Genomic DNA, 53,112 nt, shown 5'->3' on the forward strand with positions numbered 1-53,112 from the left:
TTCCTCACTTCTTTCTCAAACATTTATCATTTCTTCTTCTCATTTAACATCACACAATTTCATACTCATCTCTCCCGAGAAATAGCAAAACATTCCTCCTGTTGTCCCTCTCAACATGTTTACACCAAAGAACATCCATTGACCCCTTATTTCTGCACTTTTTAAAATTGAGTATTCCTAATCTATCTTTCAGCACATAGCTTGACAAACTGTTCCCCAATCTCATTTATAGTGGGGACCCCATGTTACTCTAATTATACACTCAATTGCCACATCAACCACTCTTGCGTTCAGATCCCCTGCCACCAATGATGAATCAAAATTACCAAAGCACACACTCATCCCATTACAAAAACCACTCATTTCTTCGCCACTCTTACCACCAGGTGCATATGGATTAAAAATCACCCACCTCTTGTTGTCTAACTTCATTCTCTAAGTCCTTATATGGAAGTGCCACTTTTTTTCTTTCTCTCCTGCCCTCTCATTAGTCCTTGACTTTATCTGCTGAAAACCCCAAATCATTCCACTCTGTCCCCCTTCAGCTTAATTTCATCCACTACCAAAACATTCAGGTTTCTCTAACCAAACAAAAGCAACTCTCTCCCTTCTTTTCATCTCAGATACAGCCACACTCATCAATCAACCTAGCCTGCAATTCTGAGGAATCCTTGCTCAGCTCTTTCTTCTGCTCCTGCTACTGGGAAGTAATATTGCAACAGGGACAGTTATTCTGCCCATCAGTCACCTCATATGACATGCAGGAGATACATGGGTGGTAAGTTTACCCTTCTAATTACTGTTAATTCAAAGCACAAGATTACAAAATGTACTTTTGGAATTGGGGAGATTTCATCAAGTTATGTATCACTATTACATTTAATGGTGTTAAAAATTCATGATTATCTCTAATTTCATTTTCTTCCTACTGGATGTAAAAAATTCAAATGCATAAAGGACCTCCAGAGGAACACATCACAGTCCAAGTTTAATGCTATGAGGCAACAGTTTTGCTTGATAATCATCATCTGTAAATAAGTTTTAAGTATGTTGCTATTCAGCAGACTCCACAATCCTGATGTAAGATTCTCTTACTGCTAATAATGACTTGTAAAGCACTATTAATCTATAAAAATATCCCTCTGAAATCTCCCATACCATGTTTGAGTTGAACATACTTTGTAAGAAATACAATCTCAAACAACATCGATCAAAAACATCAAAAGTGCTTTATATTTGTGATCTTAATCCTTTCTCTCTCTCTCAAAAAAAAAAAAAAAAAAAAAAAGAAAAGTAGGTTTTAATGTTTGAAACCTCTTCTCTACAAATTGAAGCCTTGTGAGCCATGAGATATTTCTTGGGCATTTAGGCTGGTCAAAACCTTCCGACACCCTGTTCAACTGGTGGCAGAGTACTAGCTTTCCCAAGCTGTTGATATCCAGTCATCAACGATAGCAGATGCTCACTGATTTTGGGACCATCTTTGACCAATAAGAAACTGACATACTGGTAGTGGTAGGTCACCAATCCATTCACTCCAGGGGAGCTGATCATGTGTGCCAATATGAAAGTGATCACCACCTTTAAAGAAAAACATATGGGTCTACTACACACTTTCAACTTTCATGGGTGAGTGGAAAGTGATGTTGGGGAAAGCCAACATTGACCCAATGCTTCAATGGGATGTAAATAGGTGCTATCTCCTTAAATATCCAAGAGATATTTTCCCTTTGGACAAACTGACAAAGAGAAAAAAGTTACATATTTCTCACTATAAAAAAGTCACATTTTTTCATAATTTAGAGTAACAAATTTTTCACAATATCTTTCGACAATATATTGCACCCACTATCTTATGTCCAGTAAGCTTGGTAAATCCAGTCTGTGTCTACTTGAGAATAATAACCTGTTCTCTCCACTTAAAGATATTAGTATCACACACACACACACACACACACACACACACACACACACACACACACACACAAACACACACACACACACATTTGAAAATAATATACCGTCTTTTTCACTTTAAAGAGAAATATACACAATACTATAACAACCTAAAAAAGGTTCATACAAGGATACAACTTTGAAACACATATGGTCCACATGCAGGCACTCTATGAGTCAGTTAAGTATACGTCTTTGTTGTTGAAAAACAGAGTAAACCCTAACAATTGACCAGACTATTTAAACAGAGTTCAGAATTACTTAGATTTGGAGAAAAAAGATAAAAGATCTGGAGTTTGAGTTAATTCATAAATGTATAAAAAAAGCTTAGTTACATAAATATATACCACACTAATAAAATGAAAAGAAACTTGGATCAAGATATACATACAAATTAACCCAGAAAAACCTACATTCAAATGACTGGCTAAAGTTCGAACTTATGAGCTGCACCAAAACTATATCTTATAGCAATCAATGATAATTCACAATCATCAAATTCATTTTACTACGCCTTTTTTTTTTTTTTACTGCTGGGTTTCTGATGCATTAAAGGTAAACTTTTGAGGTCAATCAAAATTTTTAATTCACCTGTATGATTTTTGCTTAAAAACAATCTGGTTTGTTGAGGGTTCACTTTATCTTTACAGCACAATATCACTACTGAGGTTAACAACTTTATATAACCACAAGTTTTCTCTATGGATAAAATGTTCTAGCTTTCAACATATAATTCATGCTAGCTTCCAGTTTATAGAATGAAATATTTCCAGGTATGAGAGGCTATCCTCATCTGCTACGAAAGGCTATCTTCATCTGTGGCTTTGGCATAACAGTAACCAGGCATGTATATACCACAGTAAAATACAGTGAGTGTACTAGAACTGTGGCCAGGTCTTATAGGGTATGAATAAAGAATGTTACCCAGAGACAATGGTGTTCATAGCATTTCTACATCAAAAAGTACACATCCGAAATATACACGATATGAAAAGCAAAGTAGGAAAACTTCATTTCTCTTCAAAGACTTTATCAAGAATGCTCGAGCAAAACTGTCAGCTTAATCTTCGGACAAACCATGACAGGTCATGTCTGAGTCATCATGGTCTGGCTGCAAGCCCTCTTCACTATCAAGTGGTTCTCCAGAAACAGACAGAATGGGATCTGGAAGATATAAAAGAAATCTCCTCAATTAAAAAGGTAATATGCACTTATCAATACAGCTTTAGCAACTAACATTCTGATACATTACTACTTTCATTATTACTTAATTCACTAAAATACTAAGCAGACTGTGGCAAACATCAGTTACGAGTGAGTGAGGAACTAACCATTAATGATAACCTGAGAAGTTACAGCAGGTGAAGATGGGTCAAGACTCGTAGACAGTCCTGCCTGGGAGTGAGCCCCTTCACCATCACTGAGGATGTCCTCCTCCTTCACTTCTCTACCTAGACCTCCCAAAACAAAACAATGTATTGATAGCAAAGAGAAAGAACTGAAAATATCTGGGGTGAATAACTGGTAAAATGAGGAAATCTTGTCCTTTTTTTTGATACATTTCACTACATTTAAAAGAGAACACAACAAAAAACTGAAGCACTATATCACATTAGTGTACCAATAAAATAAAAGACATAAAAAAATATCTGTAGTATGGATCCCAAGGGAAATAGCTGAGCTGCCTGACAGCCTGTCAACCCATAAACATCCTTACACATAAATATCTATCATATATATATATATTTCCAGTGTTAGTGTGGTAGCGTTAAGAAGAGAGGACTGAGCCTTAAAGGAAATATCCTCATTTGGCCACCTTCTCTGTACCTTCTCTTGGAAAATTATAAACATGAGGGGAGGATTTCCAGCCCCTGTTCCCTCCCATTTGAGTCACCTTCTGTGACACCAAGGGAAAATGTAGGAAGTATTCTTTCTCCCCTATCCCCAGGGATAATCTATTATACATACATCACTCAATATATCTAATCAGAGGGACATCATTTTCATTATAAGAAGAATGATCTGAAGTTTGAACACTTTAACTGGAAAACTCACCCAAGACATACATATTTCGCCGTTCTATGGAGAATGACCTTGCCAAAGAATCATTCAAAATATTAATCTGATTAATTCTACAATTTCACCATCACCAGACATTTCTATTTTACTGCCAAAATTCACTGCCTCCAGCACAGGTATTCTCACAGTACATGTGTGTAAAGTGGAAACATCAGAATAAGAATGAACAGGGTTTGGAAGTTGAAGAAATTAGATCATTTATAAAGACAAGAAAGAGAGTTGGCAATAGAACAAAACCCTGAGGGATACCACAATTCATAATAAAAGAAAGTTGTTCATCAGTGTAAACTGGAATAGGATGGCTGGAAATAAGGCTATGCATTAGAGAACAGAGAAAACCAGATGCATTAGAGAACAGAGAAAACCAGAAAAACATTCTGGAAGTTTAGAAATCAGACATGCCACAAGCTGTTCAAAGATTTGGAGATGTTGAAGGCCACAACAAATATTTTCACCAAAATCCCTGAGAGAGAAGTAGAAGGTAGTACATGGTAGGCAGCACTTCAGTGGTTGTCAAGATGCACTTCTCTGACCCAGGCAAGAATCTTTTTTCTCTGCCTCACCCACATGTGAAAACTGCTGGCATTCTGTCCACAAACATACAATCTCTCATTGTCACACATAAACATTTGACAACACGTGAAACTCACACAACTCATTCTTCATAGCTAAACTTTCCTGCAGTGAGTGCTATGCCCTCACCTTGCCTTCTGGCAAAGTTGTAAGAGCAATTGAGAGAAGTAGTAGGTATGAACATTAGGCATGAGCATTAGGTAAAAACATCAATTAGGAATATTAGGTAGGAACATTTAGGCAGGATCATTAGGTAGACACATTAGGTAGAAGCAGTCAGTCGGAACATTAGGTAAGAGCTTCAGGAAAAACTGTGCTAGAGTAGAACTCTAGTAGTGGCCAGAGGCACTAAAGGTTAAGAACGAGCACTGGAGTTCATAAGTTATGGAGACTTTTGCTGTGGCCACCCGATTAAGGGAGTTCTCAGAGGGAACAGGCACCAAGGATATAGAAAGATAGTGGAGTATCAGAGGTGAGTCACATAGGAGAGGTCACCAATAGCCTTAGTGCTACAAAATCAGTGTTGATGATCAAAAAGAAGGAAATGAGATTCCAAGTATTTGAGAGAGTTAAAGTTTCAAAGTCTCTGAGGATAGCAAAAGTGAAGGTAATGGAGTGACAAATAAGGGAGACAGAGTACCCCATTCTTAGAGGTGGGCTCAAGCAAGGCATGCTTTCATGAAGGAGGAAAAGTCTTAGTGTTTGGACAAAGACAAAATAAGCAAGCAAGGATTAGTACATGCTCAGAGCCACACTCCTTTAGAACTATGGAAAGTATGTCATCTGGGAATATGCCTTGTCCACATGTGGCTGGTCAAGTACTTAGAAGACCTTGCATTTGAAAAATATAGGAGACGGTATAAATTCAGTGGAATAAGATGAAGGTGAGGGATCAGATGCAAAATTATCCATAGATGAATCAAAACCAGTTCATTTACCAAAGAGAGTAACCCAAAGAGAGTAGCTTTATCAAATGGATTACTCTCAAGGATTATAAAAGTACATTTACACTTACCTTGGTTCAGGAGTGTGGTGCGACCAACACCAGCCCCAGTTACCTCTGACAGATGCATCGACAATGAATCCTGGGGAATGTTGCATCAACTGTATTTCACTAAGGTAAACATCAGTCACTAAAATAATATCCTATAACTCTTCTTACTCTATCTAGGATGGGGAATTGACCATAACTTCCTCCTCCTACCATAATATGAATGGATTTCTACATCTTTTCCCTACAGAAATGACAACTACCCATCTACTTTCTCCTTCTATATCTTCATCTGACTTTAAGTCCTCCCCTTTATCAAAAGAACAGGTTATCTATACAGATGAGTGAATATGTGAAATACTGCATACAAGGGTTCAGAGGCATATTCACCTTAACCCTTCTGGTGAATAACTGATTTTTTGGCCTATTTCCTAATACACACACAACAAAGAATTCATTTATGAAAAGATATCGCTACATAAGAGAGAGGTATGGTTATAAGATTATGTCTGACATCTGAAGAGGTGTACTGATATTTGGACGTATGGAGAGAAAGAGTGAGAACAGGTTCACAAAGAGGATACATGTGTTAGAAGTGGAGGGGCCCAGTAGAAGGGTGAGACCTAACTGGGGATGGTAAGATGGAGTGGAAAAGGTTTTAAGAGGTCAGGGCCTGAACAAGCAGGAGAGTGCATGGTGTGCACAGGACAGAATCAACTGAAATGAAGTAATACAAAAGGGATAATGTGCTGTCAATGTACTAAACCAGAGAGAATGGCTAAGATAGTATGTATATATACAAGAGATGGAGGGAACAAAGAAAAGGGAGAAACCAATAAGGTGGAAGTATGGAGCAAAAGATGCCTTGAAGGTTCGGTGTCTGAACATGCAGGAGGGTACGAAGCTTGCTGGGGATATAGTGAACTGGAGCAGTGTGGTATATACAGGGCAATGTGCTGTCAATGGACTGAACTAGAGCATATGAAGTGGCTGGAAAAAACTACAGGTTAATGGGGCCTTTAGGAGCCATTCCAGGCACTACTTTGCAATACAGGAAATGCATAACAATTATGAAAAAAAGAAAACAAATAAAATACTACAAATAATAATGAAAATAAAGTTAAAATATCTGTGCTCTCACAATTTCCTTTTTCAAATGCTTCCAAATTATCTAAATATACTGTAAGATGGATATACAGTTTGCATAAGGATGTGTTTAAATATATCAAAGATTATACTTACCTCCATAGTCTCTACAACTATTGACTGAGTCTTAGCACCATTTGATAATGCAGAGGTCAGGTGAGTTGAAAGATGAGGGAGTTGTGTAGTTAGCTGTGTGGTAAGTGTAGGAGATGTGAAGGTATGTGGCTGCGACACCTCGACACTTGCAGGCTGGCAGCATCGAATGTCCACACTCTGAGCCAATAAAGCACTCTGCACCAACCTACTTAATCTTGATCCAAAGTCCTCTTCATTCTCATCTAAAAACAATGACGAATTTAGTCAATGGATCCTTTATTCTCGACAATGACTTCATGGGAAAAATTCCCAAATATTCAAAAAGCAACTGACATTAGATAAACCAAGTCATAAAACAGTACAATAATAAGCACAGTGATGTAGAAACAAAGTAAAATAGGAAATATTTAAAGGAAAATGAGGAACATAAGGAATTTTGTGATGTGGTGGCCACATAGTCAAAGTACTCAATCTCTTAACTTCAAAACTATAGGAATGAGTCCTCTATATGCCTAGTTTACCTATCAGTAAATGAAGAGCAGGTTCATCTGAATGGACAATATGTGGTGTGAGGTGGTTTGATCGAGTATGTAATGAAAAGGTAAGAGAGATGTGTGGTGGCAAAAAGAGTGTGGTTGAGAGAGCAGAAGAGGGTGTTTTGAAATGGTTTGGTCACAAGGAGAGAATGAGTGAGGAAAGATTGACCAAGAGGATATATGTATCAGAGGTGGAGGGAACAAAGAGAAGTGGGAGACCAAATTGGAGGTGGAAAGATGGAGTGAAAAAGATTTTGAGTGATCGGGGCCTGAACATGCAGGAGGGTTAAAGGTGTGCAAGGAATGGAGTGAATTGGAACAATGTGGTATATCGGGGTCTACGTGCTGTCAATGGATTGAACCAGGGCATGTGAAGCGTCTGGGGTAAACCATGGAAAGTTCTGTGGGGCCTGGATGTGGAAAGGGAGCTGTGGTTTTGGTGCATTATTACATGACAGATAGAGACTGAGTGTGAACGAATGTGGCCTTTGTTGTCTTTTCCTAGCACTACCTCGCGCATATGCAGGGGGAGTGAGTTGTTATTTCATGTGTAGCGGGGTGGCGACAGGAATGAATAAGGGCAGACAGTATGAATTATGTAAATGTGTATATATGTATATGTCTGCGTGTGTATATACATGTATACATTGTGATGTATAGGTATGTATATGTGCGTGTGTGGACGTGTATGTGGGTGGGTTGGGCCATTCTTTCTTCTGTTTCCTTGCGCTACCTCGCTAATGTGGGAGACAGCAACAAAGTATAATAATAAATAACAATAATAAATGGTAATGACAACAATGATATAAGCCAAGAAGTTCATTAAGTTCACTCATTGCTCATTTACTTAGTCATATCATTCAATGATACTTTAAAGTAAATCCCTCTTGTAGCCACCAATTCTTCATATTTCATTATCTAATACTGTACTCTCTAGACTTACCTAAATTTATTATGTGTGAAAAATTTGCTGCTGGAATGCACAATTTGATGGTACCAACAGAGAGGGAGTCCTGACTCAATCCTGTTGGCGACTTATTCCCGGGAGTGGCAGGAGGGGTGGCCGTCAATACCGTCCCGTTAGCTGCAGAGTTGAGAAAGGTTGCTGGCAGTTCAACTAAAGTGGACTGAAGGAGGTTGAGAGACTGCATGTTGTACAGCTGCTGACACATCTCTGATGAAAATAAAAGGACAATTGAATTCCAGCATAACTACACATGAAGAAGTTTTACATTCTATTGAAAATATTTCTTCATTATGGTGGTGCAACAGTAACCGTGCCAAGAGTATATGGTTGCTGTTACACCTGTTTGAGTCCCAAGAATTAGAAAAAAATTATAATGGTAACTACTCAAACCAATAAACATGTATCACAGCAACATGATATAGATGCCACTCATTCACAACCACATGTCAAGATGAACAATGAAGAAAACTGACGACAAAAGCATGGTATGCAGGAGAAATGTTTCAGCACGGAAGCTGATAAATAAGCATAATGGGAGAGAAACAACTCAAAAGTAAAAAGACAGAGCTTAAATACAGCTGAAAATATTAGGCATTTATTGAAGAAATAAGCATTAAATGTGTTCCTCTGATAAATCAAAAATAATACACTGGCAGCAAGTAATACTACCTTTCACCAATGCTCAATACAGATTCCTTGAGTAAATTATTATATGAAAAAGGGTATTTCATCAACTAATTCCAATATATGTGGAAAAGGGGGAAAGAAAAATATATCTCTTTAAACAAATCCATTATACAACTTTGGACTTGACCCTGAGAGATTAAAGACAAACTCAAAGCTGCTTGGATTACCTAAGATCAGAATATGAAAGCATATGATGGTTATTTATTTCAACACTAACCTTTATACTAAAATATACAAAATATATATTATCATAACATCCTCAGGAATCAAAGTTATCCCAAGATACCAATGCCAGACCTGATGCACATAAGTACATGAAATATGAATCAAATTAACACAACAATTGAGTGCAAGCAGTGAAAATGGATACTTAAAGGGTAAAACTACAAGAAAGTATGAGTATTGATGTCAAAATAGGGTATGTTAAAGACAGAGAAGAGCTAAGAGACAGTGTCTGCAAAAAACATTGACCACTCCCATTATATTTTCAAAGGCACTACATAGCTAAGATTTATCGAGGTTACATGAATAAGGTTCCAATTGGAACAGGCATTAGAGATATGGATAGATAGATAGATAGCTAGATAAAGTGGTTTGGTCATGTGGAAAGGATGATTGAAGAAAGACTAAGAGCATGTATACATCAGAAATGGAGGGAACAAGGATGGAGCAAAAGATGCTTTGAGTTACTGAGGCTTGAACATGAAGGAGGATGAGAAGTGTGTAAGGGATAGAGGAAAATGGAGTGATGTGGTATAGGGGAGGCAATGTGCTGTCATTGGGCTGAACCAAGGTAAAAAAGCACATTCTTCATCTATTCTTGACACTACAAGGGAAATTGCAATTTAATATGCTAATATGCCAAAATACAAATTATGACAAAAACTAGCCCCTTTTACATCAACAATTTGATGTACACATAAAGAAAACAAATAAATGGTGAAATATATGTGAATACAACCTATCTGACACACATAACTAACAAGCCTAAAGGTGACTGTCTCTAGTACTCTTTGCTGATACAACCCACAATTCTATGCACATACAGATTGATGTTAGTATCATAAATCTCTTCTCCGTGGTTTTTCTTTATTATAACATGATCATCTTTCAAACAGGTAAAAAAAAAAAAATTACTTCTGATTAAACTGGAAACCCCCAAGATATCTACGGGAGAGGGAACTAAGTTTGACTCTTAGAGGGGCCAAGTAGTGTCTTCATAACCTAGTAACTCACCTCGCAGACTCATCTCTTGCGTCATTTGTGGGAGGCGTCGCTTGAGGTTCCACCATTTCCCACGTAGCCAGTGTGGGGACCGGCATGCTGGCCAAATCCTAGCCAAGGCTGACCAGTCTACTTGTGATTCTTCTCCCACACCACACACACTAAGCCTACAATATAAGATTATTTCTTCTCAAACTGAATGCACTTAATAACAAAATCATAACACCAAACATATATTCAATATTGCACTATCAAATAATTACTGAGAAAACTTTAACACATGCATACAAACACACATGCATGCACAGAGCATCAGACTGGAGAGGAACAATGTTTCAGAAGTGGAAGAGGATGAAGGAATTGGGTCTTTACAGTGAAGAATATGAGAAATACTTATAGAAACAGGATTTGCATGTGGCATTTATGGATCTAGAGATGCTTTGTGAAAAGTGTTATGAATATATGGTGTGGGAAGAAAGCTATTAGGAGTAGTAAAGAGTTTTTAGAAAGAAAGTAGGGTGTGTGTGCAAATAGATAGATAGGAGGGTAAGTGGTCCTAGATGGTGTGTCTGTAGCAGGGGTGTGTGATGTTGCCATCTGTTTAATTCGTTTATGGATGGAATAATATGGGAGAATACGAGGGTTTTGGAGAGAGGGGAAAGTTTGCAGTCTGTTGGGCGTGGGTAAAGCTGAGAGGTTTGCTGATGATATTGTGCTTGTGGTAGAATCATGTGTGAAACTGCAGAAGCTGGTTTCTGGGTTTAGATGAGAGTGTGTAATGAGAGTATTGAGGGTAAATGCCAATAAAAGCTAAGTTATCAAGTTTCAGCAATGGAAAAGACAAGTTATTTGGAGGATGAGTTTGAATGAAAAAAGCTTGGAGGAAGAAGTGGACATGGAAGCAACCGAAACCATTGAAGCTGAAGTGACCCACAAGGTGGGTGAGGAGGCACAGATCCTGGGTACATTGAGAAACGTGTGGAAAGAGAATTCACTATTTGTGATAGCCAAGATGAACATGTTTGATGGCACAGTTGTCCCATTGGTGTTGCATGGAAGCAACGAGCGGGCCCTAGATGACAAAGTACAAAGTGTAAATGTGTTTGAAATTAATGTTTGAGGACAATATGCAACATGAGGAGGGATAAACAATAATAAATGACGGGGTAGGAGGCATGTATGGCTTTAAGAGGAGAAAGCATGAGAGAACAGAAGAAAGTGAGCTGAAACCGTTTGGACGTATGGAGAGGATGAGTGAGGGTATACATTCAAAAGTGGAGGAAACAAGGAAAAGGAGGAACCAAGGAGAAGGTGGAAGGATGTAATAAAAGATGATTTGAACACTGAATACTTGAATATGCAGGAGAATGTGAAGTTTACAAGAGATGGAGCAAACTGGAATTATGAGATATACAAGGGAAAACATACTGTATATGCGCTAAACTGGGGCAAAAGGTATAACAGGATTTACACAGCCAGACTGGTACTGTAAAAAGCATGTGTTTATACTAAAAATGTGGAGTGACACTGTACACACACAAAAAAATCATGGCACTGTAAAGACTAAACTTCCTCGCCACAAAAATTTACATCCAAGACAATATGCAGCACTTTTATTCTCATATGATGCTCTATCATTCCTCAAAAACTAAGCACCCCCTATACACAATACATGAGAAAAATTGAGATTTTTTTTGTAAAAAGTCAAAGGTCAACCTACCCAGATGTTAAACTATTGCTCAAGTATATATGGCAACTCTGCAAAATTATGCCAAGCCAGTGTGTTTAGGTTTCTTGAATGTGGGAAAAGGATCATAGCAAATAAACATACACAGTGTACAAACAGACAGATATGAAATATCAAGTGATCAACCTCAATGTTAAGACGGAAAAGTTAAACATCTACATCTAAATCCATCCCCTTGAAAATAAAGCAACAAGGGTATGGTAATCATTATGATCAAGAAGACTGATCATAAGAAGCAGGATAACATAATATGATACACATGTACCATGGGAGCCTTGAAGAATGTGTGGAAGTCGAGAACATTATCTCGGAAAGCAAAAATGGGTATGTTTGAAGGAATAGTGGTTCCAACAATGTTGTATGGTTGCGAGGCGTGGGCTATGTATAGAGTTGTGCGCAGGAGGATGGATGTGCTGGAAATGAGATGTTTGAGGACAATGTGTGGTGTGAGGTGGTTTGATCGAGTAAGTAACGTAAGGGTAAGAGAGATGTGTGGAAATAAAAAGAGCGTGGTTGAGAGAGCAGAAGAGGGTGTTTTGAAATGGTTTGGGCACATGGAGAGAATGAGTGAGGAAAGATTGACCAAGAGGATATATGTGTCGGAGGTGGAGGGAACGAGGAGAAGTGGGAGACCAAATTGGAGGTGGAAAGATGGAGTGAAAAAGATTTTGTGTGATCGGGGCCTGAACATGCAGGAGGGTGAAAGGAGGGCAAGGAATAGAGTGAATTGGATCGATGTGGTATACCGGGGTTGACGTGCTGTCAGTGGATTGAATCAGGGCATGTGAAGCGTCTGGGTAAACCATGGAAAGCTGTGTAGGTATGTATATTTGCGTGTGTGGACGTATGTATATACATGTGTATGGGGGTGGGTTGGGCCATTTCTTTTGTCTATTTCCTTGCGCTACCTCGCAAACGCGGGAGACAGCAAAAAAAAAAAACATGTACCAAATCAAGACATCATATTTGTACAACTGTACCAACTCTCAAAATATTCAACAAACAATTATACAGGTCTGCAACACGGCCAAGAAAAGCTAGCCATAGAAGGGAAAGAGGATGGCTATAGAAGTAATATCTTTTTCCACTTCTAAAAACTGATATTTCTCTCCTGGTGACAAGGAGTAACCAGGTTACTTATTATGTTCAGACAAAATAAATCTGTTTGTACAATGTCTCACAACTTAGAGGTGTTATTATCTCAGGGAAGGAGAAAGCTTGTAAAAGATCCTCATAATAAATGGTCAGTGATTCTCCACATATAGCAAATAACATCTAAGCAATGCTTGCTGCCTGTTTAATGACAGGTTGGCTTTTAATCATTCTAAATACAGTTTTACTTAAGCTGCATAAATAGCTGTAAGGACATTAAGTAAATTCACACACTGCACTGAAAACTGGCATTAACAACAATCTGATGAAGAATGCTTCAAAAGGGCCAAAATTTGGAGCCAATTGTCATGTCCTTACCTGCATATTAGCTGTATATCATCAGCTCTACTCCATTCCACCCCAGATGTTCGTTTCCAGTTGAGAAAGTTGAGCCATTTAGTGCGACACTGCTTCTCTGATCGTGTCCTGACCCTACTAGACACCTCACCCCATGAGATTCCACTTGTCACCTGGGTCATTAAGCAGCATACAATGTTATGAAACTCTGACCACAACTGTTAGTTCTTAGTACATTAAATATCTTTTCTTTTCAGTAAGTGACTACAGGTACCTCTCGATTAACATGTATTTGATTTACACCATTTATAGAATAATGTGCAAAGTCCATTTACACCTTTTTTAATATACATGGGCTTAAGTTTGGAATAATACAATCTTTGTGGGGCTGGCAATGCTGTGGTGTGGTGTTGCCATTGCCATGCGAGAAGTGCATGTACACATAAAGCAGATAGAGTCTACAGTAACGGAGTCTTACAGTATTTTGTGCTGCACTATGCTGTATACTGCACGTGTTTTGCTACTTGCTTCATTTCACCAAAGCATCTTTTAAGTTCTCCTGGTATCAGTGGTGCTAAGAAGTGTAAGGCCATCATCGATGAGGTTAAGATGAATGTGTTCAAAAATTATGAGAAAGGTGAAGGAACAGCTGCCATTAAGTGTGCTCTTGGACTTACCGAATCTACTTTATGGACTATTCATGATGATGCAGAGAAACTCAAGGAAAGTGCCAAGAATGGAAAATTAATTAGTGCATCTAATACCCTGTAAACCCAAAGTTCAATTACGGAGAGAATGGAAAAAACATTGAGCACATGGACTGTACACCGAAACTTATGAAAATGTTCCAGTCAACAAGCTTGTGATACAAACAAAGAACCAGAATATGTATGATGACTTGTTAGCAGAAGAAGGCAAAGTAACGAGGACATTTCAAACAAGTCCTGGTTAGCATGCAAATTTTAGAAAACATTATCATTACTACATCAAGATGACTGGTTAGGCTGCTTCTGCTGATGTTAATACTGCCAAAAATATTACTGAACCCTAAAGCCCATTATTGAGAAAAGAAGTTATTCTCCTAAGTAGATGTTTAATATCAACTAGACTGGATTATTCTGGAAGAAAATGCCTTCAAGAATGTACATTTCCTATGAAGAGAAGATTGTATCAAGAGGCAGAGTTTATTACGATCCATTTTTATTAACAGAATTCATTATACATTATGTATACAGATGCTCCCTGACTTACGAAGGTTCAACTTATGATTTTTCAACTTCACAACAATGCAATAGCGACATACATTCAGAAGAAACCATACTTTGAATTTTGACTTTTCCTGGCTTAGCAATATGCAGTACAATACTCTCTCATGATGCTACATGTGGCAGCGAGATGGAGCTTCCAGTCAGCCATGCAATAACGAGTGTAAACACCGTTACTCTACAGTGTGCTGTGCTGCCAGCATTTTCTGGATTTTGTGTTCTCTGTTTTTGCCTCCCTTCATATCTCCTGCCTCTGGTGAGAGGAAGAGGAAGGCAATTACTCTTGAGATGAAATTAAAGATAACTGCCCAGCATGAAGGTGGTAAGCCAGAAATGGCCATCGCACATGAGTCAAGACTTCTGAAATTGATGATCTCGACCATCTTAAAAGAATCAAATAAAGCAAATCTGTGATGCAGTGAAATCTTCAGCATTAGTTAAACCCACTGTCATCACAAAAAAATGAAAACTGATGATAAGGAGAAATCACTTGACATGTGGATGGAGGACCAGATACATAAGTGCATATCACTTAGCCTACTGACGATCCAGGATAAGGCAAAAAGTCTTTCTGATATGCTAAAACAGTGTGCCGATGGTCCTACGTTTATGCAAATGTTTACAGCAAGTCATGGGTGGTTCCACTGCTCAAAAGGCATTATAATTCTAATAATGTAAAGGTCAGTGGTGAGGCAGCAAGTGCCAATGCTGAGAATGCTGAAACTTTTAAGGAAGAGCTGCATAGGGTAATTGTGGATGAGAAATGTAAGTGTTCTGAGAATGGTTAAGGTAGGTTGAGCTAAGCTATGATGTTTGGTAGGTTAAATGCACAGTATCAAAGACATCAAGTGTATTTTTGACTTTTTTATTATTATTATTATTATACTTTGTTGCTGTCTCCCACGTTTGCGAGGTAGCGCAAGGAAACAGACGAAAGAAATGGCCCAACCCCCCCCATACACATGTATATACATACGCCCACACACGCAAATATACATACCTACACAGCTTTCCATGGTTTACCCCAGACGCTTCACATGCCTTGATTCAATCCACTGACAGCACGTCAACCCCGGTATACCACATCGCTCCAATTCACTTTATTCCTTGCCCTCCTTTCACCCTCCTGCATGTTCAGGCCCCGATCACACAAAATCTTTTTCACTCCATCTTTCCACCTCCAATTTGGTCTCCCTCTTCTCCTTGTTCCCTCCACCTCCGACACATATATCCTCTTGGTCAATCTTTCCTCACTCATCCTCTCCATATGCCCAAACCACTTCAAAACACCCTCTTCTGCTCTCTCAACCACGCTCTTTTTATTTCCACACATCTCTCTTACCCTTACGTTGCTCACTCGATCAAACCACCTCACACCACACATTGTCCTCAAACATCTCATTTCCAGCACATCCATCCTCCTGCGCACAACTCTATCCATAGCCCACGCCTCGCAACCATACAACATTGTTGGAACCACTATTCCTTCAAACATACCCATTTTTGCTTTCCGAGATAATGTTCTCGACTTCCACACATTCTTCAAGGCCCCAGGATTTTCGCCCCCTCCCCCACCCTATGATCCACTCCGCTTCCATGGTTCCATCCGCTGCCAGATCCACTCCAGATATCTAAAACACTTCACTTCCTCCAGTTTTTCTCCATTCAAACTCACCTCCAATTGACTTGACCCTCAACCCTACTGTACCTAATAACCTTGCTCTTATTCACATTTACTCTTAACTTTCTTCTTCCACACACTTTTCCAAACTCAGTCACCACTTCTGCAGTTTCTCACATGAATCAGCCACCAGCGCTGTATCATCAGCGAACAACAACTGACTCACTTCCAAGCTCTCTCATCCCCAACAGACTTCATACTTGCCCCTCTTTCCAAAACTCTTGCATTTACCTCCCTAACAACCCCATCCATAAACAAATTAAACAACCATGGAGACATCACACACCCCTGCCGCAAACCTACATTCACTGAGAACCAATCACTTTCCTCTCTTCCTACACGTACACATGCCTTACATCCTCGATAAAAACTTTTTACTGCTTCTAACAACTTTCCTCCCACACCATATATTCTTAATACCTTCCACAGAGCATCTCTATCAACTCTATGATGGAATTATCGGAATGTAACCCCATTGTAAGTCACGGAGCATCTGTATTATAGCATTCTATTTTTCCTATTAAGTATATACTGTAGTGTGTAGCTGGCATTCTATTAATTTCTATCTTATCAATAACAAAATATGCTAATTTCCACAACTTACATTATTAGATTAATGCGTTTTTGATTTTCACAATCATTTCCAAGAATGTAACTATCACATAAACTGAGAAATGACTACAAAAAATAAAATGTACTGAACTTAACCACTTCCTATACGGTAAGTTGTATCCACATGGGTAAAAAATGATCAAGTTTGTTCAGGCCTTTAGAAATGCAAAGTAACCATTTCACTACTTAATCACATTAAATTTACCTTTTACACTTTACTTAACTCCCTAGATCTGACCTGTCTTTAGAGTCACAAACACAGCTCACTACCTAACAAACCACATCTCTAGAAATGAAGAAGATAAAACTTAACACTTATCAAAAAAACCTGCTATGAAGAGTCTTAACAAACCAACAAACTATGATAAGTTCTAAAGGGATATCCTGCATAATGATAAGTTCTAAAGAGTTATCCTGCATAAGTATTACCAAGTTCAATTTTCCTAATTCATGTGTTAAAGATATCATGTATCACACCTCTCACTTTGAGCATAATCTTAAAACTAGAAACTGGCTTGAGGTCTCAATGTGTTACCAAATGCTGCTCATGGTCACGTCTCACATAATGGACGAAGAAAAATTCTTGAATAAGTGTCTGTGGAAGGCAACTGTATCAGCTGGGTCTCAAGAACATCATTATATCATAGCATGTAATACTAACATTACAGATGAGTCTCATTTTGAATCACATCCCACACTATATCCAAGATATGTGGTAAGCACAACGTGCTCAGGCAGTTAACCATCAAAAGCCACCGAGTGAAAAGCATCCACAACTGAACTAGAAAAGCTGTGATCACATGATTAGGTGCATACTATGCTGTTAAAATTTGTGTATGAATATATGAAGACAAAAAAGGAAGCATATCAGAGGAAGAACATGAAATGATATGGGGTATTTGGGAAAACTCCTTATATGATAAATACAGTACTCAGTGTGCATGCAAGGTGTATCTGTATATATGTGTATATCCAAGAATGAAGAATTACTAAGATTCACATATTCATATATGTACATTTGCATTCAGTATTCCCTAAACACTTATGGATATATGTGACAAGTCTCTCAAGTTTTGTTTTTAGTGTAGAACCTAGAAATTTTTTTTTAAAATAAACCCAAGTTTTTGCAATGATACTGATAATTGGTGGACGGATCATTTTCTTTCAACTTCATTTCAATGGGGTTTCATTAATTATATGTACATAAAGATACGTACAAAAATCAAAGCACTCTGAGATGAGACACACATATATCCCTACTAATGCCAAAGATGTAACTCCCATACTGAAGATGCAAACAACTTATCCCTTAACCGTCCTGTGCTCATCTCACAAAGACACACAAAACAACACTGTTTTACTTGAACTTTGGTTCTGCCTAGTGATAGCTGCCAGCTTCCTGAGCTATGCAGGAGTGTCAAAGAAAGGAACCCTGTGGCAGGACAGTGAGTAATGGGATAATCAATCATATAACCCCAGAGTCCATCTTATGAGGCTCTTGCAACTCTGAAACTGCACTACAACCAGTAACAGGGAAATGATGGACTCTTTTTTTTGGAATGAGAAGCTCCTCAATGAGAATGTCCTTTTAATCTAATGATAATGATACAATCCTGCCAAAGGTGACTTTTCCCTCATGGCATAATCTCATCCAGGCAGTCTGGGAACACTATTTCTAATCATATTTACAAGAACATATGCATGCATCTGATTATATGGATATTCCTATGCTTGTCAGAAACCAATAAAGAGTAATAATCTGTATATGCCATTACCTGCTCTCCTGGTAACACATGAGCCATATCATAAACAGCCGCTGCCAATCGATCTTCCTCATCAGCAGACCATGAGCCTCTATTGCAGTTCTCATTCAACAGACGACAGCGATCTTTAACAGAAGCAGCAGACCGTCCTAGATGAGCAGCAATGGCCTGCCAGTTGTTGCCGTGCTTCATTCGAAGCTCACGGAGCTTGCTAACTTCCTCTGTTGTATACTTGCCCATGTGGTTATTTTCATCATACAATCTGCAAAGAAAAACAGCCTCTAAGACCAAAAGACTATTTGTTGAAACTCATCTCAATCAAATCACAAGAAAGTTCACTAACAGAAATCACCGATAAAGCTAGAAATAATATATTCACATATCTCGATAATACATAACATCACATCGTCTTCATTAATAGCTGTTCAGTAATTGTTAGCCATGTACAAATAATGTTAAAATGAAATTATCAATCCCACATTAAGCTCTCAGGGGAAACCATAAGAAAACCTATGGGTTTACCTGTGGAAAGGGAACTCTGGTTTTGGAGCATCATACATGATAGAAAGAGCAATATGAGTAAATGAGGGCATTCTTCATGTGTTCCTGGCACTGACTCATAAGGAGTGAAACAGTGAACAAGTATCAAAAAAAAATCTTTCTCAAAAGTTTGAGCTCTATATTCAACAACTTACTAAAGAACACTATAAGTTCTAATACATGATCCCAAAAATTATCATCAAAGTATCTGCCAATAAAAGTACTAAATTCAGTTTGTATTTTGGGAAGGAGAAACATAACAAAAGGCTTTAGAGTTTTATTTCCATAATTCTTTATTCACGATTCAACTGCTTATGTTCAAAAAGCAATCCATTATCCTTAATGGAAAACAGAAGAGTTTAATAGAAACTGGAGGATGACACAAAAAGTATGGAAGCTACAAAAAATTGGGGAGCTATGGCTGCCCACATAGCCTCCCCACAGAATTGCACCCAAGTGTAACTATGGCCAATCACAGAGTAAAAGGACCCCTCTATATTTCAGACTCACAGTTCTACGTATTTAGTCAAGCTGCTAGACAATATTCTTTAGTGGGTAGTCACAGATGGTAATTCCCATCTGATGAGCTCATACTAGCTACTTATTCTGATCCAAATGTTTTGTTCACCTATTGAATGGAAAATAAAAGGATCAGATAACTGGAAAAAACAAAATAACAGTCTGAGCATAAAAAAACAGTGATTATGGAAATAAAACAAGGATATCTAGTTACTGAACATCAGACATATTGTGTGAAGCATTTACAACAAAATTTAAAATCACGGACAATGTAGGAAAGCAGATAAGAAGAAAGATGGAGGTATACAGTCACTAACTATGCCACAACACTGTGTTAACCATTAAGTTTCAAGCAGGAATTTATATCAGAGAAGAACATTTTGTATGACAGCATGAAAGTCACCTTATAACTCGTCTGTAGACTGAGAAGAGAGGTCTGTTTAAACCACGAGCAATGACCCGATAGAAGCCACTCCGCTCTTCCTTTGACATCTTGAAAATGACTGATCCTGGATTAGACACTCCTCGCTGGGCACAATACTGTCCAATATTGCGCTTCAGGAGTTCAGTTTCTTCCCTTGACCACATACCTTGACGCCAGGCGTGGCCACGCCACCGCAGCATATCTTTATCTTCCCGAGATGTAAACCAGCTTTGATTCACATTTGCACTTCCAACCTACAAGAATTAAGTATCTGAATTTGAGATATAATCTATTTAATCCATGATAATTAACAAATCACACCACTTGAACATGAAGCCACTATACAGATGGAAAACAGTCAAATTTCAGTACAGTATCAGCAACAGATGAAAAGAAAAGCTTCCTGGTGCAGCATACCAACACTTTCTTTAATAACAACCTGAAATGCATCACTTTATCTGTACAGTAAACTTCTACTTCTGACAATAGCAAAGAAGTGGAAAGAAAATGCAGATTTTGGAAGATGAAAAACCATTCCTCTACTGTGTATAAAGCCCCCTTTGAGCATCTGGGAGAGTACTTGCTCAGCTGGGGATTAAAATAACAACTCACCCACTAAAATAAGATGTATCCATGAGGATTCACCACTTTGACTATAATAACACAGAAGGTCAGGAGATACTCATTCACAGGACTTAAAGAGCTTATAGCAACCCATCCAAGCCTACAGTGTGTCATGGAACACAGGTGAGGTAGCTCCAAGCAGCCACCATTAACATTGTTCGGTAGCTACCAGCATCTGTGCTTCAGGCCTGCTACCATCAAGAATCAAGACAAGGTTTTTCAAAAAGGGATAAGGATAAGGAATGAGTGGGAAAATAAATGAATGCTAACAGGGCTCTACCCATAGTATATATGTAGCTCTCAATCCTACATCTTGCATCTCCAGGCAGAGCCCTATGAGTATATGACACATATCCACATGAAGGAGAAAGAATTTAAGGGAAAAACCTACAAAAAACTAAGGGAATGCTTATCCTTAATGGCGATATGCCCTCTACTCTGAATCATCCTTTTCTAAAGGTAACATACCCAAAGCCACAAAAGGATGGCATATCAGAGCCAAAAAGGGATATTGTTGAATGAAAGTGTTTGTCGACTGTAAAAGAAAATTATTGCTTATCTAATCCCATGATATGTTCCTCAAGAAAGTTGAGGTATAAACCAATTTCACCTTACTGATCAAAGGATCTATAAATAACTTTGGCTATGAAACAGAGTACCAACTTCTTATTCCATCAGGAAATATTCCTTACTTATACAGCAAAGGTTTAATGGAGCCTGGATGAACATACAAATCTTCTAATTAGCAATTTTCTGACCAAGGAATTATTTGAAAAGTCCTGCCTGGAGATAATGGGCACATAAAAATCTAATTTTCCACAACTGTATCAACATGGCTTTAGTTATAAATATAACCATCTCATCTTCAGGAAGAGACTGAATTTTGATTAATCTCTTCCCCTTAGAAATGACCTTCAAACTTCAGTAGATTCTTATGCCTTGAGAGTATATGAATTTTACTAAATTTTCTTTCTGATCCCAAAGCTAAGAGGAATGGAATTTTCATAAGAAAAAAATGCAGTCATTTCCGAATCAGCCATCAGCAAACATGAGATTCAGAACCTTCAATAGCTCCCACTTAGATTAAAATAAGGATGCTAAGGATTTCGTTTGAAAAAAGAATCACAACAATCTACTCCACACACACACACAAACACACACACCTAAAAGCCATGAATTTGTCCAAAGAAAGAAAAGTGTAATCTTGAACAGAACAAAAAGGAGATTACTGGGAGGCGTATAAGATTAGGAAATATTTGGCAACTGTTTACATTCTATTTTTGGCCAAAACTAGAACATTGTTCTTGAATTTCATTATTGCACTTAAAGAAGCACAAAGATCTAAGGTCTGCTGGTGGGCAATAAAGATGGCACTAGAATGAAGAAAGCACAATAACATTAAGACATTAGAGGCAATGAATGTGTTCATCAAATGATCACTAAGGAAGGAAGAGGATTAAGAAGTGACATGATCACAACATTTAAGTTTCATAATGTCACGTGTGAATGATTCTTTGAGATATGGAAAGAAGAAATACCAAATACCAAAACTTGAAATCAGGCAAGAAACTTGTCAAAGAAGATGTGAAGAAAAACTTGTATAGTATAAGCTAGTCGATGAATGGAATAAACCAAGTAATGATACTGTGAATGTGGAGAGCATGCATAAGTTTAGAGAGCTGTATAATAGATGAGGAAGGTCAAGAGATTGGGGCCCCAGGAGTGTAGAACTTCCTTATGCCATACGAAAAAGGTAACAGTGAGACTAACACAGGAAATGGCAAACATGTATGACAAAATAATCACTTAAGTTTATCAATCATATGGCTTCTGGTCTTAATAACATTCAGCAAGTTTACGTGTCCTATCCTTTGTAAAATCCATACACCCTCAAAAACAATAGGAATAAGCAACACCAAAGGTGTTACCACTGCACTCACCTCTACTTGTGCTACGGCATGAGTCTGCAAGTCCACCTGAACCTCTTCCACATTTAAATTCTCAGACTTGCCCACACCACTCTGAAAAAGCAAAAAGAACACCATCAATTGTTTTGTCCTGATTTTGAAAAGACCACTCTTAGGCATATATAGCCATCTTCATGCATGTCCATCATTTCCTCTGCTAGTGAGATAGCTCCAGGAGCAGATGAAGAATGGCATCAATTATTCACATACACTCTCTAGGTGTCATGTATAATGTACCAAAATCAGAGTTCCCTAGTCACAGCAAGCATCACACACCTTTCTTTGATTTCCCTTGACCACTTTGCATGCTTGGTTCAGCTCACTGAAAGCACTTCATCCCCTGTAACCACATAGCTACAATTCTCTCTACCTCACACAAGTCAACATCCTCGCTCCTCGTTCCTTCCACTTCTGGGTTGAGCCATTCTTTCATCTGTTTCCTTGCGCTACCTCACAAACACAGGAGACAGCGACTAAGTAATAAGTATACATAATAAGTATATAATAAGTATATATATATATATATATTATATAATATATATATAATATATATATATAAAATATATTATATATTATATAAGCAGTGAAAGTTTTTATCGAGGATGTAAGGCATGTGTACATGTAGAAGAGAGGAAAGTATTGGTTCTCAGTGAATTAGGTTTGCGCAGGTGTTGATGTCTCCATGGTTGTTTAATTTGTTTATGGATGGGGTTGTTAGGGAGGTAATGCAAGAGTTTTGGAAAGAGGGGCAAGTATGAAGTCTGTTGGGGATGAGAGAGCTTGGGAAGTGAGTCAGTTGTTGTTCGCTGATGATACAGCGCTGGTGGCTGATTCATGTGAGAAACTGCAGAAGCTGGTGACTGAGTTTGGAAAAGTGTGTGGAAGAAGAAAGTTAAGAGTAAATGTGAATAAGAGCAAGGTTATTAGGTATAGTAGGGTTGAGGGTCAAGTCAATTGGGAGGTGAGTTTGAATGGAGAAAAACTGGAGGAAGTGAAGTGTTTTAGATATCTGGGAGTGGATCTGGCAGCGGATGGAACCATGGAAGCGGAAGTGGATCATAGGGTGGGGAGGGGGCGAAAATCCTGGGGCCTTGAAGAATGTGTGGAAGTCGAGAACATTATCTCGGAAAGCAAAAATGGGTATGTTTGAAGGAATAGTGGTTCCAACAATGTTGTATGGTTGCGAGGCATGGGCTATGGATTGAGTTGTGCGCAGGAGGATGGATGTGCTGGAAATGAGATGTTTGAGGACAATGTGTGGTGTGAGGTGGTTTGATCGAGTGAGTAACGTAAGGGTAAGAGAGATGTGTGGAAATAAAAAGAGTGTGGTTGAGAGAGCAGAAGAGGGTGTTTTGAAGTGGTTTGGGCACATGGAGAGGATGAGTGAGGAAAGATTGACCAAGAGGATATATGTGTCGGAGGTGGAGGGAACGAGGAGAAGAGGGAGACCAAATTGGAGGTGGAAAGATGGAGTGAAAAAGATTTTGTGTGATCGGGGCCTGAACATGCAGGAGGGTGAAAGGAGGGCAAGGAATAGAGTGAACTGGAGCGATGTGGTATACCGGGGTTGACGTGCTGTCAGTGGATTGAAGCAGGGCATGAGAAGCGTCTGGGGTAAACCATGGAAAGCTGTGTAGGTATGTATATTTGCGTGTGGACGTATGTATATACATGTGTATGGGGGGGGTTGGGCCATTTCTTTCGTCTGTTTCCTTGCGCTACCTCGCAAACGCGGGAGACAGCGACAAAGTATAATAAAAAAAAAAATATAAAAATATATATAAAATATATATATAATATATAATAATAAATATATATATATATATATATACATATTGTCTCCATGTTGTTTAATTTGTTTAGATGGGATTTAGGGAGTGAATGCAAAGTTTTGGAAAGAGCAGTATGAAGTCGTGGGTATAGAGCTTGGAAGTGAGTCAGTGTGTTCGCTGATGATACAGTGCTGTGTGATAATTAGAGAAACTGCAGAAGCTGGTGACTGAGATTGGTAAAGTGGTGAAAGAAAAGTTAAGAGTAAATGTGAATAAGAGCAAGGTAATTAGGTAAGTAGGGTTGAGGGTCAAGTCAATTGGGAGGTATTTTGAATGGAGAAAAACTGGAGAAGAAAGTGTTTAGATTCTGGGAGTAGGATCTGGCAGGAGGAACCATGGAAGCGAGTGGATCATAGGTGGGGGAGGGGCGAAAATCCTGGAGCCTTGAAGAATGTGTGAAGTCGAGAACTTATCTCGGAAAGCAAAAATGGGTATGTTTGAAGGAATAGTGGTTCCAACAATGTTTATGGTTGCGAGGCTTGGCTAGGGATAGAGTTGTGTGCAGGAGATGGATGTGCTGGAAATGAGATGTTGGACAATGTGTGTGTGAGGTGGTTGATCGAGTAGTAACGTAAGGTAAGAGATTGTGGAAATAAAAAGAGCGTGGTTGAGAGAGCAGAAGAGGGTGTTTTGAAATGGTTTGGGCACATGGAGAGAATGAGTGAGAAAGAATGACAAGAGGATATATTGTCCGGAGGTGGAGGGAACGAGGAAGTGGGAGACCAAATTGAGTGGAAGATGGAGTGAAAGATTTGTGTGATCGGCCTGAACATGCAGGAGGTGAAAGGAGGCAAGGAATAGAGTGAAATTGGATCGATGTGGTACACCGGGTTGTTGCTGTCAGTGGATTGAATCAGGGCATGTGAAGCATCTGGAAAAACCATGGAAAGCTGTTGTATGGTATATATTGACATGTGTGACGTACGTATATACATGTGTATGGGGGGTTGGGCCATTTCTTTCGTCTGTTTCCTTGTGCTACCTCGCAAACGTGGGAGACAGCGACAAAGTAAAAAAAAAAAAAAAAAAAAAAAAAAAAAAAAAAAAAAAAATTTCATACTATTCGCAATTTCCCGCATTTGCGAGGTAGCGTTAAGAACAGAGGACTGGGCCTTAGAGGGAAAATCCTCAACTGGCCCCCTTCTCTGTTCCTTCTTTTGGAAAATTAAAAAAAAACGAGAGGGGATAGGGGATAGGGGATAGGGGTGAAAGAATACTTCCCACGTATTCCCTGCATGTCGTAGAAGGTGACTAAAAGGGGAGTGAGTGGGGGGGGCTGGAAATCATTCCCTCTCGTTTTTTTTTCAATTTTCCAAAAGAAGGAACAGAGAAGGGGGCCAGGTGAGGACATTCCCTCAAAGGCCCAGTCCTCTGTTCTTAACACTACCTCGCTAACGTGGGAAATGGCGAATAGTTTGAAAGAAAAAGACTATAAGGAAAGCAAAAATGGGTATGCTTGAAGGTATAGTGGTTCCAACAATGTTATATGGTTGCGAGGTTGTCTCCCGCATTAGCGAGGTAGCACAAGGAAACAGACGAAAGAATGGCCCAACCCACCCACATACACATGTATATACATACACGTCCATACTACATATACATACCTATATATCTCAATGCATACATATATTTACACACACAGACATATACATATATACACATGTACATAAGTCATACTATCTGCCCTTATTCATTCCCATCGCCACCCAGCCACACATGAAATGACAACCCCCTACCCCTGCATGTGCACAAGGTAGCACTAGGAAAAGACAACAAAGGCCACACTCTTTCACACTCAGTCTCTAGCTGTCATGTATAATGCACCGAAACCATAGCTCCCTTTCCACATCTAGGCCCACAAAACTTTCCATGGTTTACCCCAGACGCTTCTCATGCCCTGGTTCAATCCATTGACAGCACTTCGACACCGGTATACCACATCGTTCCAATTCACTCTATTCCTTGTACGCCTTTCACCCTCCTGCATGTTCAGGCCCCGATCACTCAAAATCTTTTTATCTTCATCCTTCTGCCTCCAATTTGGTTTCCCACTTCTCCTCATTCCCTCCACCTCTGACACATATATCTTCTTTGTCAAGCTTTCCTCACTCATTCTCTCCATGTGACCAACCATTTCAAAACATCCTCTTCTGCTCTCTCAACCATACTCTTGTCATTACCACACATCTCTCTTACCCTTTCATTACTTACTTGATCAAACTACCTCACACCACACATTGTCCTCAAACATCTTATTTCCAGCACATCCACCCTCCTCCGCACAACTCTATCTATAGCCCATGCCTGGCAACCATATATCATTGTTGGAACCACTATTCCTTCAAACATACCCATTTTTGCTTTCCGAGATAATGTTCTCGACTTCCACACATTTTTCAACACTCCCAGAACTTTCGCCCCCTCCCCACCCTATGATTCGCTTCCGCTTCCATCCGCTGCCAAATCCACTCCAAGATATCTAAAACACTTCACTTACTCCAGTTTTCTCCACTCAAACTACCTCCCAATTGACTTGTCCCTCAACCCTACTATACCTAATAACCTTGCTCTTATTCACATTTACTTTCACACACTTTACCAAACTCAGTCACCAGCTTCTGCAGTTTCTTACCAGAATCAGCCACTAGTGCTGTATCATCAGCGAACAACAACTGACTCACTTCCCAAGCTCTCTCATCCACAACAGACTGCATACTTGCCCCTCTCTCCAAAACTCTTGCATTCACCTCCCTAACAACCCCATCCATATACAAATTAAACAACAATGGAGACATCACGCACCCCAGCCACAAACCGACATTCACTGAGAACTAATCATTTTCCTCTCTTCCTACTTGTACACAAGCTTTACATCCTCGATAAAAACTTTTCACTGCATCTAACAACTTGCCTCCTACACCATATATTCTTAATACCTTCCACAGAGCATCTCTATCAACTCTATCATATGCCTTCTCCAGATCCATAAATGCTACATACATATCCATTTGCTTTTCTAAGTATTTCTCACGTACATTCTTCAAAGCAAACACATGATCCACACATCCTCTACCACTTCTGAAACCACAATGCTCTTCCCCAATTTGATGCTCTGTATATGCCTCCACCCTCTCAATCAATATCCTCCCATATAATTTACCAGGAATACTCAACAAACTTATACCTCTGTAATTAGAGCAATCACCTTTATCCCCTTTGCCTTTGTACAACGGCACTATGCAAGCATTCCTCCAATCCTAAGGCACCTCACCATGAGTCATACATACATTAAATATCCTTACCAACTAGTCAATAACATAGTCACCCCCTTTTTTAATAAATTCCACTGCAATACCATCCAAACCCGCTGCCTTGCTGGCTTTTATCTTCTGCAAAACTTTTACTACCTCCTCTCTGTTTACCAAATCATTCTCCCTAACCCTCTCACTTTGCACACCACCTCGACCAAAACACCTTATATCTGCCACTCTATCATCAAACACATTCAACAAACCTTCAAAATACTCACTCCATCTCCTTCTCACATCACCACTACTTGTTATCACCACCCCATCAGCCCCCTTCACTGATGTTCCCATTTGTTCCCTTGTCTTACAACACTTTATTTACCTCCTTCCAAAACATCTTTTTATTCTCCCTAAAATTTAATGATACTCTCTCACCCCAACTCTCATTTGCCCTCTTTTTCACCTCTTGCATCTTTCTCTTGACCTCCTGCCTCTTTCTTTAATACATCTCCCAGTCATTTGCATTATTTCCCTGCAAAAATCGTCCAAATGCCTCTCTCTTCTCTTTCACTAGCAATCTTACTTCTTCATCCCACCACTCACTACCCTTTCTAATCTGCCCACCTCCCATGCTTCTCATGCCACAAGCATCTTTTGTGCAAGCCATCACTGCTTCCCTAAATACATCCCATTCCTCCCCCACTCCCCTTACGTCCTTCGTTCTCACCTTTTTCCATTCTGTACTCAGTCTCTCCTGGTACTTCCTCACACAAGTCTGCTTCCTAAGCTCACTCACTCTCACCACTCTCTTCACTCCAACATTCTCTCTTCTTTTCTGAAAACCTCCACAAATCTTCTCCCTCTGGTTGCACCTCTCAGCACATTAACATGCAAAAGTCTCTCTTTCACGTGCCTATCAATTAACACGTAATCCAATAACACTCTCTGGCCATCTCTCCTACTTACATATGTATACTTATGTATATCTCTCTTTTTAAACCAGGTATTCCCAATCACCAGTCCTTTTCCAGCACACAAATCTACAAGCTCTTCGCCATTTCCATTTACAACATTGAACATCCCATGTACACCAATCATTCCCTCAACTGCCACAATACTCGCCGTGGTTTCAGTGCATTATACATGACAGCCAGAGACTGAGTGTGAATGAATGTGGCCTTTGTTGTATTTTCCTAGCATTACCTCGCGTGCATATGGGGGGAAGGGGTTGTCATTTAATGTGTGGCTGGATCGTGATGGGAATGAATAAAGGCAGCAAGTATGAATTATGTACATGTGTATATGTCTGTGTATGTATATATATGTATACATTGAAATGTATAGGTATGTATAAGTGCATGTGTGCATGTGTATGTATATACATGTGTATGTGGGTGGGTTGGCCCTTTCTTTCTGGGAGGTGGGCAGATTAGAAAGGGTAGTGAGTGATGGGATAAAGGAGAATGATTGTTAGTGAAAGAGAAGAGAGAGGCATTTGGACAATTTTTGCAGGGAAATAGTGCAAATGACTGGGAGATGTTTAAAAGAAGGAGGCAGGAGGTGCAAGAAGTGAAAAAGAGGGCAAATGAGAGTTGGGGTGAGAGATTATCATTAAATTTAGGGAGAATAAAAAGAATGGATGAAGGTAGCAAGTATGAATGTGTAAACGTGTACATATGTATATGTTGTGTATGTATATGTATGTATATGTTGAAATGTGTAGGTATGTATATGTGTGTGTGTGTGGGCGTTTATGTACATATACGTGTATGTGGATGGGTTGGGCCCTTTTTTCGTCTGTTTCCTTGCGCTACCTTGCTAACGCGGGAGACAGTGACTAAGTATAATAATAATAAAAATAATAATGAGTATATGAGTGGATGGGCCATTCCTCATCTGTTTCCTGGCGCTACATTGCTGACATGGGAAATGGCGATCAAATATAATAATAAAATAAAAAATAATACTTACAAGGAAGGAATGCAAAGGTCTGGGAGATTATAAAAGAAAAGTACAGGAGGTCAAAAGAAAGGTGCTAGGGTTGAGAATGAGGGCAAATGAGAGTTGGGGTGAGAGGGTATCATCAAACTTAGGGAGAATAAAAAGATGTTTTGGAAGGAGGTAAACAACATGCATAAGACAAGAGAGCAAATGGGAACATCGGTGAAAGGGGCAAGTGGGGAAGTAATAACAGGAAGAGATGAAGTGAGAAGGAGATGAAGCGAGTATTTTGAAGGTTTGTTGAATGTGTTTGATGATAGAGTGGCAGATATAGAGTGTTTTGGTCAGAGTGGTGTGCAAAGTGAGAGGGGTCAGGGAAAATGGTTAGTGTAAGCTTTGTGGAAGACGAAATCTGGCAAGGCGGCAGGTTTGGATAGTACTGTAGTAGAATTTACAAAGAAAGGGGGTGACTGTGTAACTGATTGGTTGTATTGATATTCACTGTATGTATGGATCATGATGAAGTGCCTGAGGATTGGCAGAATGAATGCAAAGTGCCATTGTACAAAGGTAAAGGGGATAAAGGTGAGTCTTCAAACTACAAAGGCATAAGTTTGTTGAGTATTCCTGGGAAATTATATGCAAGGGTATTGATTGAGAGGGTAAAAGCATGTACAGAGCATCAGATTAGGGAAGAGCAGTGTGGTTTCAGAAGTGGTAGAGGATGTGTGGATCAGGTGTTTGCTTAGAAGAATGTATGTGAGAAATACTTAGAAAAATAGAAGGATTTATTTGAAGCATTTCTGGAACTGGAGAAGGCATATGATAGGGTTGATAGGGATGCTTTTTGGAAGGTCTTTAAGAGTATATGGTGTGGGAGGAAAGTTGCTAGAAGCAGTTAAAAGTTTTTACCAAGGATGTAAGGCATGTGTACGTGTAGGAAGAAAAGGATATACTTGGAAATTCTGAGGATATGGAAAGCTTGCCATTTAGAATGGAACATCTTGCAATAGGTAGAAATGACATGGGAAAGGAGAGACTTCCAAAGTTCAGCAGAGGAGGGAGTGAAACAAAGATTTACTACATATGTCTGAGCTGCTAGGAGCTATACACAATTTACAGGATGCAGAAGTTTGTAAAGTAGTGTGAGATTTGAAATACTAGCAAATCTTATGACACACGCAGTCTGAAAAATTTCAAAAATTTCCCACCATTGTGAGGCAAGAGATACAGATGAAGCATGTCCTGCTTCGTACTGCTGCAGGCCTCAGGCCAATGTAGTCATTTCCCTGGCAAATTGACATACACACTACATCTCTTCCTAAACAAGGATTCCCTCAGGATCACTTAAGAGAGCAGAACATTCTTCCATGCCAGCTACCCAAAGGCTCCCATGAGATCATTTGAATGGAGCATTCATCCACATCCACTCCCTTCTTACATAGGACTCCTACCAGAATCATTGATAAGAGCTACAAACTCATCCTCATCAGCTCCTCTCATTCACAAGAATTCCATAATAGCTATTTGCATAAACAAGTACTTCAACTAGGGCTATTTCAGAAAGTAGACTATTAATCCACACCATCTTTTCCTCTCACAAAAGGACTCCTGCTAGAACAACTTTTGAAAGAAATAGACTTATTCACAACAGGTCCTTTCAAAAACAATGACTTCTGTTGTGGACAACTCAATTGCAGCTCAAAAATCCAATGCAGATTCCTGTAAATATTTACACTTATCCCTCTCTAAAATGACCTTTCATTTATTTTGTCTCATTTTTTCTGCTCGTTTAAATCATCTCTAAACATCATTTTCTTTTTTTTATTTACTAATTACACCTTTCCTTCCTTCAAAATACAGATTTTCATAATTTCTTTAATTTTCTAACAACACATGCATCTATTCAAAAGCAAACTCAGATTCCTAAATCCTACTAGACATACTCCTACTCATGTAAACTTACCAAGACATTACAAGTAAGGCGGTCATGACCTGTTAGGTCAGGGGGTGCTGTAAGCCTCACTTCCTCAGTCTCTGATTCACTGAGTGCCTCTGCACTTAGAAACAATGGGTCTAACTCCAACTCTCCAAGACTATTGACTCGCATCATGACAGTTTGAGAGCTGTGTCCACTACTGCTGTCACTGCCAAAAGGAAATAATAATAGAATAGCATCACCATTGAGTATAATTCATACTGCTTAAACTAAGACATCAAAAAAATAATGGATTTTTTTTCCCAAATGGACTGACTGAAAATGCATGATCAGTTGAAGGAGCTGTTGTCCTCATTCAAGGTAAGCATAGCAGGATGCTATTGTCCTACATCAATGCACACTGTAATCTAGCCACAGACAACAACCTAAACAATGGACGAGTGACGTGAGCCACCAGGTGGCCTCATCAACCCATTGTAGACCAAGATTAGGAAGTTGTGAGGCTTTTCAAGGGTACCGCCACTGCCCTAACACCAACTTGTGCACCCATACTGCCATTACTTAGGACTGGCCAATCTGGTAAGTAATGTGTTTTCCTTACAATTAAAAACACATGCTTAACTCTTAATTCGTATGGGTTGTTAACATAAGCAAGTATACACAAATAATGTGATGTATGCTTATGTAACTTTTGGATACAAAATTGGCAAATTCTAGTTGATCATTTGGTCTTCCTTAACTAAGAAGCATGTCTAAATTCTTAAGAAAGAAAATTCATTTTCTGTATTTTTGTGCACCCTTTCATAAATGAGAAAAATTGGGTTTTGCTGTTTTTTTATGCAAGAGGAGCTTGAACAATCAACTGTGCACCAAATGCATTAACAACTTAATCACCTGCAGAAACCCTACTCTGGTAAAAGATAAATCACCTTTTGTCTTGATGATGGCTTTTGCTTTTTTAGTGGAGCTTTAAGGGTAGGTAAGCAGTCGTTCTGGGAGGAGCTTTCCGTAAATTTTCTTCTGATTATCCTGTTTATAGGCATAGCTGGTTTAAGCCAAATTTTGGAGTAGCACTTCTTGATATGTATGTGTGTCCTTCAGGAGAAGGGATATTACTGGTTTGGGTTTGGAGTGCTTCATGTGTACAAGCTGGGGTGGTGTGGGAGGTTAGGATTTTCTTTATCATCAAGGAATAACTTCTCTGTTCATTGCATACTTTATATGAACATATTTCTACCAATCTATTATATTGTTATGAAAAAAAGTGGGCTCTGATAGTTGAAAACCTTTTCTCTATAAGGCAATGTCCCACAAGCATTCAATACATTCCTTGAAAATAGACCAGCTAAGAACCTGTCCATCCTTGTATTCAGTGAGTTAGTAGCATCTGATGTTCATCATTTGCGAAGATCTCATTCGTATTCTCAGCCAATGCTCATCTTCCAGGTCCACTCTCAGCCAATTAGCAATTGCTGCTGCTACTGGCCAGGGTTCACCTGAAGCTCACACGTTTGCAGATTGTGGGTGCCGACCCCAGGCACTTACAGAAGATAATAAGAAATATTATTTTTTTGCAAAAAGGAAAGGAAGGCCAAGCAAGGTGACAAACCCTGGAAAAATTGCTCTCAGGACATCACATGGGTTATCAAACTCTGGTAAAACAAACTGATGTATCTAAGGATCTCCGGAAAAAAAATCTTGGAAAAAGATAACTGGTTTCAATAATTTCCAGCCAAGAATAGAGAAACTGCTTTAACTGCCCTCACTTTTAATGTCAAGAACAGAAGAGGAAAAGTCTGATATTTCTAAATATACTATGGTGCAAATAAAACATTCAAAATGATTCAGGACCTCACATATCAAGGCTGTCAGTGGTAGGGAAAGCTTACTGGAATTAAGCAGATGAAGGCCCTAACTCTTAATCTAATGATCAATGTTTGAAGACATTATCTAGAGATGGCTGAACAGTTTCCTTCTTTTTATAATGGTTCAGCTTTCCATAACAGGTCGAGGCATTTTCAATTACCTCGCTGAATATAGAGCTTCTTTCTTTGTTTGAATGATCTTCGTGGAAAATTTCCATTGGTTAATTCAACTATCTTAAGCTGGTGACATTTTCTCTGGATTCATACTCTGTGGAGTCTGTTTCTACACTCACAATCCTCTTCCTCTCTTGGTTGTTCTTCAAGTTGTATCAGATCCTCATTTGATAATTTCTTTCCCTGGATATCAAGCAACTTCCCCATGTCCTCCTCTTCCACAATGTCCATTTGAACTCATCTTGATAATCCAACAATATTACCATGAATCTCTGAAACAGCTTCAAATCCTTAGAAATCACTGACACATACTGGCCATATTTTTTGCAATGTTCATTATTGCGGACACAGCTCACCAATGTTGTAGATTGCTTTCATTTCACTAGAGCCATGCCAAAAATCTCTCATGGTACACTGACTGTCACAGTCCGTTTCCTGTAATGAGTTGGGACATAACTCCTTAATCAACTGGCTGCAGCGTTAAAGTCATGCTGGATGGGAGAAAATTACCTGAAGATGTTCAGATATGTTGTTCAAACTGGCAGGATGACCACTGTCAAGGATGAATAATCACTGTATAGCAGGTTGTTCTTGACACAATAATCTTTCAAGTGAGTCAGAAACGGAAATGAAACAATTACTGAAAGAAATTTCTATATTATTCAGGCCTATCTAGTTAAGTATCAGACAACAGAAATATTCTGAAAAGTCCTTCATAGCAGTGGGTGTCTTGGAGTTACACCTTAAGAGTTTTCTGCAACATTCACACTTAACATGAAAGTCAACTGATCTTTGGTTGCTTTCAACCTGTGCTCAGTTTCCTCTTCCCTGAAAATAAATCTCTAGCCAGCAGACTCTCCAAGTAATGCCTTGTCTCACCTATGTCAACATCTACTGAGGTGTACAGCCACCTTCTTTGATAATCAGAGTTTAATATTGCTGGGTATTTATCTCCTTCCCTAACTGCACTCTCAACTTCACCAGCCACCTTAATACTGTGTAAGTTCCTTTAATTCAAACCTACCACAACTAGCTGCAAAAGCATCACCTTCTGAATGTAAACAACATATATCCCTTAGATCTTCACGGAATCTTTTAACTATTTGCTGAATAACTATCATACTTGTTATGGCATTATACTGATTTTGATCTCTGATCCAGACTTCGAGCACTTGCTCCATGTTCTCCAAAACTTCACTTCCAGTAAGAACTGTCCTTAGAGCACTTAAGGGTGTCCCATTGTGAGCATATTGTCTCATCTTATCTGCACCCTTACTGGTGCAGCAGGCAAGCCAAGAGATCTGGCCATATCAACTCCTTATTCACCTTATCATAATTTCATCTCCAAACTACTGCTTTTCTTCTTCCAAGAAGCACAAGATTCACTGGAGGACTTTCCCATCACAGTTTTAGAGGGTCTGAGATCATTATATGTAATATAACAATGTGTGAATATGTGTTGTTATGTAATATTACGTTGTGTGAATGTGTGTTGTATCACCAAAGTATTAGTTGACTGCATCAAGTTGCCAGGCTTGTGGGACACTGTCACTTGCAAACAGTACCTCACCAGAGAAATTGCCCATTATTGTTGTGTGCAGTTTCTGAAACTTTATTCTAGAGCATATATCATTTCCTTTTTTTAAGAACAAAATATAAGCAAAAAACTTTACACCAGAAAACCATATAGCACTTATATGGATATCTATCATTTATAACAATAAAAGTGGCTCAAACCTTATGTGTATACACTCAGAAATGACCCTTACTAAGGCCCAATATATGGCTTTATCATCCCCTGATTCCCTGTCCTGTATTTCTTATAACACTAACATTCTAGAAAATAGCTCCCCTATTTAATCATGAATTTACTCTATACAATGGGAAGCAAGACAAACACGAATAATATGCTATGTAAAATAGCAGTGCCACACTACATCTACAAGATTTCTTTCAATACGAGATAATTATCAAGAAAACTGAGCACATTCACACACAAAAACATTGATATCAACACAAAACACAAAACAGTATATACCTCTGAGCAGTAGTTTTGTCTGTGATGTCAGTAAGCAGTGGTAAGCTCTCTTCCTGGAGATTGGTCAACTGAGATTTGACTTGTATTTCAGTTGGCACAACATTTCTGTGAGCTGAGCTCATTGTCTGTTGTGATTTTGATTGAATATCTGTTGTAATGAGGATCTTTGTGCTCACAGGATCAGATTTCGTTTGTAGTTTAGTCTGTAAATCTGACGATAAGACACCTTTGGGGACGGAGCTACAAGCAACTTGCCTAGGCTTAGATCGTATGATGGAGGGCAAAAATTTGTTATTTCTATCACTATGCAATGGTCGAGTTCTTCGAACAGTGATGATCGGTCCATTCTTCTGCTTCTTTGGACTAGATCCAGGACTCTCCAAGACCCTCAGAGGACTAGACCCCTCCAGTGATGAAGGCAGCCTATCCTTTTTAACTATACTATTCTCCAAAGGCACAGTTATTATGTTTTCACTCAGATTGTCCATAACAATTTCTGCAGGAACTGTACAAACAAAAGAAAATCATATATTAAATACAACCATTATCTGAAACATATCATGGAAGAGCTAAAAATTTCCTTAAAATGAACTTTCAGAATTACAATGACTGGCCACAGCCCTAGGGGCTTGAATTCTGCATAGATAGCAAAAAAAATAGCTTTACCAAGTAAGCTATTGAGCTGTCTTATGGACAACTACCTTTAAGTTCTGACAGCGTGAAAATATCAGCGAACAACCGTATACTTTAGGGGCAGTGAATAAAAATTTCTTAAATGCTAAATAATTAAAGTTTCCCAGAACTAACCAACTGAAACTGAGATGTGGCTTATTTGCCCAGACTTTATCAGGTTTATAGCAAAAAACTTTCATTCAAAGCCTATACGGCTCATAAGAACTGATGCTACGTCGTGATTCAAACAAATCAAACAATGACCACAAAATATGACAACTTCATTTTTCTTTTGACACTCTGATGAAACAACAGATTAAATAAGGATACACAGATACAATACATCAATATGGTATCCAAGAGAAAGAAAGGAGTTTTTAGTCACTGAAAGACTCACATCCAAGCCCAGAAAGACTAAGCAAAAGATAAACTTTGTCTAGTAATAAAAATGGAAAATTTCTTAAAATCATAATAAACTCCACAGCTACTTACCATATACTAGTGACTAATCACCACTGCATAATGCAAAGATATGCCATAAGGAAAATGGCCATCATGAATTAGCATTAAATGACATTCTACTCTCAAAGCCTGAAGTACCTTAGGGAACTTTTATTTGCATTACCTCTCATGGATGGGTGGGTTATTAAGTGTTCCATCTTAACTCTCTTAGGCTTAGAAATGAGTCTCTCATGTCAGTAAGCTGAGGATACACTAACTCAATTTGTGAAATATTCAAATTGACAACTGATGAGGCAGAAGCCCTTAATTTCTGCATAGGTAAGAAGACAATTGAATAGAAAATGGATTACGGTCTAGATTAAAGATTAAAATAATGTAAATAAGGATACTATGAACTTTCTCACAACAAAAAAAGTAATATTCACTTTTGTAGTTGGAAAGATATAATTTCTCCTAAAGAAAACACCATAAGGCAAAACATATATTGAATTACCAACAGCAAAGAATGTCTGTAGCAAATAGGTGCTTATGAGTCACAGAAATCACACTTAGCCAATGAAAGGCAAGGTAGCTTGTGGCCAGAAGTGTAATAAACAATATGAAACATATGATACTATTTACTTGACACTTGGGACATTTTGTCAATCAACCAGTGAGTTTAGAATATTTTCAAGTGGTTACACAAAGTTGATGAGTATCCTTATAAACAGTAACACCCCTCAAATGCACAGATAATATATCAATAAACATAAGCAGTAGATTCCATAACCTATCATGACATAACCATACACTGCAAAAACTTGGTGCAATATGTGAAAGTGTTGTTATCATGATAGTACTGTACATTATGATTCAGCCAATAACTGAAATCAGTTTTATTTTCCATTGAATTTGCAACCTATGTGAACTTGCATATATTCATAGGTCTACTACTAACCAAACAGATAATGCAAACACCACAAAGTTACTGTTTTTGGTGGCTACAGACCATAAAATTTCTCAGAAACCTTTGCAATGAAACTAAAACTGGTGTTACTGTCTAATGATGGCCCCCATACATGGTATCACTAGCTCAGAATTTCTTATAGTAAGAATGCCAAAACTTCTGCTCTCTCTTATTCCTCCTTTGATCCCCATATCTAAGAAGCAGCCTGCTTCTTCATAAGCGAACCTATCCGTGGAGAGACAATCCCTCACCAATGAAGAGACTGTACTTCACAGAGAGAAACAAGGAAAATCTGGCCAACAATGAAAGAAGTCTAAAAATAAACTACAAAACTGCTGGTGCCACATAGGCCAAAAACATGCACTTAACCATACTTCGGGCAAGAAAGGCATCTTTCCAAATAGAAAAATTTCAAGAGGAATGATATTTCAAGAAAGCATAAAAAACACTCCAACACATGAACAATCTCTCCACTTATGTCATTATGGAACAGGCAACATCCTCTGCCCTTCCATGCCGCCAAGTGGGTTATTTTATAGGTTTACAACCTCCCAGGGGCATCACTTTGCATCCAAATAAGGTACAGTGCTAACCACAGGGATATGTCAGTATACCCTGAGAAGTTTTTGCACATCATCAAAGGCATAAATAATCCAGAGTAAATCAATTAATGAATTAATCATACAATCTCAGGACCCCTTCTCTGGGTCTCCCGCAACTTCACAGCTTCAAGGGAAATGATTAACTTGAAGTGAGATGTTGCGTGATGAAACAGTAATCCTTTTTGTTCATTGACAATGGTACACCCTTGCTGAAGGTGACTTTTTATTTGCTGTGTAACCAAATTCAGGTGGATTCCAGTAATAACACCAGAGCATAGCTTAAGTGGTAACAATACTAGTCTCTACTGAATATGCATGCCCTCCATAACCTTCCTAATAAATGAAAATACAGCAATTGCATTCAAGGCCATAAACAATAACCTGACCTTGATGTTCTCTCTCCTCCATAACTAAACAGTTACAATACAATTCACCTCCTCAAAATCCTTCTCACATTATGACTGTATCTTCTAGGTCCCTCTCTCACAATATGAAAAAGTAATTTCTTTAATATGGGTCTCATGTTATTACCTATTTGCAACGTTTATATAATACAGGGAGAGAGTTCTACACTTATGGTGCCTTGCCTTTTGCACTTTCTGTACCATTAAGAATACTTTTAAATCTTTGTACATGTCAGCATTTACCATCTTGCTTAGACCATTCCAACCATCAACTACATCAAAATGAAAATACTTATTTACATAATTTCTGATAAGTCTCTTCTGTAATTTCATGTTGTGGACTTTGGTTGTTCTTTCCCTAACTCTTTAAAAAAATGTGCACAATCTGCACCACAGAGCTGGTTTAAAAACTTACAGGTTGTAATCAAGTCACCCATCAATTTTTTCTCTTCCATGGTGAGAAAAATGTCAGGCCTGTAGCCTTTCATTGTAACTCAGCTCTTGTCATTACAGTAACATCTTTATCGCACTCCTCTGGACATTCTCTTTCCATTCCTTTGCATTTCTTTAAGTGCCATGACCAAATTTGAGAAGCATACTGTAGCTTTGTCCTATTGTGGGATGTGAGAAAATTGCTGAATATTACCTTATCCATATAATTGCATCATATTTCAATATTCACCAACACACAGTTTGGGACTCTGGCAACAGGTTAGGGAAGATGTCAACTCCTAAGTTCGTCTTAAATATAGATCCCTGCGTATTATTTCCTGCAATGCAATATTCATTCTGAGACCTTCACCATGTCCCATCCTCATTACTTTACATTTATCACCTTCCTTTCTTTCAAACTATTCGCCATTTCCCGCATTAGCAAGGTAGCGTTAAGAACAGGGGACTGGGCCTCAGAGGGAATATCCTCACCTGGCCCTCTTCTCTGTTCCTTCTTTTGGAAAATTAAAATTTTTTTGAGTTGGTCTAGATGATACAAATGATAGTCCTGCTTATATTTCACTTCCTCACTGGGAAATATGCTAAAAAATGACACTTACCATACATTCACAAACATCAAGAGCAAAGATTTCTAAAATGCATCCTTTGTTCCTTTCCATTAAGATAATCTGTCCATCAAAGAAGTCTTCCCATTATTCCTCCTTAGAGCTCCAGCTTCTTTACTTGTCTCTTATGTGATACAGTGTCAAATGTTTTATGGGGGTCCAGATATAATCAACCCAGCCTTCTCTTTAGTATGTGTATTTGTGTTTTCATAAAACTCCAAACAAGCCCATACCCACATAATTTGAGTATCCTCAGCTCACTGACGTACTATATTCTGAATACCACAAACAATAATCTTAACTTTTCAAAGTTATCACAATTTTCATAATAAATTTTTGATCTATCAAATTAATAACCTCTTTGTTGCAAGGATTAAATATTTTATTATCAATTAGTACATGTAAATATATCCTATATTAGACACTAAGAACACACTAAAAAAAACTAGCTCTAATATTTACCCAGCTGACCGTCGGTGCTGTACAGGAACACGCTGGTGGTCTGGTCACTGCCAGCCACATCTGCCTTTGCCAATTTGGTTGAGCCTGCTGAAAAATGAAAGTTTTTCCTCTGCTCACCTTTTCCTGCCTCAGTTTGGTAGTACCAAAAACAGATGACTGAGCCTTTGTAAAAAAAAAAAAAAAAAAAAAAAAATGCTTGGCTCCCTCTGTTCCCTTTTTTAGAAAGCTATAAAAGAGGGGAGGATTTTCAGACCCCTGCTCCTACCTTTCTATACTGTCTTCCATTACAAACAGATGTATGGGTAGTATCCTTTCTCCCTTATCCTGAGGGATAAAATGATTCTTAGAAACAACAGTAAATATACAAAATACACTGCCTAACCTGCATTTAGAACTCCTCATTAAATAATAAAAAGGGTCTGAAGGAGTTGAAACCAAAAGGACTGAAAAGATGCTAAATGAATTAATCTATGATGTAAAGAAATGAATGGGAAATAATGCAAAACCATAAAGAAATCAGTTTTAACTTTGTGATATACCTCATAGTCAGTCATCTGTTCCTGGTGTTACCTTAATGTGGTGGGGAAGGATAAGCAGGTATCAAAAAATAATAATAAATAAAGAAATATATAAAAAAGCAGCTTACAGTTGGTGGTGATCTACATCAAAGACTTTGTAATCCATCATGCAAATCTTGATACACAACAGATCATATCCCATAACTGTGGCAGAGTAACCACGCACTGTCTTCCCTAAACACCAAACAATGTTCTTTACGTAGCAAACTAATTTTCCAAACTGAACAAGGCAAACCCTTCACAGTGAACCACATGGTTTCTATTTCAAACACTGAATCAGTTCTCTTATCAGACACTCCAATTCACACAATGATGGCAAAGAAACCAGGCAACAATGTCTCATCCAAACAAAATGCTCTTTATACGAAAGGCCAACTTTCACGCCTACTGCCAAGTGAACCAAGAAATGTGTTCTCCAAGTAACAGGCACAGTTCTGTTCATACAATAAGCAACTTATTATATCCAAAGCAAGGTAAACTTGGTATTGTCTTCTACAAAAACTAAACCAATCTTTCTTCTCACAAAATGCCAATTTTCATATCTGTGGCAATGTAAACAAAGCTATGCTTTCTAAAAATGCTATTCACAGTTCTTTTTACATAACATACTAATTCTTAAATCCATGGTATGGTAACCACAGGATAAATTCTCCAACTATGAGCCAGTCCTCTTTACCAAATATGTTAAGACTCCAATCTGGGAATTTCTCTCTACCAAACAGACCAATTGTTACATATATATAGTGGGATAAATCATGCACCATTCAATTTAGCACCACATTCTTATAATGAGAATATCACCATTAAACTAAAGAAGTATTGATTACAAAATTGAAAGGAAAGGAAGGAGTGAATAAGTTATCTTGCAGTTCTAACGTACATATTACACAGTTCTAACAAACATATTTTAGTGGAATGATTCATGAAAACAGCATAAAAGGCTGCTCTTTAAAAGATGTCCTATCAATATAATTATTCTAGGACCTCCCATAACCAAGGAATCACTAAATGTAGGTATCAGATTAGCTTACATTCTCCATCTCTGACCTCCCCTTTAACTCCACAGCATCACCTCTGTCCACACTGCATCCTTCACACCTTCATTTCTGGTATCCAACATGTCTTCACTCCACCTCTTTTCTCCACTACACCGCCCCATCATTACATGTGGTCTTCAGTATACCCCAACACGTACATATTTCATACTCTGCTGAACCTCAATACTTCTGTTCTTCCCCAAAATTCCATACTCTCAATTTTTTTCTTGTTTGTACCTACACAATCAATGGTGACAGCAGCATCAAAAGCTCCATTTCAGAAAAGAAGCTATGGTGTAGAAACTTGCAGCAGTCACGTCATTTTTCAAGGAGGTAAGGAAGAATTCATAGGTGCCCCAAGTATTTTTGGAATGTGAAACATTATGAGAGTTGTGGTAAAACAGCTGAAAACAAGACAGCATCCACTGGGAAAGGCCTGAAGTGACAATATGTGGCAGTTGCCAAATGAAACATCCACCATCCAAATTGTTTTAAACCATCATGAAACAGTCATTAATGTAATTAAGTTGGCAAATTAAAATCAAGGTGATATTTTTGATGCATAAAGAACACATTGAGGAAATCAAGACTATGAAACAGGAAGCAAGAACTGATTACTTCAAACTGGTAATTGTAATGGCCACCATTACTTGTTTCAAAATAAGGTGAATTTCACTGAAAGCTGAACCTCAAAACATTAGTTTTATACACCAGTTATTCATGAGTGCTCTGAGTATAATGATAGTTGCCTCTACTTATGGTGAGATATTACTGCACTTTAAACCAGAGAATGAGATCACAGAAGGCAGCTTGGCAAGACTTTTAGGCCTAATGCCTTGACAGGTTTCCTCCTCCATGGGCACTTAACCAGCATGAACGGAAAACAGAATAAAAAAGAGTAATATGAAATTGAAGCTTGGATATTTTGATTAAAGATGGCAAAGTGAGGATGGTACCTTTGGGAAAAAAATCATGAGCAGCATACATCAAATAAAAGATTATGTCAAGAAACTAGAAACTATTGGGAAGGATAATGAAAAGTGTCAGACAGTACTAATATAAATTTAGACACTGTGAAACACTGTGGAGGAACATGATGCTAAAGTAAAAAAAAAAAATCTGAGGATACCTACATTATGGGTAGATAAATACATAGTTTCCCAAGGAAGGCAGATGATAGATCTGGCAAGCATTATGCACATTCCACAAAGACATTCTATTCTCAGCACCAGTGAGACGCAATAGGGAAGAATTTTTTTTTTTACCTGCTTCACTTTCTTTACAAAGTGGGACTATGTGAGGCAATTTTGGACCTTCTTGGATTACCACATAGTTCTGGCTTTCTAACAGTGTATATCTAAGAGAAAGGAAGTTCCAAAAGTTTGGTACCGAAGCAGAATACAAAATTATATTGCTGGCAGGCCCTCTCCAAATATGATATGGCAGTAACTTCATCTTCATACAATATGGATGCCTACAGTCTGAGAGAGTGCGAGTCACCAGATTCATCTTAAGTATGATTTTTGGCTCAGTGAACACTTATTCATAGTGTTTCTTTTGGTATTTTGCACATCATAACCAGTAAGCATCAGCATCATCAGTATCTTTACCAAGAGGTAAGCAGAAGCACTTCAATGCCTTATAAATTCCAGTGTCACCAGCAGCAAGTAACCATCTCTATCCTATGTCGGACAATGGTGCTTGAGGTTCTTGATATGAACTTTGCTTATGAATAGAAACATTCTGGTTTTTATTTCTTTCATTGATGACTGTTCTATTTTTTTCTTGAGTTGTGTATGACGTGTTGAGTCTGTGGTCAATTTCCCTCACTTCTGATAGTTTAGTTTCTCTCCTTGACATGTAAATTCTCCCCTTTCATCTCTACATTCCACAGGTTCATATCAACTGCAGATTCTCTCTGCAGCTTTGTGTCACATGAATAATGAAATGAAAAGAAGCAAATGAAATTACTGAACAGAATTAATAAATATATGAAAATGAAAAAAAATGCATTAACATTAGAATAACAACCACTATACCAACACATTCTCATCTTTAGTCTCCACCTACAACTTCATACCTTCATTCTGTTTGAATCTCAACCAATATCTTCACATCTGTACATCCATTCCATCTTCATACCTCATTCTTATCTTTCTTGACAAACACTCCTAACTCTTAACAAATGTGTACTCCATGCATTACTGAATAAATTTTCGGTGTATGATGCTAATCTCCTCTGACAAAATCTATCTACACATTTTCTGTCACAGTCACTCTGCATGGTTAATGATGCCTACCTCCAGCATCTGGAGTTACCAGCAAATGTATTCTTTTGGTTTCCGAACTGCCATCTCTGCTACTCATTGCATCAACCTCCATGACGCTCTGTTAAGAAGAGTATAAATTAAATCCCATTCATGGAATGCCATATTAAGGAATAAATACTAAGGAAACTATATACATCTAAAATTATCATAAAAAAGATTAATGAAAGTAAATCAAGGCAAACCTAACACAAGAATCTGATCTCAAGTATACCTTGATGTCCTGACGATACTACAGGTTGAGCATCCCTAATCCAAAAATCTGAAATGCTCTAAAATTCAAACCTTTTTTGAATGGCTACATAATGGTACAAGTGGAAAATTCCGCACCTGACCTCATTTGCCCATGCTGGGCTCTGACGCTCAGTTGGTGCCAGTTTATTACAAACCATCATCATTGCTAGACTTACTTGCATTACTCACTGTCTTTTTTGCTTATTCTCTGCTCTGTGTGAATAAATGTAAGAAAGTGATTGCTAACCAGTAGCATATTAATTCAGTCAGGAATGATGGTGATGCCAAACAACTATAGACTGTCCACATGGGTGGCTGACATTGTGACACCTTAGCTTTTTAATGGTTGTTACACAAATTTTGTTTCTTGCAAAAAAATTACTAAATTATTGTATACATTACCTTCAGGCTATGTGTATAAGTTGTATATGAAACATAAATGGATTTTGTGTTTAGACTTGGGTCCCATCCCAAAGATATCTCATTATTGATCTATTATCTATTATGACAAATGTGGAAAATAGGATGGTATGGAAACAAACAAATCAGAGCCAAGACATATCTCAATGTTTTGACCGTTCAATGGCCTTCCTCAGGAGATACTGATTCCCGCATTTGGCGGGACTGTGTTCCCAGCAAGTGATGGCATCCAGTCGGCCACTTTGGCATGTCGCTCTCTGATTGGATTACCTGTCTTGCTACCTACACCTGTTCATAGCGATTTCCATCGCCTGACGTGACCTGCAGATGAACCCAGACCTTGTGTTAACATTGTTCTTAATCCCTTCCTCTAGGTAAGCTCTCACACTATCATTAAACGGTTTGTCACTTGCCTGTAGTTGCCTTGGCGTCAATCATTTAGTGACAGTGTGAGAGCTTTATCTGGAGGAAGGGATGAAGAACATCTGCTAGTCACATCAGGCAGCAGAGATCGCTGTGAATGGGTGGAGGCAGCAGGACAAGCATAAACAGAGAGCTACATGGCACGGAGTTCAACCTGGTGACCATCACTTGCTTAGGAACACAGTCCTGCCAAATGCTGGAATCAGTATCTCCTTAGGAAGACCGCTGAACATCGAAACGTTGAAGATGTCTCAGCTCCAACCCATGTTTCCATACCATCCTGTAGTTGGGTTTGTCCTTCCATCTTACACATAAATGCTAGGTAGTTAGGTTTGTCCTTCATGTGTGCTAAATCATCTTGGGTTCACACACATTCTTCTTCATTATTTTTTTCTTTTTTTGCTTTGTCGCTGTCTCCCGCATTTGCGAGGTAGCACAAGGAAACATAAGAAAGAAATGGCCCAACCCACCCCCATACACATGTATATACACACACGTCCACACACGCAAATATACATACCTACACATCTCAATGTACACATATATATACACACAGACACATACATATATAACCATGCACACAATTCACACTGTCTGCCTTTATTCATTCCCATCGCCACCTCGCCACACATGGAATACCATCCCCCTCCCCCCTCATGTGTGCGAGGTAGCGCTAGGAAAAGATAACAAAAGCCCCATTCATTCACACTCAGTCTCCAGCTGTCATGCAATAATGCCCGAACCACAGCTCCCTTTTCACATCCAGGCCCCACACAACTTTCCATGGTTTACCCCAAATGCTTCACATGCCCTGATTCAATCCACTGACAGCACGTCAACCCCGGTATACCACATCAATCCAATTCACTCTCTTCCTTGCCCTCCTTTCACCCTCCTGCATGTTCAGGCCCCGATCACTCAAAATCTTTTTCACTCCATCTTTCCACCTCCAATTTGGTCTCCCACTTCTCCTCGTTCCCTCCACCTCCGACACATATATCCTCTTGGTCAATCTTTCCTCACTCATTCTCTCCATGTGCCCAAACCATTTCAAAACACCCTCTTCTGCTCTCTCAACCATGCACTTTTTATTTCCACACATCTCTCTTACCCTTACATTACTTACTCGATCAAACCACCTCACACCACACATTGTCCTCAAACATCTCATTTCCAGCACATCCACCCTCCTGTGCACAACTCTATCCATAGCCAACGCCTCACAACCATACAACATTGTTGGAACCACTATTCCTTCAAACATACCTATTTTTGCTTTCTGAGATAATGTTCTCGACTTCCACACATTCTTCAATGCTCCCAGGATTTTCGCCCCCTCCCTTACCCTATAATTCACTTCCGCTTCCATGGTTCCATCCGCTGCCAGATCCACTCCCAGATATCTAAAACACTTCACTTCCTCCAGTTTTTCTCCATTCAAACTTTCCTCCCAATTGACTTGACCCTCAACCCTACTGTACCTAATAACCTTGCTCTTATTCACATTTACTCTTAACTTTCTTCTTTCACACACTTTACCAAACTCAGTCACCAGCTTCTGCAGTTTCTCACATGAATCAGCCACCAGCGCTGTATCATCAGCGAACAACAACTGACTCGCTTCCCAAGCTCTCTCATCCACAACAGACTTCATACTTGCCCCTCTTTCCAAAACTCTTGCATTCACCTCCCTAACAACCCCATCCATAAACAAATTAAACAACCATGGAGACATCACACACCCCTGCCGCAAACCTACATTCACTGAGAACCAATCACTTTCCTCTCTTCCTACACGTACACATGCCTTACATCCTCGATAAAAACTTTTCACTGCTTCTAACAACTTGCCTCCCACACCATATATTCTTATTATCTTCCACAGAGCATCTCTATCAACTCTATCATATGCCTTCTCCAGATCCATAAATGCTACATACAAATCCATTTGCTCTTCTAAGTATTTCTCACATACATTCTTCAAAGCAAACACCTGATCCACACATCCTCTACCACTTCTGAAACCACACTGCTCTTCCCCGATCTGATGCTCTGTATATACCTTCACCCTCTCAATCAATACCCTCCCATATAATTTACCAGGAATACTCAACAAACTTATACCTCTGTAATTTGAGCACTCACTCTTATCCCCTTTGCCTTTGTACAATGGCACTATGCACGCATTCCGCCAATCCTCAGGCACCTCACCATGAGTCATACATACATTAAATAACCTTACCAACCAGTCAACAATACAGTCACCCCCTTTTTTAATAAATTCCACTGCAATACCATCCAAACCTGCTGCCTTGCCGGCTTTCATCTTCCGCAAAGCTTTTACTACCTCTTCTCTGTTTACCAAATCATTTTCCCTAACCCTCTCACTTTGCACACCACTTCGACCAAGACACCCTATATCTGCCACTCTATCATCAAACACATTCAACAAACCTTCAAAATACTCACTCTATCTCCTTCTCACATCACCACTACTTGTTATCACCTCCCTTAGCGCCCTTCACTGAAGTTCCCATTTGCTTCCTTGTCTTACGCACTTTATTTACCTCCTTCCAGAACATCTTTTTATTCTCCCTAAAATTTAATGATACTCTCTCACCGCAACTCTCATTTGCCCTCTTTTTCACCTCTTGCACCTTTCTCTTGACCTCCTGTCTCTTTCTTTTATACATCTCCCACTCAATTGCATTTTTTCCCTGCAAAAATCGTCCAAATGCCTATCTCTTCTCTTTCACTAATAATCTTATTTCTTCATGCCACCACTCACTACCCTTTCTAATCAACCCACCTCTCATGCTTCTCATGCCACAAGCATCTTTTGCGCAATCCATCACTGATTCTCTAATACATCCCATTCCTCCCCCACTCCCCTTACTTCCATTGTTCTCACCTTTTTCCATTCTGTACTCAGTCTCTCCTGGTACTTCCTCACACAAGTCTCCTTCCCAAGCTCACTTACTCTCACCACCCTCTTCACCCCAACATTATACCCATCTTTTTATCCATATTTTCACTTTCCTTCAACATCTTGCCCATTTTGTGGTGTCTTAGTTTCATATCACTATATGCTGTTCCATATCATGTTTCTTCCTCAACCCTAGCTTAAATCCATAGTCACAAACTGAATCATATGAATTTTTTTCACATTTTTACTGATGAATAATGATACAACAGTGAACTATAACCCATGTACCCTTTTCCAAATAAAACAAAACTAAGGTAAATTTTGACTGTTATGGAGGTTACATGAAACTTTCATAGGTTCTGTTTGTTTCTGTGTTATCTCCTTGTTTTTCCTGATCTGTACTTCACTCACTACTATCACCTTATCAAAAAAAAAAAAAAATCCCAATCATACTGCAAGACTTTCCTTTTATGAGTATTATATCACATTTGCAAAGCACTAAGAGGCACTGTCAGTTCTGTTATGCATCAAAACAGCTCTGAATACTGAGTGATACTATTTGACAATGATTTTGTAATCTTTAGAAAAGAAAGTGAAAAAGTTTTTGAGGTTCACTGGACATAATGTACTGCATTCTACATTATCAAATAAAGCCATGGTGGCAAGGGTCAAGAATATTAAGAAAAACCTAGAGGTATGTTAAGCTTGTATAAAAAAGAGAAAACCTATGAAAACTTCACCTATCCTCCTCCAGCAGTCAAGATTCATAATTGAAATTTACCACCATGGGAAGTTTTGTGGGGCCTGGATGTGGAAAGGGAGCTGTGGTTTCGGTGCATTATACATGACAGCTAGAGATTGAGTGTGAACGAATGTGGCCTTCGTTGTCTTTTCCCAGTGCTACCTTGCGCGCGTGCGGGGGAAGGGGTCGTCATTTCATGTGTGGCGGGGTGGTAATGGGAATGAATAAAGGCAGCAAGTATGAATTATGTACATGTGTATATATGTATGTATATATAGGTATACATTGAAATGTATAGGTATATGTGCGTGTGTGGACGTGAATGTATATGCATGTGTATATAGGTGGGTTGGGCCATTCTTTCGTCTGTTTCCTTGCACTACCTCGCTAACGCGGGAGACAGCAACAAAGTATAATAAATAAATAACCACCTCTATTATAGTCTACTGCTAGGTAATGAACAGAGTAGCTGCTCGTTGGAAGGTTGGGTAATTAAGAGAATAACTACTCAGTCTGTCATCTGTTATATGAATTTCATCTCATCAGGAGTTAGTGCAACAGTCATGGCATTTCTGGCATGTATTGATTACTGATGACAGTCATAATTAATCTCAGCTGTTACAGGAGGTTAGGTCAAGGTTTTTGTTTCTGCCTAAATGATAATATCCACCAAAATCCAAGAGGAATGCAGTATGGTCTGTGAAATACACCCATATCACTATACGAGAACCAAGCAACTTAAGAAATGTTTTCTATCGGTTTAATATTTTCTGTATTCATTCTTACGATTCTGTTTCATAATCTCCATCCTAATGTTGTCACATCAAGCTTCCCACACTGTAGCAATAAGCAGTGCACACCCTTATCTAACTTAACTAACTGAACCCCCTAGAACTACTACTAATAACAGTAAATCACTGTAGTTGACTGCGTCAACCACAGTATTATGGGTGGAATTTGATCTTATTGCAATCCCCTGGTTTTTCAGTGGATTCCATTTTCAGGTATACTGCAGGCCATCACAGGTTCCGATCTTTTTTTTATCATAGGTTCTGATCTTTTTTTTTAAGTTTCACTCCCGATCATCCCAGACAATAACAACACCTACAACTCTCAACTTGCCTGGTAATGTAGAACAAACAGTTGCCCAAAAACTTTAAATTCTGTTTTACATACAATGTATTACCATTGCTAAGCAAAATTACTTAATATCAAGAGCTTATTCCAATGAATTGCTACACAGGTAAATCAACCATCTGCCTTTACATTCCAAAACAGATTTCACAGTCAATGATGTGGTGACGCAAAACTAGTTCTATGAAAAACTGGGCAATTTCTCAGTTCACAGACACTCATTCTTAAGTGCATGTCAGACTTTATTTCAATACTCACAACAAATTGATTGATTAGATTATTGATGATGAGTCAATAACTTACGAATACTCGCAACGAATTGATTGATTAGATTATTGTTGATGAGTCAATAACTTACGAATACTCGCAATGAATTGATTGATTATTGTCGATGAGTCAATAACTTATGGAAGTGTCTTCCTAAGCAACAAAAGCCATCCATAATCAAGAAAACTGTGGTATGATAAGTGAAATACATCTGTAATATAGTAGATCCAGTCCATTAATGAAACTTACATTCATATCAGTAGTTTATTGCTTTTCAGTATTTCTACACTTTTATTTTGTGATTTCCATCCCACTGATGTGAAACCATACTTCCTGCTCAGTAGCAGTCAACACTACACAAACCTAACCTTACATACCCCACACTAACTTAACTAACCTTACATACCCTACACTAACTTAACCATACATACCCCACTCTAACTTAACCATACAAACCGCACACTAACTTAACCTTACCTACTTAACCATACATATCCCACACTAACTTAATCTTACCTACCTTAACCATACATACCCTACACTAACTTAACCATACATACCCTACACTAACTTAACCATACATACCCCACACTAACTTAACCTTACCTACCTTAACCATACATACCCTACACTAACTTAACCATACATACCCCACACTAACTTAACCTTACCTACCTTAACCATACATACCCTACACTAACTTAACCATACATACCCCACACTAACTTAACCTTACATAGCCCACACTAACTTAACCATACATACCCCACACTAAGCTAACCCATACAAACGTCAAACTATAAATCTATACATTAATTTCACTTGTCGACCGAGTCTCCAACATGATTACAGACGTACTTCATGGTCCTGACTGTCACCCTCTTGCATTTCCTTGATTAGGGACACCGGTGAAGGTATACACAAACAATAATACTTTCCAGTAATTTCTCTAAATTTTGGCATAGGGTTTGATGACTGTGAAAATACATAACCACATACTTTTTTTTTTGGTACTACATACGCGTGCAAATAATGACTCCTGGCCAAAATACACTTATAACCAACATTGTCTACCATTCTAAACTCATCGAAACTACGTGTTATCTTTAGCCAACTCGTCCGTCCTGTATTACTCCCGATCTCCGCCATTTTCCATTCTCAATCCTTCGTCAGGTTGCTTGGAGGGGCGTCATTGGGGTCCGTGTCTGCGGAGGAGGTGGGCAAGTGACCTCCATGGGCTGTGGGAGGCGGGCAGACCAGGTCATATTAAGTAATCAGCTGGGAATTGTTTATTATTGTTGACGTCCGGGTACTTACAGGGTCCCGGTGCCAGGATGTGCAGGTCCAGGATGTCGCCACACTCGCATACCACACTATTTCCTCATGACGATACTCATTATTTCTCCCTATCCGCCATAGGACCATTACAATTCATGGTTTAATTATGATACTATAACCTGATCTAATCTGGAGTAGGGTTAATTGGAGATTACTGAATGAATTGTGGGTTATATGATGTACTTAGCCTTATAAGGAACTAGGTTTACTCTCCCCCTACAATAACCATACTTTTAAGCCTGCCGGATTAAAACTTTTATTTTTTTAATTCAACACGCACAAGGAAAAGTTCTCTCAAATCTTACTGGTTATTCATTAAGATAATTAGATTTAAGGAAACTTATGACATCTTACGGCAGGTGAATAGATCTTGTGGTTCTTCCTACTATGAAAAGACGTTCCTAAAACTTTAACCGGATTCCGATAGTTAATCCTTGCGATTAAACCAAAAATACAAATTCATAATACATTTAATAATCTTCATCAGCCATCTAACACATTTGATATACAAATATCGGAAAATATTTACTCCGTTTCATCGTCACACTAGAAAAAAATTACCCCATACGACTCCCGTGTTTTCACTAATTGTGGCTTCATTTCTTTTAACATAAAATTCAATATCTTTACGTCAATAGATACCACATGAAATATTTGAGTCCACGAAAGATACATGGCATTGGCTTCCATTAATATTCATCCTAACGACTCTTAAGCTTTTAATATATCCTAGGCTGATAGGTACACACACACTTAAACAACCCATGCTATTAAATATTTGAGGTGAATATGTAACTACTCACCATAATGGTCTGTGGGGCTTGGTTATGGCCAAGGGCCTCTTGGTCTTGGGGTCATGATACATGACAACTGGGGAATGGATGCAAGCGGCTGAGACCGGTGCTAATTCTCTCTCTGGTTCTATTCTACTATCGCGACAAATGGCGAACAAACATGAAAAACTGAGAAGTTATGAAATACAAAATAAATAGAAGAGTTGAATGAGCTTATATGTGATTATTATATACAGTTAAGAGAATGGCTGTGAGCGGATGTGGCCTTTCTTTGTTACTGGTGCTACCTTGCTAACGCGGGTAACGGCGATCATGTATGAAAAAAAAATATCAATGCCTTTGGTATTGTGGAAAATGAGATACTAGGGTAGTATATGTAATCAATGCATACAGATTGATTAAA

General features: G+C 38.6%; 1 protein-coding gene across 7 annotated transcripts; it reads right to left on the bottom strand.

Moving 5' to 3' along the window:
* Window positions 1–2,471: 2,471 nt before the first annotated feature.
* On the bottom strand, window positions 2,472–52,102 carry LOC139761357 (uncharacterized). 7 transcript variants are annotated; one of them, XM_071685446.1, is made up of 15 exons: window positions 51,895–52,102; window positions 44,405–44,492; window positions 40,490–40,573; window positions 35,884–36,388; window positions 31,834–32,014; window positions 22,820–22,900; window positions 20,235–20,509; window positions 18,785–19,034; window positions 13,473–13,624; window positions 10,268–10,422; window positions 8,321–8,551; window positions 6,842–7,083; window positions 5,624–5,693; window positions 3,288–3,413; window positions 2,472–3,120 (listed from the first exon to the last, which is right to left on the bottom strand). In XM_071685446.1, exons 1-15 carry the CDS (start codon window positions 52,000–52,002, stop codon window positions 3,017–3,019), a joined length of 2,652 nt encoding a protein of 883 aa, XP_071541547.1. In that variant the 5' UTR covers window positions 52,003–52,102; the 3' UTR covers window positions 2,472–3,016. The 7 variants fall into 7 exon arrangements, with proteins under 7 accessions (XP_071541547.1, XP_071541548.1, XP_071541546.1 ...); XM_071685447.1 differs by having other exon boundaries at window positions 3,288–3,407; window positions 40,490–40,576; XM_071685445.1 differs by having other exon boundaries at window positions 40,490–40,576.
* Between the last annotated feature and the right edge of the window lie 1,010 nt (window positions 52,103–53,112).

The sequence above is a fragment of the Panulirus ornatus genome, chromosome 40 (genome assembly GCF_036320965.1).
Source record: "Panulirus ornatus isolate Po-2019 chromosome 40, ASM3632096v1, whole genome shotgun sequence".
In the NCBI taxonomy this organism is placed as follows: domain Eukaryota; kingdom Metazoa; phylum Arthropoda; class Malacostraca; order Decapoda; family Palinuridae; genus Panulirus; species Panulirus ornatus.

Bases quoted from the DNA above. Each gene is read 5' to 3' on its own strand.
- LOC139761357 (XM_071685445.1), bottom strand. From the start codon at position 52,002: ATGGTCCTATGGCGGATAGGGAGAAATAATGAGTATCGTCATGAGGAA. The intron at 19,035-20,234 runs GTGACTTTCATG...TTTTCTTTGCAG, and splicing joins GTCTACAGACGAGTTATAAG to ATTGTATGATGAAAATAACC. The intron at 10,423-13,472 runs GTAAGGACATGA...CTTATATTGTAG, and splicing joins GATATACAGCTAATATGCAG to GCTTAGTGTGTGTGGTGTGG.